Here is a 72089-nt window from a genome sequence, read left to right as displayed (position 1 = left end):
AAAGTGAAGAATTGGTTGTGCCAACTGGTTTAGTGAAGATAGACAGGTATGAAAGTTTGATTCTTAAGGCTTTTCTCTCCTTTTGGGGAAGAAGAAGAATGTTATTAAGCTGTAATAGTTCCATTTTTCTTTTTGTTTTTTGCATTATTCCCATGGAAGGTGGTTCCTTTGTGATAAGTTACGTGCAAGCACTAATTATTGATAATTGATGTTGACCAGGCAAAAGAAAAGAGAAAGTAGCAGTAATGTGGTTGGAGACAGAAAAATTGCGTTGGAAAAATGTGGAATTATTAGATTCGAGGAGTGTTTTGTTTCAGTTCCCACCTGTTTCGCCGTGTGTTCTTGTCTTTATTATAAACTACAAACACAAGTTTCCCTGCGTGCCCTGCATGATCATCACCTCTCAGTTTTCGTTTCAAATTTAATTATGCTCACATAGTATTATGATAGTAATATTAAGGTCAAATTGTTGTATCTGAAATATTATTTACTTCAAAATTTAGAATTCTATTAATTATTTATAATTTAGATTTATAAAGAATGTGAAACTATTAGAAATATTTGAAACATATTTTATTTTAAAAAAAAAATTAGTCAACAAAAACAACATTTTTATTCATAATATGAAAACAATATGATACACATAGACAATCCATTTTTGGATGCATGTTTTTTTTTTTAAAATTATAGTCTTACTATAATATATACAATCACAATAATTTATTAAAAAGAATTAACTTCATTATTAAGATTTCTTTTACTTGCAAGAAGTCTAAACACTACCTTTTTATTTCGGCAATAAATTAATAAAATAAAATGAGACACTTTAGGGGTGTCTCAACCCATTATACATAAGTCATACCTGGTTAAAACTTTCAACACACCAAGACAAAGAAAATAGATGCTCCACTTACACAAAGAGCATAAGCTTTGAGCCGCCCCTACCCATAACAACACTCTTACACAAAGAACCTTGTCTTTCAGAAAACAGCCCCCGCCCATAACAGAATTGGTTCTACAAAAAACCAGCTGAACACAAAACTTAAAAGTTACAAACATAATGACTAAGTGAGACTCTATCCCTGATGTCCTTTTACATCCTTGGTCTCTTAACACTTTGGCCTGCTTCCAAAATAACCTGCAACATTTAAAGCTTAACAAAAAGATTCCTAGCATATGATGTAAGGTTAGCTATTAGAAATTTAGCAAGCTAACAACAAAGTGTTTAAATGCTTCCTCCCTTCTTTCAACTATGAGTGATGCTTGCTTCCAATAACTCCATTCCACTCCCTCGTAAAACTTTGTTGGTGGGCAAGCTACAGTAAAGCATAGTCCTTCCATTCTGATTTTAGTCTTGATTACCTGCACCAAAAGAGCATACCTTTCACGACTCGCAGCCATCACAAAGACTAAAATATGATTGTACCACTAAGTGATCAAAACACAAGAGGGAAAAAAAACAAGGCAAACAAGATCGTGCAAGGTAAATCATGCTTTCAGACCGAAAAAGTTACCTAGTTGCCATATTAATGCAAGTTTGCGGGGATAAAATCCAATCAGAAAAGGAGAAGTTTACATTCCTTATTTTATGTTTCATCCATGCCTAGGATTGTACCTGTGCCAGGGTGAAGATTTCATCTGCATCACTCTTTGCTTGGTTAAAAATAACTCTATTCCTATGCTTCCAAATGCACCATATCACGGATTTCCACAGACTTCTCCACAACTTATTACCCTCTTTGTTAAAGCACGAACAAAAGAATTGGTCAAAGTGGTTTTCCAGGACATTGTGGTTCACCGTACTAATCCCAAGCCAATTACTGCACATGTTCCATACTGAATTTGATACCTTACACGTAATGAGGATGTGTGAGGTTGACTCTTCCTCCCTCCCGCATAGGGGACAATATGTATCACTCATTACTATCCCTTTTTTGTGAAGATTCTGCTTCGTAGCTATCCTATCCAACATGGCCCTCCAAATGTAGAACTGAGATGAGGGCATTACTTTTAGATTCCAGAGATCAGCGAAACGACCATTTGTATTCCTATTCCCATTATATGCTAACTTTGAGTATGCTGATTTTACCGAGAAGTTGTCAGAGGATAAATCATTCCATAGCCATGAGTCCTCCTTGTCTGAATGAAGGGATACATGTGCTATACTTGTCATGAAATCTTCTACCATAGGTTTTTCCCACTCAAACCACGCTCTTCTCCAGCTGAAATCCCACTCCCAAACCTCTGAAGACCATTTTCCGAAACTGACAATTGGTTTATCATTTAACAAGGAGTTTTTGTAGATTCTAGGATATCTCTCTTTGAGTTGAGTATTGTCTAACCACTTATCTTCCCAGAATTTAAACTTTGATCCATCTCCCACTTGCCAAATCATATTTGATTCGAACCAACTATTGTCCTGATCGAAGATGCTTACTTTGGATAAATCCGTCCACCATCTAGATTTGTGCTTATTTCGAGCCGGTATATTTAAGTTTAACGTCCTCCAAGATCCATACTTTGATTCTAAAACATCCTTCCACAAGCCAACCTCTGGGGACCTCAGTTTCCATAGCCATTTTGCCAGGAGGGCCTTATTAAAAAGGTCAATGCGTTTAATACCAAGGCCACCTTCCTCTTTTGGTTTACATATGTTCTCCCAACTACACCAAGCAATTTTCCTCCCTTCTGCTCCCCAGTCCCACAAGAAATTCCTTTGTAGCTTAATAATTTCCTTGCACACCCCAACCGTGCTTTAAAGAATGACAAGAAGAATAATGGTATGGCATTGATAACGGATTTTATGAGACAAACTCTTCCCGCGAAGGATAAGTTTTTGCCTTTCCAAGCCGACAATCTCTTTCTTATCTTTGATAACACTGGTTCCCTAAAGGAGCATTTAGATGGATTGCCTCCTACAAGTAGACCTAGATAGGTGAAGGGTAGTTCCATTATGCTACAATGGAGGATTTCAGAGTACATTTTGACCAAGTTCCTATCCACTCCAACTGCGCCTATTTTACTTTTGTGGAAATTTACTTTAAGGCCAGAACCTAACTCAAAACATCTTAGCATAGCCTTAATAGTCAAAATGTTTTGCATACTTGATTCACAGACGAATAAGGTATCATCAGCAAATTGGAGCAGATTCACCTCGACATTTTTGTCTCCAACTTTAATTCCCGAGAATAAATTTCTTCTGGTTGCTTGATTTACCAATCCGGATAGGCCTTGGGCCACAATTAGGAACAAGAAAGGTGCCATAGGATCCCCCTGTCTTAAACCTCTCGAGGGTTTGAATTCTTTTGTTGGACTACCATTTACCAGTACTGAGATAGTAGCAGATTCAAGACATTCCCTAATCCACTGAATCCATTTCTCACAGAATCCTAATTTGCCCATCATATAGAATAGAAACTCCCAGTTGACCGAGTCATAAGCTTTTTCGAAATCCAGCTTCATAATTACCCCACTCCTCCTTTTTCTCTTTAATTCATCCACAACCTCATTGGCGACAAGGACACTGTCTAAAAGCCCTCTATTTGATAAAAAAGCCGATTGTGACACTTCTATGATCTTCTCAATGATTTTCTTAATCCTTATTGATAACACTTTTGTCAATATTTTGTATAAGCATCCGACTAAAGAAATGGGTTTGTACTCCTCTAAGGATTGAGGGTTCTCGGATTTTGGAATCAACGTTATGAATGAGGCATTACATCCTTTCGGTATTTTTCCTTCTTTATGAAAATATTGTACTGCACCAATAACGTCATTTTCTAATAATTCCCAGTACTTCTTTATAAAGCTGAAAGATACACCGTCTGGACCAGGGCTTTTACTGCTATCACAGTTCCATATGGCTTCCTTAATTTCTTCCTCCTTAAAAGGTTCAATCAGCAATTGATTATCTGCTTCCGTTAAAGCTTTGAATTCAACATTATCCAATCTGACCCCGATGTCCTCTTGTGCTGACTTCTTTGTTTTGTAAAAATCCTTGACTATTTCCTTTACCTTAATCGGGTCTTCCTCCCAGGATCCCGAGATCAAACTATGTGCACCTTTAATCTCATTTCTCATCCTCCTCCATTTAATAGACGCATGAAAATATTTGGAGTTTGAATCACCCTGTTTGAACCATGTTGCCCTTGATTTTTGTTGTAAAAGAGATTCATTTCTCATGTTAATAACCTGTAATTGGCTCAAAAGTTCCCTTCTTTCCATAATCTTATTATCATCCAGGTTATCTACATCATCCAAAGAATCTAACTCTTGTATTCTATTAGTGAGCTCAAGCTTAAGCTTGTCTGTATAACCAAACACCTCTTTGTTCCACCATTTTAGATCACTCTTTAGCATTCTCAACTTGTCCATTATCATTTGGATATTATTTCCATGAACTCTATAGTTTTCCCACTTCTTTTTTACAAAGCTATCAAAATCCTTATCTTCTTGCCACATATCTAAAAATCTGAATGGTTTTGGCCCCCAATCCAATACCTTAGATTTTAAAATCAAAGTACAGTGATCAGAAATATTTCTATCCATAACATATAGTTTGCAGCCCGGCCAATGTTGTAGCCAATCAAAAGAGGTTAAAAACCTATCAAGCCTACTCTTTGCCTTTCCATTAGGTCTATACCATGTGTATTTTCTACCAATACTAGGAATGTCAACCAGCTCCATACTATCAATAAAGTTATTAAAAGCTTGCATTTCTTTCTTATTACTTCTGCCACAGTTAATCCCTTTCCTTTCATCAACCTTCCTTATTGAATTAAAATCCCCCAATATGCACCATGAGTTGCAGGCTTCCCTTAGTCTTATAACTTTCAATTCATCCCACATTTGAATTTTCTTAATTGTTTGCGTTCTTCACGCTTGATGTGTTTGCTTGATGCCACGTAGGTAAGTTAGGGTTTTCGAATACCTTCTTTTGTGAAAGAAGATTTCTCTGGAAGAAACTTTCTTCATTCACGCAATCACTACCTGCCCTATACGCTACAGTAGCCTTTTCCTTTGCCATATTTGTGCTGCCTACGAGCCTAGATGTAGAAAGTGACCGTTTCTTGTCACCATCTCCAACGGCTCCAACAAGGATGTTCACCGATGGTTGTTCAATAGTGTTTTCCGGTGAGATAACGGTTGCGTCCTCCGATTTGGGTTTTTCATTAGCCACTATTCTCCCCATTTGTTCTGAGCATTCTGATTGCGATGACAATTCCTCCATGGGATCCCTTATGGAAAGTGAATTTGTGACTGAGGAATTAACGTTTCCGCAACGGCACAAACACGGGCTTTCTTGGTTCACCTCTTCTCGGATTACCACGTGATAAATGATGACATTGATCCTAACCTCTTGTATGAAATCAATTTTGTGTCCTATTATTGTTCTCATTTGGACCCTTACATATTCAAGATTGATTCTGGATGTAGCGTTTTGGTCAATTGAGATGAACATTCCATTGGTGGACGCGATTTTTCGAAGGCAGTCTTCGTTCCATAATGAAATAGGGAGACCCCAACATCTAGCCCATACCACTCTGTTGTGCGGATATTCGCCTTCTAACCATGGTGTTATCGAATCAAAAACGGTTTCGAGCCATGCTCTGTTATCTTCAACGATCTTTTCAAAGTCGCATTCTTCGTCACTAGAGATAAGCACCACATTGTCGCCCAGATAATTCGTTTTTAGAGTGCCCATACCTTCCAAGATCAGATTTTCTTGCAGATTGACCAAATAACTATATTCACTTACTTTGCCCACCAAGCATTTGTCTAACCATTCCTTATTACTTACCTCAGAGGTTATATCCATACCCTTCCAGAAAACCCCCGAATCTGCTCTTTGATTCTGTTTCTTAACCACTTGTGCATACATTTGTGTTGGTTCTTTTCTACGCCATACTTTCGACACCCTGTTCACTGTTGGAATTTGTTGAGCCCTCATTTGAATTGTGTTTCCTTCCATATTCACGTGGATTTTTTGATTTCCGATGGTGACGGCGTCTAGTTCTTTTTGAAGTCTCTCTGCGTTTCCCACATCAAAGAAGCGAACAAAACCTAACCTTCTACCTCTTCGGTCAATCTTCCTAGGGATGAAAACTTTTTTAACTCTTCCCCATTTGTGAAAGATCCTCCACATCTCAGATTCACCATAATTGTTTGGGAAGTTTGTGAAGAATAAGGGTGTTTCGTTCTTATCGTTATGCTCAAAAAATCTTCTAGCATTCATGGTTGCCGAGACAGTTTTCACGGCCGGAGATGACGGTTATGTCTAGACACTACCTGTTACTGGTTGGATAATTGATTTTTCTTTCTCGACATGCTTTACTTCTTCTCGTGTTCAGGCTTCAACTCTCAGTTAAGTACACTTGTAAAAGGTTTTTCGATACTCAAGTGAGTATTTAATATTTGGTTGCGGTTAATGTTGTAACAAATATTTGTTTTGTCTAATGTGTTGTTTATACCATTTGTATGGGTTGTATCATTGATGAATTGTATTTAATGTGTATGTCATAAAAATGGAACTACCTGATTTGTCACGTATCTCTTTTTACCATTAGGTATCTATACTAGCCGATCGAATGACCTTCGATATTGAGTATTACCTGATCGTCTGACCTCGGTAAATTTCTAAATGGGGTTATTACTAATTTTTTTCATGTGTAGTATTATTTGTTGTAAAAAATAGTCCATACACCACAATAAATAGTTGTTATTCAACCTAAAAGAGTTGGTGTGTTTTTGGAAAAAAATTCCATAACCTAATAATATATTTTCCTTATATTAATTCCTATAAAATCTTATTTTTAGTTTATGGAGAATTTTTTTTGTCTTTTTTCTCTCCTAGAAATATTTTGTGGATTTTTTTTATTAAAATACGTGTAAGCATTTGTTAAAAAGTATCCACGGATTTTATCAATCTATGTTTGTATTTATGATAGTTAGTTAAAATAAAAGCTTAAAAGTGAACAAAACTGAAGCCAAAAGTAAATTATTTTTTCACTGAAAATAAAATCATTGATGTATTTTTTTTTTTACACAATTTTTTGATAAAATATTAAATATATATATATATATTTTATTTTTTTTTGTTGAGTCTATTATGTTGGACCTGTATGTAATCTGTTTTACTCATAGGCCAGTTAGTTTTTACTTTCTCTGCAACCCTCTTCTATATAAGACACAACTTTACTCTTTCATTATTCATTGAATAAGATTCAGCTTTCACACGAACGTTTCCTCTCCTCTCTTCTCTATTCTACTCTGCTTCACTACTTCCTTCTGAATCACCAAAGTTTCCTTTTCCCTTTTCTGTAATTGCCACTGATTTCCTATAATATGGTATCAGAGCTCTTCATCGTGAAGAGCTTTGTTGCATTTACTCTAATCTCTCATTCATTCTTGATATTTTGTTCTTCCGCAATTTTTTTTGGATCTTTTTCTCCTTCTATTGACTAACGAGTTTTTCTTTTGCAATTTTGAAGCTCTGGTTTCAATGGCTACGGAAAACCCCGATCAAAACGAAAACCCTAACCCTAACCAGAATAAAAATCCCGCTCAGGGTGACAATCTTGCTCAAAACTTCTTATACTTGCACCCGAGTGAAAACCCTGTGACTCCTCTCGTATCTCTAGTTCTTGATTCGAAAAATTACCACTCTTAGAGCCCCTCATTTATCACTGCGTTAAGTGCAAAGAACAAGTTAGAAATTATCAAAGGTGTGATACCTGAACCCTCTGAATCTGATCCCACCTTTGCATCCTGGATGCGCTGCAATAACATGGTAACGTCTTGGCTTGTGCATTCGGTTTCTGTCCCCATACGTAAATGTATCATATGGATGGAAAAAGCATTGGATGTCTAGAATGACCTTAAAGCTCGCTTCTCACAAGGTGATTTGTCTCGTATTTCTGACCTTCAAATGGAGACATCTTCTCTCAATCAAGGTGATCTTTCTGTTACTAGTTATTTCACCAAACTTAGGGTTATCTGGGATGAATTAGATAATTTTAGACTCGATCATGTTTGCAACTGTAATGATTTTTCTGTTATTGCCCAAAGTAAAAGAGAGGAGCAAGCCATGCATTTTTTACGTGGCCTTAATGATTAGTACACTAACATAATGCCCATGTTCTTCTCATGGAGCCTATCCCTGCTATTACTAAGATTTTTTCTCTGGTTGTTCAGCAAGAGGTTCAATTTAAGAATAGTGTTTTAGTTGCTCATGTAAAAAACAATAATTCTATTATTCATACCAATGTCAATTATGTGACCTGTTCTTTCTGTGGAAAACTGGGTCACAATGAAACTGTATGTTTTAAGAAAAATGGCTATCCTAACCAAGATGGTAAGGGGTTAAGATCTGACAACAATAATAAAAAGTTTTGTACCTACTGTAACAAGAATGGGCACACTGTAGATTTTTGTTATAAGAAGCATGGATACCTTCTGGGTATAGATCTCAATATGGTAATTTTTCTCATGCCAACAATGTTGTTGCTCAACTGTTGGTGGTCAAGATCAGAATAAAAATAATGGTAGTGGTGACATCCGTATTACCCAAAGTCAGTTCCAAATTCTTTCAAATTTTTTGAAGAATGTAAGTGTCTCAAATAGTCAAACACAAGTGAACCAGGTTGGTACTATTTCTGTCGATCCTCAGGATCAAAATTCTGTTGGGACAGGTAATCTTAATGGATTTCGAAATGTTATCTTCAATAAGCATGCTTGGATTCTAGATTCTGGTGCACCAGATCATGTTTGTTTTGACCTATCTAATTTTGCATCATATAATCCTATTAAACCCATTATTATTAAACTTCCTAATGAAAATTTTGTTATTGCTTCCTACTTTGGTACAGTCTTTTTCAATGATAAATTTGTTCTGAAAAATGTCTTATATGTGCCAAACTTTTTTTTTTAATTTGATTTCCATATCTTAATTGACTACATCTCTTAAATGTGAGCTTATTTTCTCTTTTGCTAAGTGTTTAATACAACATTCCATAACCAAAGACAAGATTTGTAGAGTTGATGTTGTGGTTGGTTTATATGTCTTCAACAAAGCTGACAGAAATATTCTAAGCTGTGCTACAAAACAAACAAATATCTGGCACCTCAGAATGTGTCATCCTTTAGAATAAAGGTTAAAAGTTTTACAAACCTATTATCCTAATATTCATATTGATAAAGACTTCATTTGTGATGCTTGTCATCAAGCAAAACAAAGAAAACTTTATTTTTCCCTAAGTGATACTAGAACTACTCAGTCTTTTGAATTACTTCATATTGACATTTGGGGTCCTTGTTCGGTTGTTTCTATGCTTGGTCATAAATTTTTTCTTACTATAGTAGATGATTTTACTAGGTATACTTGGATTTTTCCCATGCATAATAAGTTTGAAGTCAAGACTAATGTTACCTGATAAGTGCCTAATTTTAGTAATATTTCATATTAAAATATAGGCACTTATGAGAGTTTATTGCTAATTTACATATAAAATAATCCTTAATTTATGAATTTATACATTTTTTACAATTTTTATGATCTTTATTTGAATAAGAGCATTTTATTCCCAAATTTGGTGTTAATTGTAGGTTTCTGGGGAGGATTGAAGATTTGGAGTAAAGGGGAATGATTTGAGCTAAAAAGAGAAAGTTGGAAGGTCCCAAAATGGAGAAAAGCGTCGAAAAAGCCAATTTTGCAACAGGAGTATCTTGCTTGAGCGAGAATGCTCCAGAATTATTTTCGGAAATCAACGTCTTTCTCGCTCAAGCGAGAATTCTTTGCTTGAGCGAGAATGTGTTAGGCAAATTGGGCCTTTTTATGTTTTATCACTTAAGCCATCAACGCGACACAGGAAGCGACTTAACCCTAAAAAATTAGGTTAAATAGGGGGTTAAAGGCTCAACCATAGGGTACGAGATTGGGAGGAAAACACCATAGAGTGAATTGTAACCCAATTGGGAGAATGAAATGTGCTAGAAGTATGCGTGGCTAATTCTACCCTTTGGAATTGGGAGTAATCTACTCGAACTCTTATGTATTAAGGTGATATTTATATTATAATATTTAGTTCTTGATTGTTTATTGGTATTGTTGTTTTACTTCTAAATTCCTGTGACAAATTGAGAATCTTAAATCTGATTAGAAATTATTTTTAGGGTTCTGACCTAAACAATAATACTTAACATATTTGAGTGTTAGGAATAGACTTGAAATGTTAATTGCCATTAATGTCTGAGTTTGATTATAAGTTGTTCTTATAATTATGAGAGAGATCGATAGTTAGGAAACATTGTTAAGGATTTTATATGCGAGGAATCAATATAAATGACTTTTATTCGGGCATCAATTTCAATCAAAGAACTTAATATTAACATGCTAATAAAAATATGAGAGTGAGAGAGATGAAACCTAATCCCTATTTTTCCAACTTGAAGCAACTAATTCTTTGTCTGTTTTCTTATTGATCATTACCAACACAATCACTTCAACACTCTTTTTAATTGTTTTGTTTTATATTTAACGATTATTTTACTCGATAATTCACTGTTCCTTGTGGGATTGATATTCGTCCTTAGGGACAATTATTACTTCTGACAACGCGGTGCACATGTCGTAGAGAGTCATCATTACTAATTTTATAACCTATGCTGAAAATTAGTTTTCTACCAAAGTTAAAATCATTCGCACTGACAATGACATTGAATTTTCCATGAATGATTTCTTTTCATCCAAAGGCATTATCCATCAAACTACTTGTATTGAGACACCTGAGAAAAATGGCATTGTCAAGAGAAAACATCAACACCTCTTGAATGTTACTTGTGCTTTACTTTTTCAATCTAGTCTTCCTACTATTTTTTGGTGTTTTGTTGTGCAACATGCTGCTTTTCTTATTAATTGTATAATGTTACTCCCTATGAAAAAATTTACAAAAAATTGTGTGATAATTTCTCATCTGCGTGTTTTTGGATGTTTGTGCTACTCTTCTACCATTCTTGCTCATAGAAAAAAAACTGGATAATCGTGTTGTTCCTGGTGTTTTCCTTGGTTTTAAGCCTAATACAAAAGGTTTCCTCTTTTTAAACCTCAAAAAACACAAAATAGATTTATCAATAAATTTTATTTTTCATGAGAATTGTTTCCTTATTACTCCAAGCATGTACAAAAACAATGATTCCAATAGTCTCTCTTTGCCTATTCCCGGTCATTATGCCCAAACTTATGATGATCTTGACATGCAATCTGGAAATAATGTTCATGATGTTTTACTTGATAATACTATTGAAACTAATGTTGAGATTGAACAAAGTGAGAATGTTACTGCTTCTCCTAGAAGATCAACTCGCAACAAAAGAATGCCAGCTTATTTACAAGACTTTGAGGTATCCAATATCAGTAACAATACGATAAGTACTAAATGCCCAATTAATTCCTTTTTAAATTACAATGCTTTGTATGATAATTTCAAACATAGAATCATGTTGATTTCATCTACCGAGGAGCCTCAAAATTATGAGGAAGTTATCATGCACCCATCTTGGGTCCAAGCAATGAAGGAAGAACTTAAGGCACTTGAAGATAACAAAATCTGGTTTATAAACGAGCTCCCTCTAGGGAAAATTGCCACTGGATGTCGTTGGGTGTATAAAGTTAAACACAAAGTAGATGACTTTATTGAACGTTACGAAGCCCACCTAGTAGCAAAGGGCTACACCCAAATCGAAGGTCTTGATTTTCTAGATACTTTTGCTCCTGTAGCAAAGTTAACTACCCTTCGGTTGCTTCTTGCCTTGGCAACAACTAACAACTGGACACTAAAGCAACTTGATGTTAACAATGTTTTTCTGCATGGGGAGTTAGATGAAGAAGTATACATGGTTCTGCCTCCAGGACTTCACTCTTCATCTGCCAACCTGGTTAGTTGCCTCAGGAAGTCACTTTATGGCCTCAAACAAGAAGAAAGGCAATTGTATGCTAAGCTTTCAAATTTTCTAATTTCTCTCAAATATAATATTTCCATTGCTGATCATTCTTTGTTTTAGAAACATGATGGCAAATACACTACGACAATTATGGTCTATGTGGATGACATTGTCCTCACTGGAAACAACCTCATGGAGATATCTAATATAACAAAATTGTTGAATAGTTTCTTCCACATAAAAAATCGGGGTGACTTGACCCATTTTCTAGGCATTGAAGTAGCACCCAACGTCACTAGCATCCACTTAAGTCAAAGAAAGTACGCCCTGGATTTACTCAAAGACGCTGGAATGCTTGGTTGTGCCTCTATACCTACACTTATGCTTCACACATCAAAACTATCAGCAACCAAAGGTGTCCCTCTTGATGACAAGGAAGCCACTGTATATAGGCATCTCATTGGATGTCTCATCTATCTAACAAATACCCGCCTGATATAGCTTTCTCAGTAAATCACCTCAACCAGTTCATCTCTAAACCTACAAATGAGCATCATCAGGCAGCCATGCATATTCTTCGATATTTGAAGAATGCTCCTGGAACTGGTATAATTTTTTATAGCCAAACTCCTATTCAATTAAAAGCCTATAGTGATTCTGATTGGGCAACTTGTTCCGAAACTAGAAAATCTATAACTAGTTTTTCTGTTTATTTGGGAGAATCTCTTATCTTTTGGAAAACCAAGAAACAACAAACTATATCAAGAAGTTCATTTGAAGTTGAGTATCGCACCCTAGCTGCCACTACTTGTGAGATCCAGTAGATCACATACCTACTAGCTGATCTTCACATCAAGCATCTGCAACCAGCTTTGCTCTATTGTGATAATCAAGCTGCAATTCAAATTGCAAACAACCAAGTGTTCCACGAAAGGACAAAGCATATCGAAATCGATTGTCATGTGGTGAGGGAGAAACTCAATGTTGGACTTATTAAAGTTCTTCCAATATCATCCTCTCTTCAAGCTGCATATTTCTTCAGCAAACCTCTTCCTACAACCCAATTCAACATTCTGCTTTCCAAGATGGGAATGAGAAACATATACTCCCAGCTAGAGGGGGGCTGATAAAATATTAAATATTGTTTTTTTATTTTTTTCTATTGGACTTGTATGTAATTTGTTTTTACTCATAGGCTAGTTAGTTTTTACTTTCTATGTACCCCCATGTATATAAGGCACAACTTTACTCTTTCATTATTTATTGAATAAGATTCAGCTTTCAGAAAAACGTTTCCTCTCCTCTCTTCTCTGTTCTTCTCTGCTTCACTGCTTCCTTATGAATCACCAAAGTTTCCTTTTTCCTTTTCTGTAATTGCCACTGATTTCCTATAATAATTTTCATAAGAAGTAGTTATGTGTAGGTTAATTCCAGACTTAATAAGGGACACCATGGAAGTAGTTGAGAAGCAGCTCATATGTTCAATGGTGAGTGACAAACAAAGTAGAAAACAAAAAAAGAGAGAATGAGCAAATATTTATGAGTAGTTTCTATTTTTTTGTTTTTTTATAATTTTTTATATATTTTTCAAATTTTATATTAATTATCCATCAAACAATTTTGAAAACATCAATTGACAATGAGAGTTTGCTGAAGCAAAAGTCAATCAAGCAATTTTTGTTTTCTTTCCAAAATCAAGTTTCAAATTTTGCTTACTTTTTAAAGCTAAAAAAGATCCACGAACCTTTAGAATTTATGCAATTACATTTTCAAGTTTGTGATTTGTGATTTTGATAATATGGTTTAGGAAGAATTATGTGAACCTCCAATCATTCAACTCAAGGTTTTTTACTTAATACAACTCCCAACTTTTAACATCCTCCCCATAAATTTCAAAATGACTATTTTACCCTTGTAACTTTTAGATTAACTATTTTAAAAATTTGTTTAGAATGCACTTTTTGAAATTCATGAAATACATTTTGGAACAAAAATTTTATAATAAAATTTTTAATACGTATGAAAAAAATTTCATAACAATTTTTTTAAAATGTGTATAATATTTTTAGAATACATTTCTTGAAATGAATTTTTTAGAACAAGATGGGGCGCAATGTGGGAGAAATAGACAGAACAATTTGGTCATTTTACCGATTTAGGGGGGTGCAATTTAAAAAATATGGAAATGCAGAAAGTAAAAGCCTAAACTCAATTGGGTTACTTATTTAGCCCAAACGGAGAAGAGGATATTATTGTTGGGTTTGAAGAAAAATAAATGGCTACCTAGTTTCTACTCAACAAGCAAAAGGAAGATTTTGACTAAATTGCCCCTCTATTATTTTATGATGAGATAAAAAGAAACTTATTATAATGTTCCAGTTAATGACAATCAAATCAATAGTTGAATTTTTAAAGTACACTATTTCGAAGGTTTAAGTCAAATATACTGAAAAATTTAAGTAAGAGTTTTAGTAATAATTATAAAACTTAATATGAGTCAGTGTTATTACTTGAGATTTTTTTTTGGGAATTTTAGTACTGTTTTTTATTATATTTTTAAATATACGAATTTTGATATATTAATGTTTTTAATATATTTTAAAATATTAAAGTTGATGTAACTTCGAGCTAGAGTAAAAGTAATAATAAAAAAGTTCAATTTTCATCTTTCTGAACAGAATTTCAAAGTGATTAATAGAGTGTTATTATAAAAGAGGATTAAAATAAATAATTCATTTACAAGAGGCTAGATTTTAAAGTCCAATTGTTATTTTTTACACTAATTATTTTAAAAATTAATTTGTGTACTATCGCATTACATAAAAATGTATAACAAATAAGTTTTGTATACATTTTCTTTTAAAAAATCGTAATTAATTAACATTAACATTTCATTTAATAATTAATAAAAAACGGAGGTTTAAACCAGAGTTGTCGGGTTTTCTTCTCCGATTTGTCACCACACAGAGTACAGAGTCACACTGCATTGGGTTGGTGAACCTCAACCATGTCTATGGCGGCTTCAGTTTCATCTTCTGAGGAGAGTAATTGGGGCCAAAGGGTATCCGAAAAGGTTCTTTCTTTCTACGCTTCTCTTCCCAAAAAGGGCAAACCTCAAGGCCGTGAAGTCACTGTTTTGGCTGCTTTCCTTCTCTCTTCTCCTTCCAATGGTTATCTTCTTCCTCTTTCCATCACAGCAATCACCCACTAACCAAGTTTCACTTTTTTTTTATTTCTCTCAAAAATAGAAGAAAAACAAGCCTCGCTTCGGGTTAAAGAATTCACTTATTCATTTTTTTTCTCCCTAGACTTGAAGGTTGTTGCAATTGGAACGGGAACAAAGTGCATTGGGCGTTCTCTCTTGCGAACTTGCGGTGATGTTGTTCATGATTCGCATGCTGAAGTCATTGCTCGAAGAGCTTTGATCAGGTTTCATTCCTATATTTTTTGAAATTGCTGTTTTTTTTAAGAGCTTTTTTTTTTCTCTCTCTTTTGTATCATAACTATGCAGCATTTTATATCAATTAATGTGTCAGTTTTGCATACCGATAGTGGAGATTTGTCTTTGTGTCATGTTCACTGGTACATGCTATTGCAGTACATTTTACTTAAGTTTTGTAAAATTGTAATGCTGGTTACTACTACTCTTTACGATGAATTATAAGGTCAAAACTTAAATACAATTCCTTAGGTTGTTTGTAATGTTCTCTAATTAGAATTGAATTTTTGTCTTGAATATTTGCGGAATAAAGGTTTGCATTACCGAATTATGTGGATTATTGTGATGAAACTCTAATTATGATTGGAGAGTATGCAAACTATACCAGTAAAAATGTATATAATTTTTGTCCTTAATATAGTGTCTTGCTATGTGAGGAGATGTTGTTTCATTTGTTTCTATTCACACCAGGTTCTTCTATACACAGATTCAACATCTTACTGAAACTAGTGGTAAGCACGCACCTACCAATGGAGGCAAACGGTTCAAATTTGATGATGGAAACTTGCCGTTTGAGTTGGATGCAGGGTGTCTTAATAAAGGAAAATATACTTTGAGAAAGGATTGGAAATTACATATGTACATATCACAGTTACCATGTAATTTATCTCTCTGTCCCTGTCTTTTATTCATCAATGTTCCTCTATCTGTGACTGTATGTTGGTTTAGTTCAAGGGTAATTGTCATTTGTGTTCCAATTTGTAGGTGGAGATGCTTCATTGAGTTCACTTGTCTCTCCTTTGGAAACTGTTCCTTTAAGAGAAAGAGATTCAACTTCACATTTGGGTAAGCTATTTGATTCCATGGTTAAGTTTTACAACATTATCATTTTATGTGAAAATTATAAAATGGCCAAGGCCTAGAGGATCCTTAAAGACAGATGAGATCGAGAAAAGTTTAAAACACCTAAGAACTTTTTTAATAGAAAATATATTTTCTGAACTCTCTTTCCTTCTACACTTCAATTACCGGTGTATGATCACCATTCTTATCAAATTTTGATGTGTGGTGATTTTTTATATTTCATGGATATTTATCATTGAAAGATTGCTGCTGTTTATTTTGGTCTAACTGTCTGAAGAAAAAGATTTTCCTCATTAATTCCAGACAACGGTTTAAACCAACAGGGGGTGGTCCAGAGGAAGCCAGGTCGTGGTGATACAACACTGTCGGTTAGTTGCTCCGACAAGATAGCTCGTTGGAATGTTGTTGGTGTTCAAGGTTAGATATGCTTAAACCATGGATGTTTACATGTTGGTAGTTCTTGCTTGAAATTTAGTTGTGATGTGATATTTTCGTACACCTGTTCTACAACGACAATTTAATACAGCAAATGGAACATCATGGAAATTGACGTTTTTATTGTTTGTATACTTGTAAATATTCAGCATCAACTATACTTGGCTTATGATTTTGACACTTGTTTTATATTTACTTGTCTGTTTTCCATAAATCTTGCACTTATATTGCTAGGGCCTAGATGTCTAGTTTGATTGTAAACACAATATTGAGGTTTCATGTATATGAATTTAGTCAATTTTGCAAACATGAAAATTAGAGTTTCTGGTTAGTGTGATAGTGTTAGATATGTGGGTATGACGTGAACTAGAATAGTGTGGTTTGATTGTGTTTCTGTCGTGTCAGTGACATTGTTCCTCTTAGTGCAGGAGCATTGCTTTCGTACTTTCTTCAACCTGTATATCTTTCTTCAATCACTGTTGGTCTTCCCCTTAACATTCCTGAGAATTTTCATTTTGAGGATAACTTGAGAAGAGCTTTGTATGAACGTATACCGCCCTTATCGAGTGAACTGACATCTCCATTTCTGGTGAACCAGGTCTGTGGAATATTTGGTATCTTAGAAAGAAAACTGCATTGTAGGATGCTGACTTTTATGTCTTTTTTCATTTCATAGCCGATATTTCACGCCGCACCAGTACCGCCAAAGGACTTTCAGCAATCTGAGAGTGCTGCCAACACTTTAACATGCGGGTACCTATGCCAAATGTTGGACAATTGTAAAGTTAATGCAGCTTTATGGATGGATGTTGCATTTAATTGAATGATTAACTTTGCAGATATTCTATATGTTGGAATGAATGTGGGTTGCACGAAGTCATCCTGGGAACCACTGGAAGAAAGCAGGGCACCTCTGCAAAAGGGGCACTCTACCCATCTACACAGCCATCTATATGCAAGTGAGTGCTGCTGACATGTATGTGGTGGAAATTTTACTTGTGAAGCACTGATAATATTACACTTAGTAAGTTAGTACTACCTCCAAACCTATATAAATAAACAAGTAACTAATTTACCAAGACCAATACAAATGGTTAAGTTAATTGGAATTGGTAAAAGATCAGAACTGGTAATAAATTTATTATTTTTCCAGACACAGGCTGCTGAAGGTTTTCTTGGCACTGAGAGGGGAAATTTCGACCAGTTCTCTGGCCAATGGGATTACCTACCGAGAACTTAAGGTATTCTTGATGTTCTTCACATTCTCTTTTTCATTTTGATGGTGTAAGTTGTCTTGTTTGATAGGCCTTGGGAAGTTTATGTGAGAAGTTCTTTGGGTGGTGGTCATGGATCTGAATTATTATTTGTGTGCAATGTTTGTCTTTATGTAGTTATAGAATGATGTGAGAACCAGTGCATGATGCTTGATGTGTATGGTATTTTGTAAAATTGTCTGTGTCTTGTACCATAATTTGTTCCTAAAGCCAATTTTTTTCAGTAATAAATACACAACTAATTGTGCTAACTCTTGAGTTTAACACACTCTGCAGCAAATAGAGTGTTGAGATGTTTATGATGTGTCATGTCCTAACTTGTTTTGCATGATTAATCATTTGCAGGATGGAACTGAAGAATATAAATTGGCTTCTAAAATTTTTAAAGGGAAGGCACCTTTTAACAGGTGGTTCTTGAAACCCTTAGATTGTGAGGCATTCCCTATTTCAGAATAATACTTCTGATTATATCTCTAAAGTCCATCTTTGGTTATGTCATCCAACTTCTGTAATCTGAGAATGTAGCCCAATTGGACATTGTTGCACATCCAAAGAGACAGAGTGGTAGAATAGAAGTTTATTAAGAAAAAAAAGCGGTGGGAAGGTGAAAAGTGGAGGGGGGGGGTGTTGAGAGTATTTGCCGAGTGTAAGAGACATGTATCTCACCCTGGGCCTATTTTTGAAGTCTGTATTTTTGGGCCAACAAGGACCATGATTGCCTTTTTCTTTCATGGCAATTGCTTCCTGCACCCAATTAATTTTGACTCGCACCCAATGAAAATTTTAAAACTCCATTATGCCATTTTCACACATTTGCTTACGGATTTCAATATCTGGAAGTCATTTTTATACATTTTGGATTTCGAAATCCGGAAAGTCATTTTCATATTTCATTTAAGTTTCTGGATGGTCATATCCAGAAGTGAGTTATGAGTTTTGGATTTTCATATCTGGAATGGTGTGCTGTAAATGTTGTTGAGGATTGAGATCCGGAACTCATTTATGTTTGCCTACAGATCTTGACATCCGGATGGTCATTTATGCTATCCAAATAAACTTTAGAATGGTAAAATCCGAAAGTGACATATTAGTTATGGATTTGTATATTCAGAATTTTGTAATTTGACTTACGGATATGAATATATGGAAGAATGGACAAAATCATTAAGGACAAAATGGACATTTCATTTCATGTAAGTGTGTTGGGTGCAGAACTGAATTGATATGGTGCAGGACGAATCAACCTTCTTTCATTATTACCATACAAATATGAGTCACTCCTATAATAAACTTTTGGGGTATTTCTTTTAGCATCTCCATATCTTCCCTTCAACTCCATACCTTCTTCTTAACACTGTTCAAATTATCCATTGAAAATATTTTGGATTATATAATTTGAAAACTTATCCTAAATTATGTAAATATCAGATTACATAATCTAGAATATCTAGAATACATTTATGTAAGAGAATAGTTCATAAAATTCACTAGATCGTCTATTAACATAAACGAGTAATAGACAATAACAAAGAACTTGCAAGAACAATTAAGAAACATATAGAAATTTAACTTAGTCTAACTAAAGTATAAATTAACTTTCCACAAATTGAAACAGATATTACAAATTTATATTTTTTTTTTCAGAGTGAACTTTTAACTCGGTTGATTACAACAAATTTATAAAAGGTCCTATTTATACATAAAATTATTATCAATATTAATTTATGTAAATCATCTTAGTGGTTGAAGAAGATACATGAATGGTATTTAACTTTTAAGTTCAAAAAGTTAAACCAAGCGGACTCGAATATTAGATGAAGAAGTTATAAGTGATGTAAAATAAATGGTTTGATATCCCTAATGCTCTAAAGATAGATGTATGGAGAAGACAAATAATCTAATTAAGACAAATGATATTGTACATGCTCTTAAACTATCAAATGATCTACTCATACTAATGATATAAAATCTACAATTAATTTTTTATTAAACCAATCTTCACAATATTGTTAGGATTTCAGGTGAGTTTGATTTCATATTGGGTATGAATGATTTTGAAGAGTAGAATATAAGAAAGACCATATCTTCAATGACTTAAGGTTTTGAGTTGGAGGTGATGTCTTGATTTGCTTATATGACATGGTCAAACCTTTTCAGTGTCGAAAATCTCTAGTGTTTTCCCTTAGAAGAACTTGACAAATGGTGTGGTGAACATGAAACGAACACGTGAGTGGTTGAATCTTGCATTATTAGTATTCTTTGTATCAAAAGTTTTTATGACAAGGGATTTCAGGCAAGCTTGTCTCGTGCCAAGTACATACAAGTGTTAGAATTTCAAATGAGTTTTTAAATTGCATAATTTAAAAATTCATTATGATTTATATAATTTTAAATGTATTTTCATATTACATACTTTGAAAATATATTTTGGATTATACAATTTAAAATACTCTTTTTATTATATAATTTAAAAATCCAAAAATGTATTTCATATTACATAATTTGAAAAATATTTTTAGATTATGAAATTTAGAATTATATTTTTGATTATATAATCTGAAAATACATTCTAGATAATGTAATCCATAAATCTGTAAATATAAAATTACACAATTGTATTTTCGGTAAATTGTTTATGTAATTTGGAGCATGTTTCTTATTTCTAAAAATCCAAGAAGGAGTATTGTAGACCTTTCCAACACTTTTATGGATGTATAGAAAGAAATTATGTGGCTGAAACAAAGCAATTGCGAACTCTTGGTTAAAAGCCATGGAAAATTTACATGGACCAGGACCATCTCGTACGAAAACGTTCTTGCAACGTTGGGAAAATGGCACATGGACTCTGCATTGATGTTGATGTCCAAAAATTAAAGTCTATTTGTCGTTTGCATTATTTTCCTTTTAGTTTGGTGCACGTTACTGTCTAGTTACTCTGCATTTCAACTCAATCAACAAATTAAAAAAAATAAAATTCCAAAACATGATGTGATCTCATCTATCCCCAATCTGATGAGTTAGTGTATGTTTGACTTAAAATCTGGAAACTCAAAAGTTAAATATATTTTTACTAGATTTAGTTTTTTTGATGAAGTTTTAACGTGTAAACGTATTTTTGAAGGCAATTAAATTCGTTACAAAATAAAGTCTACCCTTAGATTAAGAGCACTCTAAATAAAAAATAAAACAAAATTGAAGTTATTGAATAAGGTGTAAAATTAACGTACAGAAAATTCAAAACCTTTGGTGGAATGCATAATTAAGTAGCCTAACTATTGAATGAATCCTTATTATGTTTCTTTTGTGTACATGGACTTTGCATAAACTAAGTTATATTTGCATGAACTTGGCATTGGAACTTGAATTGAATGTTTAGTTGCTTAACGCTGAAAATAAGTGAGCACGTGATGGTCTAATATGCTATGCTATAATTGCCTCTTAATTTGCCCCACTTTGAAGTAATTGACCACTTAGAAGTAATTAACTACTGGAATTTGCTACCTAGTTTGGTATTCTTCCTCTCTCACATTACTTGCTGACTTTTCATTCTTCTCTCTCATTTTCTTCCCACTGTAATGTGGGTCTGTGTTCACGGAGAAAGTGGACTCAAAACAAAGCAATATCTACATTTTCTTCTCTCTCATATATATATATATATTGAGTGTGATATTGTCAATTTTTGTTAAAAAATTATTGATTATTTTTATAAGTTATATCTTTATTATTGTGTGTATTTACCAGACCGGTTCTTAACAAGTCTTGATTGGTTAAAAAAAATGATATATGCGAAAGATCGTTTGATGCTTAAGTCAGTCCGTTTGTTATTTAGTGGTTGATGATAATAAATACTATTAAAATGTATACTTTAGTTTGACATTGATGAACCTATTTACATATGTGTTGGGTTCTTGTGGTGATGCACTCAACTTAACATGAATATCACAATTAATTTTTGTCACTACAAGAAAATCATGAAATAAAAATTAATTTTAGAGACAAAAAGTAACTAGTTGCTATAGTGACTAAATTAGAGACCATTTTAGAGACTAAATAAAGTTTTGGTTTCTAAATTAGTTTATATTATTGTTAAATTGATATCTAATTAGCAACCAAAGTTTTTGCTACCAAATTTAGAATCTAAATAATTGGTAGTTAAAACTTTAGTTGTTAATTAAATACCAATTTAAAAATTATTTAACAATAATAGAAACTAATTTAGAAACAATTTTTTTAGTTTCTAAAATGGTCTCTAATTTAGTTACTATTGTAACTAATTATTTTGGTCTCTAAAAATTAGTTTTTATTTTATAATTTTCTTGTAGTGTGTATAGGTATGATACCAAATACAAATTCTCTCTAAAATTCATGTTTAAGTGACTTTTACCTTGCATAAACCCTAGTAGTTTCATTCAGAGAGTCTATAATTTATATATATTATTTAAAAATAAGTGAGATTGTGAATTTCTATATGGTAGACTTATTTTGAGGTTCAAAGTGAGAGTGTTAGAGTCTTATAAGTCCATTTGAAACGTTGGAAAATTACCTGATTAAGATTGAAGAACAAATGAGGGGCATGAACGTGGAATAGCCTTTACAAACAAGTTATAGCATAACACCAACACCACATGTTATTTCTTTCTATTTCTAAACTCATCAATTATAAACAACTCTTTCATACCAGATTCTCTTCATTCTTTTACTTCCTATTTAAGATTAAGAATGATAATTTATTAACCCTAATATTAAATTTAGAAAATAATAACCTTTACCTTCTTGATGTTTCTTTCCAGATTTTAACCTAATAATGATTTAAAATATTCCATATCTCATCTTTTCCATTACAATATATATTTTTTGAATTTAAGGATAAGATAAATTAAATGCTATTAGCTTTTTTTTATCTTTAAAATTGATTTTTATTTAATAATTTTATTATAGTATAAAATAGAATCTTCAGTGGAAAGTTTTTTAATGGAAAGTTTTTATGATTTATATCAACAACTATTATAATAATAACAACAACAAAAAAGATAACATTGTATTTATTACATTCAATAAGTATACTTTTTTTCATAAATATATTATTTATTAATATTATTTAAAATTAATTATTATTTCGTTGTTATATAATAGTCATGGTTACTCTATGGCTTATAATTAAAACTTTTATTCGTTATGTATGTATATTTTTTTTATCAGTTTGTCATTTAAAATATAACCATGCTTAAATTTATGTGTATTGTAAAAAACTTGGAACTATATTTTAATCAATAATTAAATAACAATTATTATAGACGCGTATTTATTATATAAATACTGTGTTGAATAGAAGAAGAAATAGTGATGTATAATACAAATTATTTGGTAGTATATTTGGAAATAGTTTTGAGTAAAAATACAAATTATTTATGATGGGTCCAAAACACTATTTAAATATCAAAATATATTGATTATAATTTTAATCCTATAAGATAAATATTATCTATAAAGGCTAAGATAAATGTTTAACATAATTCGTGATATCATATTTCCATATATAAGACTTTAATATTTCCTTTCTTATAGATAATTAATTTCCTCAATTTGTTGATTAGATAATAAAAAATCCTAATTTATAATTATAAGAAAAAAAACGATATATAAACTTTACAGAAAAGCTTAAGTATCTTAATATTAATTGTAGCATTTATTTAATCATCAAATTCAAACTTTGACTACTTGAAGGAAGTGTTTCAATTTCAAAATACATGTTCCTCTTCTCTTTTAACACACCATCTCTCTCTCTCTCTCTATCAAGCATAGCTGCTGAAACCAACCAACACAGTTTGTGAGAAGAAACACCATTCAAAATCCATGATACAACTTCATCTAGGGTTATGATTCTGAGGTGAACACACAGAGAACTCCAAAAGCTAGGAAAATTTGAAGGGTTTTTGAAGTTGATTGAAGCAGTGTTTCAACATGGAGAAGGACAACGAGGCATATCTGAAACTCTTCTGGGGGCGTTCGAATCATCACAAACTGGGTTTGTTATCGAAGAAGGGAAAATCAAGAACAATGGTGATTGTCATGGTTTGCTTTGCAGCCACTTTCCTTGTTTTCACTGTCTGCAACATCACTGTGAGTCATGCAAATTCAAATATTCAACATTGCAAATTGATGTTCTATTCTTCAAATTGAAAAACTATTTCTGTTTTTTTTTTCTTGTCACTTGCATGGAGATATATGCAGCTATTTTTTTTTTTTTATATATATGTAATTCTTATTTCTTGAATAAGTTTCAAGTATGGAATCTAAACTCAATTATTTACATGTATTAGAATCTAGGTTAGTGTTGTTAATTTCAAGGTTGATATTGAACCACATGTCATCATACCATATGGTTGTTAATATGAATGTTTTCTAGTGATAATTAAAATTATTTTAAATATGTTTTTTTGTCTTTATCTATAAGAAAAAATAATTTTTTTCTTAGTTAAACTTTATATTTGAGTATTTATATTAATAAATTATTGAAATGAATCATTACATTTTATAAAAAATTAATTTTTTTCCTAATTCAAACTTTAAATTTAAATACTTACATTAAAAAATGATTGAAATATGTAAATAATAGTGCAATACATATTTTAACATTTAATCCATAAAAAAAATTGACTGTCATAAAAAAAACTGATAAAATTTATTTGAATACTTTTTTTTAGTATAAGTATTTAAAAGTAGAAGATAGTAAAAATATAAGAAAAACACATATTTAACCCTTTACATACAAATTAATCATAGTTTGTAGAATTTTAATCGAAGAACACCAACACATAAAATCTTGATTTAGAATAATAATCTAATGAACTCCAACTCACCGGAATCACCCATTATCACTTCACTGATTTTGATAATTATGATTCTTAGAAAACCATATATGGTTGATAAATTTTTTAAAATGGCTTGTACTCTAACATGGTGATTTTTTTTTTTGTTGAAGTCCACATTTTCTCCAGGTATAGGTATTTCCATTCTAACGAAGAAGAAACTCCCCCCCATGGCAAAACAAGAGTTCCCACTTAGGTGCACGCTACCACACGTGCCACAAAGCTGCCCTAGAGACTACCCCACGTCACAGAAGCCCACGGGCCCGGCCCGCACGTGCCCCTCATACTTCCAATGGATCCATGAGGACCTAAAGGCATGGAGAGGGAAAGGGATCACGAGGGAAATGGTGGAGGGGGCAAGGAGAACGGCGCACTTCAGGGTAGTGATCGTGGACGGGAAGATGTACGTGGAGAATTATAAGAAGTCCATCCAGACCAGAGATGCGTTCACTTTGTGGGGCCTGATGCAACTGTTGAGGGTGTATCCCGGTAAAGTTCCTGATCTGGAGCTGTTGTTTGATTGTGATGACAGGCCCGTTATACCAAAGGGAAGGTTTGAAGGCCCAGATGCTGCGACTCCACCCTTGTTTCGGTATTGCTCTGACCAGTGGAGTTATGATATTGTCTTCCCTGATTGGTCCTTTTGGGGATGGTAAGTGCCAAAATCCAACTTCTCTTTCTCTCTTTTTATTTTAATTAAAATTGATAGAAAAAGATATGTTAAACCTTTATTTTTTTAAATTTTAAATCTTCAAATTTTAAAAGTGGTGTCTTTTTATTAGGTCTGTTTGTTTTTTTTTTAAGGAAAAAAGCTTTTTTTAGATTGTTTGAATGAATTCTTTTGTATTCCGAAATTGTTTTTTTAATGAGATTTTTGTTTTTCACTTTTATTCTAAAATTTCATTTCTTGGACCAAAATTCTGTTTTAGATTTTCTCTTTTAGAATATATTTTTTAATTCTGAATTTTTAATTTCAAAATAAAGAAATTTTTTGAAAATTCAAAAGTTGATTTGGAGGAGGTAATCAATTATTGGGTGGAGGAAGTGATTACCTAATTAATTCTTGATAAGTAGTTTAAATACACTTTATATCATTACAAAACAAGAAGTGATAACAACACAATTTAATATATGTTTTTTTAATAATATTATACAATCTGTTAGAATTTTATAAATATTACAAAATTATAATAGGAATTGATTTTAATCCAACATCTTTATCCAACAATTATAAGAATTGTAATGTTGATTTTCTTATAACAGGGCAGAGATAAACATAAAGCCATGGAAATATGTGCTAGAGGATATTAAAAATGGGAACCAGAAGACAAAGTGGGAAGACAGAGTGCCCTATGCCTACTGGAAGGGAAACCCTTTGGTGACTCCAACAAGGAAAGACCTTATGAGATGCAATGTCACAGAGAAAGATGACTGGAACACTCACCTATACATACAGGTTTTTTTCATTTTTTTACCATTTTTTCGCTCTGCAATTCACCTCAGAAAGGAAGACTTGTGTTTAGATTACATGTTTTTTTGGTCACAGGATTGGAAACAGGAATCCCATGAAGGGTTCAAGAAATCCAACTTGGGAGACCAATGCACCCATAGGTAAGATTGAAGTACAAATCAATTCATACAACAGTTTTTTGTATTTGTATCTCGCTGTGACATTATGATAGAATTGTTGTGTGAAATCTACATTGAATGTTGTGTATAATGGTGGTGACACAGGTATAAAATATATGTAGAAGGTTGGGCTTGGTCTGTGAGTGAAAAGTACATTTTGGCATGCGATTCTACAAACCTATATGTTAGGTCTCGGTTCCATGATTTTTTTATACGAGGCATGGTTCCATTGGAGCATTATTGGCCCATTAGAGACAATAGCAAGTGCACTTCTCTTAAGTTTGCAGTGGAATGGGGCAACAACCACACTGATAAGGTACTTTCTTACTCTCACAGTTCTTTTTATCAGCAAAAAATAGTTTATATTGACATAACATGAGTTGATAAACTATAGTATAAGTAGATGTAAATTCTAGCTCTGATTTTGTAAAGTTAAGTTAGACTTAAAATTTATTTTTCAAGATAGTATTAGAGTTATTTAGATCATATCCTAACGAATTAGACTTAGTGTATTATATGCTATTAGGTTGTTATCGGATCATTCATAAATTTATAGTTTCACTTAAATCATCATTTCCAAATGAGATAACCTTGTGATAATGGAACAGGATATGGCAAGATGTTCTTTGACCTCTAGATAGAATATGGAATGATGGAAATTTTCTCATTGTACTGTGCACAAAATTATGTGTCTTGACATCACTCAAACTTGCAGGCCAAAGCAATAGGGGAGGCTGCAAGAAAATTCATTCATGAGGGCATGGACATGGACTATGTATATGATTACATGTTTCACCTGCTAAATGAATATGCAAAGCTCCTAAGGTTCAAACCAGTTATACCTCCAAAAGCTGTGGAGTATTGTCCTGAAACAATGGCATGTGCTTTAAGTGGAACAGAGAGAAGGTTCATGGAAGATTCAATGGTGAAGGTTCCTAGTGATTCAAATCCATGCACTATTCCTCCTCCATATGATGCTACAAGCCTACAACAGTTTCTAGACAAAAAAGCTAATTCAACAAGACAGGTAGAAATTTGGGAAGATGAATATTGGGAGAGTAAAAAGAAGGCACAGTAGTACACACAAAATGTTTGATTTTATTTCTTGTTGTGATAAATGATCCTCCTTACCTTCCAAGTACACACACAAGTGATGTTGTCTCTTACCACATTCATGTTTATTCACATTCTTCTTCTTTGGTTTCCTTCTGAACCTAAAGCTTGATGATTAATGTAATTATAATTGTCTCCAATTTATCAAAACAGATTAGTTTGATTTAAAGCACTAAATGAAATAACTTAATGTTCTTTTTGCTCCTATGTCTTACTGTTTTGGCATGGTGAAAAAGTGAAATAAGAGTAAAGCTTGAAATTTGAATTGAAGTGAAAGAGAAATAAATGAGGCTTTAAATACGAACAAAATTGATTTTTCGATGTGTAAGCGATCACTGTCCGTAAGTACTTATCCGCAGTGTATTGCGCAAGTTCCTCAGGATACAACAGGAACTTCTCAGGAATTTTTGAGGATCCGAACTAACAAGTTACTCTTAAAAGAGTAAATACCCAATAGAACCCAGAAAAATATTAATTTAAAATAAAAGAATAAAAGTAAGAGGGAAAGAGATGAATAGTGCACAGAGAGTGGAGAGTGATGGGAAAGATGAAGAAAAGAGAAGGTGCGCAGTGAATGAGCGAGTTTGAGCATTCTCGTGCCTCATATTTATAGGCAAGTAGAGAAGCTCAAAAACCCACGAAAAGAGGAGAGGGAGAGTGTTGTTCTGGTGGTACGGAGGTGACGCCGGAGACGTGCTAGAATTGGTGGGAGATCACCTCAACAAAAAGAAGAATGTGGAACAAGTCTTGCAACGTTCCAAAGGTCCTTTCCAATCTCAAAGGCACGAATTTGAAAGTGCAAACGGGTGGAGAAACAGATTGCCGAAAAAAACGGAGGAGATTGGACTGCAACAATTCGTTTTCTTCTTCAACGGCATTGAAAATTAGGGTTTTCTCGCATACTCTGTTTTCGTTTGTAATATTTTCATAGGTTTTACAACAATAACTGTAACAATAATAATAATAGTAATGGTAACAGTAATGATAACTGTAATAATAACGATAACCATAACAATAATGGTAACAGTATAACAATAATGATAACCATAACAATAATGGTAACAGTATAACAATAATGATAACAACAACATGAACAATAACAGTAATAACAACAGGAACAATAACGGTAATAACAACAATAATGGTAACAGTATAACAATAATGATAACAACAACATGAACAATAACAGTAATAACAACAGGAACAATAATGGTAATAACAACAATAATGATAACGACAATAGTAATTGTAACAGTAACGAGAATGCTAATGACAACAATAATGGTAATGACAACAAAGGATGACAAAACAGATGGACTAGTCACACTTTTAAAGAAAAATCTTATGTTTTTTAGAATAAAAATTGGTGATGGTCAATATTTTATATATAACTTTATTTACATTTTTTTTTTATGGATGAGTTATTATTTCAAGTCCATACAACCTTGGCGAGCAAGTGTGTCCCATCTTGCTTTTGGCGGGCCAACGACGAGTTGGGTGAAAACGGGTTAGACTGACCCGTTTTGCCACCTCTAATTGTTGAACCAAGTGGTGTTCAAGCTTTGAAGAATCCAAATCCTTTGAAGGATGTTGAAGCCTCTGCTGTGCTTGATGTTGTTATGCTGGTTTAAGCTTTGTTCTGGGGTAGTTTATATGTTGTAATCCACCCTATGATTAAATCTTAAGCATTAGCATTCTCAATCTTTGTGAAAACAAAATGATTTCAAACTAAGTAAAAACAACCGATTGTTTTGTCGAAACAACCGATTGTTTGTACTTAGGTGTTTTGAGAAAAAGTTTGAAAACTGTTTTGAATGGTTAAACTGTTAAGTACCAAAACAACCGATTGATTCGAGGAAACAACCGATTGTTTGTTTTGGGACCATAACAAAAAAACTGTTTTCTTTGACTGAGCTTTAAATGATTTAACTGCTTACGCTCCAGTCATTAAATGCTTTGACCAATCTTTTAATGCAATTTAAGAGTAGGGGTGGCAAAGTGGGGCGGGCCATGCGGGCCGGCCCGCGGCCCGCGGTAAAAAACGCGGGGCGGGCTGACGTTTTCAACCCGCTGACCCGCATTAGCCCGCCCCGCATAACCCGCGGCCCGCGCGGGCCAACAGCGGGGCGGGGCGAGGCGGGCTGGCCCGCTAGCCCGCAAAAAAAAAAATAAAAAAAAATTGACTTGACTTGTTAGAATATAACTTTCTCTATTCATCAATTCTTAAAATTTATTCTATAGTGGTTCATTACATTACAACACTAAGGGTTCTAATTAAATCTAGTGTGATTAAACTATTTCTTATAAAATTTGAAGGTTCCTTTTAAGTGATCATCCCTTTATATTGAGACAATGATTTAACAAGACATACAGTTAATTTTATATTTTGTGAGCGCATGAAATACGAGAATCAATCTCATTAAAAAAAAAACTTTCTCTATTAAGTAACTGGTATAGACATATACATAAATTTTATATCCTGAATCCTTTGTTGCGTTTGTTCTAAGTTTGGTTTCATGAACATTGATTTCCAACCTCTCAGTAGGATTAGACAATAAACTTCTAAAAAGAATATAATAAATCATTAATTTTGAAATATTTTTTTTTTCTTTTAGATGTTTCTGCAACACTTAATTGTTTTTTCTTCTATGTTAAAAAAAAAAAAAAACGGGCTGGCCCGCAAGCCCGCGGGCCAACCCGCATGCGGGGCGGGTCATGAAAACCAACCCGCATTTTGTATGCGGGGCGGGCCAACCCGGTCCGCATTTTGCGGGCCTAAGCGGGGCGGGCCTATGCGGCGCGGGTTGGCCCGCTTTGCCACCCCTATTTAAGAGTTTGTTAAGATTTGATAACAAACTACATATTTGAATATATTCAGAAAAACATATTTAAGAATTAAGAATCTTTGACAAAGTTTTTCTAAGAGAGTTTTTCAAAGTGTTGAGATTGCTAAGTTGTTTGTGATTGATAAAAGTGCTGGAATAGGATTCTGCTTGTATTGATTTCAGATTATCTTCTGTAACAAGTGTAATCCTTGTACTCTGTTGAACAATTTCGTTTCTGTATTTACTGAGATTGGCTATGTGTTCTTGAGGTGTTCAAGATCAGCAATCTTAGTGTTGGCCAAGGAGAGTGTGTTTCTTGAGGTGTTCAAGGTCATTCTCTTGGTTGTTGTGTAAGTGATCAAGTGGTGATTGCTTAAGTGGATATCCTCAGGGTTTCTGAGAAGACTGGATGTAGCTCTGGATTTGGAGTGAACCAGTATAAACAACTGTGTACAATTTCTCTATCCCTATCTCTTTAAATTCAGTTTTGTTAATTAAAAACTGGTATAAACAACCGATTGTTTCGGTAAAACAACCGATTGTTTTTCCAGTATTGTGCTTTTGCTTTATGTTTTGAAAAACTGAATTCTTAATCAAGGTTTTCTTGAAGTATTTTTCATTCTAGGCTTAAAAGTTTACGAAAATCCTTCTTAAACAATTCACCCCCTCTCGTTTAAGGCCATATATTCTAACACTAATGACAATAGTAGTGGTAACGATAACAATAACGATAGAGTCAATGGTAACGGTATTGGTAACGACAACAAAAACGAGGTAGTTTCTTCCTGCATCCCCATATTTTTCTTCCTGCACCCCCACACCCCCACAATGTTATGCAAAGACAAAATTGTCCCTATTATTTTTTAAAAACCCTAAAATGCACTTAACAGACTCCATTCCTAAAAGTCCCAGAACTATCACTATTATTTCATCTTCCCACAGATTGCACAACCACACTTCAGGAATCCATTCCTCTCTCAGCGGCGCCATTCCATCTCATGTTTCTATTGATGGTTTAGGGTGGTGTCTTGGCAACTTGGTGGGAGAAGGGTGGTTTCTCTTGACGGTTCCTTGAAGGTAAGTAATTTTTTTGGTTTTTGGATCTGTAGTTCCATTTTTTCTTCGGATTTTCGTTTCCACAGTTCCTATGTATTATTCTAGACAATGTAGTCCAATAGTTTTACAAAATATAGAGTTCGTATTTGTTTTTTCGAATTCTGGATTATGGAATCTGCAAAACTCCCGGGGAATTAGTAAATCTACCAGATTGATGTTTCCAGTAACAATTTCGGATTGGTGCTTCTAGTAACATTCTAGATTGGTGCTTCCAGTAACATTCCGGATTGGTGCTTCCCATAACTGTGTTTTGAATCAAACTTTTATTTTTCTTAATCATGTAGATTCGCTATCAAGTTATTTTAAGGTTATAAGGGTATTTAAGCAAATTAACCTTTTGTTGCCCAGGATTTAATGAGATGAACTAGTTAACCTAATCATCCCTTGATTCACTTTGCGTATATCGAGGACTAGCAACTGTTGAGACTCGTCATTGTCGGGGTGGACATGTGTGTCTAAGCTGGTTGAAGGAGATGTATGAGGACGCATGTACCAGGAGACAGTGGACCGTGGCTGCACAAGCATATTTGCTACACCTAGTAGGTTGCACCATCTTTGCAAATAAGAGTGCTACGTCGATTAATGTATCTTACTTGGGATTATTTGTAGATTTGAGGCACACCAGAAGATACTCGTGGGCAACAATTGCTTTGACCCACATGTATGAGTAGTTGGGAGATGGTTGCTATGCGAATACTAGATAGTTAGTTGGGTATGCCACGTTATTGACATCGTGGATATACGAGCACTTTCCAATTGTTGGACACAAACATCTTAGGGATGACTATGTTGAGGATGAGTCGCGGTGTATGAAATATGTGGTCGAGAGTAGATTGTCCACACTCGCATATGTTCAGATGCAATTAGATAACATATGTATAGGTGTTGTTCACTGGATACCTTATGAAGAGCACAAAGCAATGCGTCCTTTCAAGTGAATTACATTATTTTCAGGGTACATTCGGTTGAGGGATTGTAGGCAGATGCATTTGCCTGAACGTGTACTCAACATTTTGGATATATATAGTGTATCCCTAGTCACTCAACCACCGTTCATCAAGGCTATCCCTCCACATCTGAGATTGATCGCTAATGGTTAAATTTTAATGCTAATCTCGTACAAGATGTTATTTTAGCAGCTAATGTTGGAGCCTGTGTTCCTGCATATATGGAGTGGTTTCGGTCTATTTCACACCCATATATCATTCAGATAGTTGTGGATAATCGACCTTCGGTGATTACTCTGATGGACGACGGCAGGACGGGAACGATACTATCTCTGAGCATCCCGTAGTGGTAAGAACTTATTATTTGTTTATTTAAATAATACATGCTCAGTTGTAATTAATATAATTTGTTTATCATTGTAGGATATTTGTAGAACAATAGCATCCACATTGCAGTTGATTATAGATGATGGTCATTTAACCAAGGATTCACTTGCATGGTAAAAGACACAAACAACCTTAATGCTAGCCCGATCAACCATCGAGGACATGTCTGTGTGTGCCCGCAGACGACGACACGGACGACGATGATGATCATTTTAGTTGTTGCTATGTTTTGTAATTTCATGATGAAACATTTAGTTTACATTTTTTTTTTTGAATTTGATGAAAGAACACTTTGGTTATGAAATTAGAGATTCTTCTTCCACATTTCTAGTGATTCCTAAAATTCATTAAGAATGAAGTTCAACAAACCTGGACAAAATGATTTCTATGAACATGTCCAATACAAATGATGCGATGATGATTAAAATCTGTTGGAGGTTGAGATCTTAGTGGAAAAATAGTCAATGATTGTTTAAGAGATAAACACATAATAATAATAATAATAATAACAACAACAACAACAATAATAATAAAAATAATAATAATAATAATAATAATAATAATAATAATAATAATAATAATAATAATAATAATAATAATAATAATAATAATAATAATAATAATAATAATAATAATAATAATAATAATAATAATAATAATAATAACTATAGTAATAATGATAATAATAATAACTATAATAATAATGATATATGAAGCTTGAGTTGCTAATGAATATCCTTTCTTATTTCACACATAAATAAGCAAAGAAGTGTGACGGTAACGATAACCTAAAAAAATAAGATAATAGTTTACAAGGTTAGTTGTAAATTAATTTTACCCTAATTTTTTTCAAGACTGATTGTAAAAGTTGACTGAATCAATCAAGTATTTTAATTTGTTGTTTCTTAGGTATATACAATTTATAAAACCTATATTATTTAGCGAATGTTGTACGGCCAAAAAAAAAAATTATTTTTAAGATTTAAATATATATATATATATATTTTTTTTTTAAATTTTGTTAACCTATAAATTAAAAAGAGAGAATGAGATGTTTACCTTTTTAACGTATAATTTTTTTTAACTTTAACATATAAGAAATCATCTTTTAAATTTGTATTGATATATTTAATTTATTTGAAATATATTTTATGAAACATATAATTAAAAATAGAAGCATTTTAAATGTATATTTAAGTTAAAAAAACTCCAATAATGTATCTAAAATAATAATTAAACATAAAATAAATAAGATATTATATTTTTTTTTCAATTTATATGCATTATATACATATATTTTTCTTTTTCATTTCAAAATATTTTCTTATAAGGTAATTTTATTTATAATAATGATTAGAAATAATAGTTTAGAGTGTATATTTAACTATTAAAAATTTCACAATGTTTACTCTATCTTTTAAGAATTCGACAACTTAATTTATTAAATATATTATATTTAATAAATCTGCTTTTCATATTTTTTAAAAGTTATTATTGTATTCAAAACTATTGTATTGTAAATTCACTTGTATATATGTTTTATTAAAATTATTTTTTCCCAAATTCAATCTTATCCAAACATGCTGGCAAAGTTTTATTAAAATATGATTCGTTGTTTATTTGTCTATTCAAGCACGGAACCATCGTAACATTACCTAGACTAGTTAAGGTTCACCAGTGCATTTCAATCTTGTTCGGTTCCCTTTCTCATACCCACCAATCCTTTTCTTCATATTTTGGCATTGTTGAGTGGGTTTTGCACAATCAATATCAATTTTTCCTTCATTTGTAAGTGGACATGTGATTGTGAACTTATGTAAATGCTGAATCTGAGCTACATGAAAAATGTCTCGTCTGCATGTTGTGATTTAATTATTTCATCCCACATTTTCTGTCATTGAACTGGAAATAGTATGCTAAGTTGCTTGTAGCTCTGTGTCTTGATGTCATCTCTCTGTGGGGTTGTGGTTAGTACAAGTTTTCATTTCAATCAATGGTTCAAGTGTCAAGTTTGATTTTTTTTATTCTTCATGCTATCCTTGCAGTGGGATATGAGTACAGTACTCTTGTGAAGGTTGAAAAAATATTCTTAATTTGATGTATGGTGTATCAATACGGTAGTCCACTGTTAATTATATTTTGGTTTGAATTTAAGGTGTTTGATGAATAGTTCACACCCTTCTTTTTCAAGTTCAAACGCGCCAACTTCTCACACTTGTATTTGAAATGTCTCTTTGGACTTTTTTGTATTGCATTTTATTTAGATTCTTTCTCCGGGCTCTTGAATTCATTTCTTTTTCATTTGGTTAGACTTTTTTTCTAGCAGAATCAGGGATGCAAGAGGAAGTTGTAGTGATGGAACCCCAGGATGAAGAAGAGATCCATAACTCTTTAATCAAGCTGGTTGTCTTATTGTTCCCTACCTTATCTTATCTTTTTGGTTACTGTTTCAAATGCAGCATCGTAGCTAGTGAGGTAACTAACTGTGTTGATATTGCATTACAGAGAAGTAACCCCCAAAGGCGAAGGGATAAGGTTTACGTTGGCTGTGGAGCAGGGTTTGGTGGTGACAGGCCTTTGGCTGCTCTTAAGCTTCTTCAAAGAGTTCAAGAACTGAATTATCTGGTTCTGGAATGCCTGGCTGAGCGGACTCTCGTTGATCGTTATCAAATCATGATGTCTGGTGGTGATGGTTATGATTCTCAGAGTAGGTGTTTCCTGTTCAAATAAATTGTTAAGTTTTATTATTTGGTCTATATCTACTAACTAAGTCTCAATTTGCACTATCTAGGGTGCTATAATCCAATTCTTAAGTTTTTTTTAAGGTGTGTAATTCACATGTAGGTATAATTTCTCAGTTATGTTTTAGACTGGAATCTTAAATTTACATTTATTCGAAAACATGTTACCCATTTAATCATTTTAAAGTATTTCATATTGAAGCCATAAGTTTGTTTCCTGGTCTTGTGTTTTTTCCAATCTTATTCTAAGTTTGATATTTGTAAATTGTTTCTGCAGTTTCTAGCTGGATGAGTATGCTGCTGCCTCTGGCTTTGGAAAGAGGAACTTGCATAATTACCAATATGGGTGCAAGTAAGTATTTTCTGATGCTGCATCTATTGTAATGAATCACAATAACTATTGATTATCCAAAGATATCGTATGTTCAACAAAGTTTTTAGTATTGATATATATGACTTCTCACTTTTTTTTTTCCTAACTTCGTTGTTCACTCTTTGCTTTTGACAGTGGATCCTCTGGGTGCTCAACGCAAGGTCTTGGAAATTGCTGACAGCTTGGGTCTCAATGTTTCTGTTGCTGTGGCTCACGAGGTGTCTGTCACTAATATAGGTATTTGGATTTTCCTGTAAACTTTCCTTTAGCCTATTTTATAGTCAAATTTTAAATGAATGTTTGAATTTCAATTGTTCAATTTATTTGTCTCATACATTTGTTTTTACTTACCTTACAATTTCTACTTCTCATTCTGTTTGAAGTATGTTTGGGTGATCTCACCTTTGGTAAAGGTTCTTCGCATAGAAAGATTGATTTGCAGTAATTGGATGACATCGAGAATGCTACTTCTATCTAATGTATAAACAAACAATAGGAGTGTTCTAATAAGGAGATTTTTATGGTTAACAGAATGATAGTTATTAACATTATGAGCTCTATATTTATTTACTCTTTAATTAAGATTAAAAAGGCATATGTTTTTACTTTCCAATTTTTTTTCCTAGTCTTATCTCTCTGCCATGCCAGGTGCTTTTCTGAAATTGTTGATGCATCTGGTTGTACTATTCTTCCACCTTTTAATATATTTTTATATAAAAAAATAAATTAAATTTTGGGATTTTTTAATTTAATTAGTCTTTATACTTTAGTTTCACAACTTATATATACGTACACAATCTTTCAGGTTCAGGATTTTCACCAGCAAAATCATATTTCATGGATGGAGTAAGAATATTTTCACATGAGGCTGTTTGTGTTCACATATAAAGTCATTCTCTAATCATCTGTTTTTATTTATTTTTTTAATGTATTTCCAACCAATTTGTGGGAAACCATTCACCAACCACCAACCTGCACCAAATGTGACAAGTTCAGCTTTTAACCCTTTTTTGGCTATCTATTTAGGGTGTGCTTGGATTCCCATTCAAACAACCCAAATAAACTATTGAAAGGATTACTTGGAATTGTGTTGTGTGGAATATTCTTATTTATAATGAAGAAGAGATATAATAATAAGGAACAAAATCAGTAATTAATAATGAGAAATATTTGTTGAGATATTTCCCTACTTAATATAATAAAGTCATACCTTTGACACTCTCCTCAAGCCAAAACATATGTGTTGTTAGAAATATCATTATTAAGAAAGTGAAATTTAAGTCTAACTCATCCTTATAAAATTGGCTTATAGCGAGGCTTGCACCCACTTATATATTATAATTTTATCATATCCCTAGTCGATGTAAGATCTCTAATACACCCTCTCACGTTGAGGACTGAACAGTGAGTTTGACTCATGCTTCATTGTTGTTGAATCTTCTCCTGTGAATCCTTCCTTGAAAGACCAATAGTGGTATCAAATCCGATAATTCGTTTTGGTGATTGGCTCGGAAGAGTGCGATATAAGAGTGGACCTTACGTCAAAAGTCTTCTTGGCAGAGGTTTCAGGCAAGTGTGTCCCGTCATGATGAACGACAGTACAATTAAGGGTCTTTAGTACTAGTGAGGTACTTGTGGTTAGAAATATTTTTGCTCAAGGAATACTTGTAACTGTGTGTTGTGTACACGAGTATGATTGTGTTTTTATGAATAAGAGATAAGGAACAAAATCAATAATTAACAATGAGAAATATTTGGTAAGATAATTTAATGTAACAAGATCATATCATATTTCCTAATGTAATCAAATCATATATTTGACCCAAACTTTCATCTCAACTTATACTCTCACATACTTCTCCACTTAATTTACTTTGAATGCATGCAAGCCATAAACCAAACACACTTATTTGTTGTCATAACCTGGCTACAAAACCACCCATGAGCGTTAACTCAAAAGCTTAAGCTTTAAGGATAGTTGGATATTGTTCATTGACATTGTATTAGTCTCTATGTGTGGGTTATTCAAGGGGAAATACTGGGAGATTCAGTACTAATGAGTCATGAATAAACACATACAAGAGATCAAAGGTAGCACCTTCAACCCAAACTTTAGGCAATAAGTTTGTGGGTCTTTCTCCTTATATATTGCTCATTTCTATCCATGAAAACTTTCAATACAAGGAATCTACAAACCTAGGATTTCATCACCTGCCTGTATCTGAGTCAGTCATCAAGACGAATCTGGCTCTGATACCACTTGTGGGTTCTTTGAAGGGAAACATCGAGAAGATTCAGTACTAATGTATCATGAACAAATCCATATAAGAGACCAAGAAACCAAGAAACCACCTCTAATCCAACACCTTAAGGTAGTGAGTTTGTGCGTTTTCTCGTTGTTGCTTATCTTGCTCATTTATATCCAATGTGAGATTTCCTTTGAATTCCTAATAGTATGATAAAGTAGTCAATATCATAGGATACCGGGACAACACTGTGCAAAACTTTGCCTCTTCTATTTTAAATAATTTCTGGCTTCTTGTGTTCTTTCATTATTGTATTCTCTGTTATAAGTAGTACATTCTCAATTACAACTCTCACTGACAATTTAGTATAATGCCTGATTTGTATAAGCTAAAAAATGGAAATGTAATAATATACAATTATTAGGCAGATTCTATTAATCAAATGAAAGGAAATAATAGTAATAATAGCAAATCTTGATCGGATCCCTAACAAACAGTCAAGAGTTTTATTCTTGCCACCTGCATCATTTTAAACAAGAGAAAGTTCAATTTCATAATAAGGCAGGATAGGGCATTTTCATGGTTTAAATCCAAAGAGGGTTGCATGAAAGGGCGGTCAAGATAAAATCTTTCGTGTATTCACTTTAAGCTTTTCGGAGAGTTGGTTTTTGATATTACCAATTCCTTCAATAATTCTTCTTCAGTTCTAGACCTATAAGGCTGTATTCTGATTTACTTATTGAACTATGTAAAGGGACCACTATATTTCACTTTGCCTTTCTGTTTATAATACTTTAATGAGCATAATCTGATGAAATTTAGTTATACACTCATCTTTTATTTACTTTGCCACACTTCAGTTAATCTGGATGTTAAATTTGGCTGTAATTTGCGAAGGGTATCAGCACATACTTGGGAGCTGCTCCCATTGTTCGTTGCCTTGAAAAGTATCAACCAAATGTAATAATTACTTCGAGAATTGCAGATGCTGCTTTATTCTTAGCACCTATGGTATGATCTGTTCTTTCCTTCATATTCCCCATCTGAATCAATACTTGCTTTTTAGTGACTGAATTCGTTCTTCATTATGGACAATATTGTTTTCAACAAGTTATAGGGAAACTTATAAAGTTTAATTTGATACTTGATTCTTTATTTTAAGGAGGTCAATAGGGTTAGATAACTCCATTAACTTCTGTATACTTAGGATAACTCTTCAAAAAGTACTTTGCTCATTCTCTTAGAGTGTGATCCTAATGATGAATCACAGCACATGGAGTCATCTCCTCATCTTTCTTTCAATAAAAGAGATAGCATGATGTAGATGGAAATGACTTGAACACTTTTTTTTTTCTCATTTTTATTCTTTTTAGTGGAACCAAAATATACATCCTTTTAATCTCATGTGTTTTTTTTAAAAAAAAAAATACCAAACATAAAGTAAAACTCATCTGTTCTGTTTGTTCTAATATATCTATTAAACATCTCCCACAATTTTTTTCCTTGAAAGATTAGGAGATAACTTTGTTGATAATGATTCATTTATTGAACTATATTTAAGTCATTAAAGAACTATTCATAGAATGTGATTTTCATCAATTTAGACTGAATCAAGAGTAACTATGAACTTTCTGAGTAACATGCATAGCTGACTAAAACTATTTATGCTCAATAACTGAAGCTATTGATAGAGTTCACAATTTGCACGGTATCAAATCATATATGACCTAGTGTTATTTAGTGATCAATCTTTGCCACTCCCATTCTTCAATATAAAAGTTGAATTTTAGCACAAGGCAAGATTGATTGTCCATGTTTGATTCCCTAAACATACTTGTGAGAGGTGACATGCTAGACCTTAAAACTATTCATATTCCATCACCTGACAACATACATTTTGAAAATTTGGTATATGACAGGTGGATTTTATTGAAGTAGCTAAAGACACTCATAAAAAAAGTAACACAGTGAGAGAGAGAAAAGTAGCTTATTTCCTGTTATTTAAAATTTTCACATTAATTAATATTTTATTTCAGAAAAGTTCTAGACTTTTTTTACAGATCTTGTTACATTTTTTTTATTATGTGACAAATATTATACAATAACAAACAAAGGAGCATAGTATTCTATTATTAAAGATATTGTATTGGCTATTGATTCTCAATCTCTCACTCTTTTCAATTATATTATTCAGTTATTTGTAACTTAGTATGGGCCATGATTCTGAAGGATTAAGCTGTTGTATGTATGGGTAGGTTTATGAACTAGGATGGAACTGGGATGAATTAGAACATCTAGCTCAAGGTTCTCTGGCTGGCCATCTTCTAGAGTGTGGTTGCCAACTCACAGGAGGATATTTCATGCATCCAGGTTTGCTAATATAGCTTATCTCTACCCTTGGTTTGAGATAAAACATGTGTGGATAGGTTGTGTGAATCAGATGATACTCTTTAAGCTCTATCTTTTTTGGTTTAGGAGACCAGTACCGAGATATGTCCTTCCTGCAACTACTGGATTTATCACTTCCATTTGCTGAAATCTGTTTTGATGGTCAAGTATGTGTAGCAAAGGCCGAAGGCAGTGGGGGAGTTTTAAATTTGAGTACATGTGCTGAACAATTATTGTATGAGGTTGGAGACCCAGCGGCTTATGTAACCCCTGATGTGGTAAGCTAAATGTTAGTTGTGAAGCATTGGACATTTATATCACTAGATGGTAGAATATAAAACAAAAAGGAAACAAAAAACTCACTGTGTTCTTCAACAGGTGATTAATTTTCAGGATGTTTCTTTCAGTCCATTATCAAGCTCTAGAGTTCTCTGTCTTGGGGCAAAACCATCTACTGTATCAGTTCCAGATCAACTTTTGCAGCTGGTTCCACTGGTACATATCTGAATCCTTCTCTGTTGATTCACTGAATCTACCTTTACATTGCTGCTTTAAATACTTTTTACAGGATTGTGGATGGAAAGGATGGGGAGAGATATCTTACGGAGGTTATGAATGTGTTAAACGTGCTAAAGCAGCAGAATATCTGGTATCGTTTAAAAACTTATAAGGAACACTTAGATCAGTAATCTAGTTTCATTTTTTTTTATAATTTGTGTTGATTTTACTGCTTGATAAGACTTAGAGGTTCATCTAGATTACTATCAATTAATATTGGTCTCTTCACATGCTTAATTAGGTTAGATCATGGATGGAAGAAATATTTCCTGGTCTTAATCACCGTATACTTTCTTATATAATTGGGTTTGATAGTCTTAAAGCTACCAGCAGCAATGGAAATGAGCATTCACAAATAACTAGCGAAGATATCAGGCTACGCATGGATGGCCTTTTTGAGCAGAAAGAACAAGCCCTCCAATTTACCAGAGAATTTATAGCATTGTATACAAATGGACCAGCTGGTGGTGGTGGTATCAGGTCAATGTTACTTCAAATTTGCCTCAGCATTCATTTCATTAAAATTATTAATGGCGAATTTTTGTAGTGTAGAATTATGACTCTGTTGAATTGACAACCAATGTCCTTCTAATTTGATGATTGCTGCTGAAATTGTAATTTTATAAAAATTGTTCTTCTTGCTGCTTTGGATTATCTGAGTCTGCACTTTGTATTAGAATTACAATGTTATAAAACAATCTTGATATTCAGGACTTGGAAAACACCAATTGTGAATGGAGTCGTAACAAAAAGTTGAAACTAGGTTGTTAAAATTTGAAGAGCTAGCTATGTTGTAGTTGTTATCTGCATATTGGTTCTTCATTTTGTTTTGAATGCTGTTATATTTGAGACACAGTATTGCTTCTGCAGTAGATCTTTAGTGATGTTGACATATCTTTTATTTAAATGCAGTACTGGATATAAGAAGGAGAATCTTCTACAAAAAAATTTGGTATACACTCCTCCCCATTCCTCTCTCTTGGATTTACCCACAGTGGTGTATATGCATGTACTAGGACTATACTTAAACACATGAACCCGTTAGACTCCAGTGGGCTATATCAAACACCAAATTTTGAGTAGAATAATTTGTAGAAAAGTCTTTTTGAATGGAATAAGGCTTAGTTGTTCAATCAACATTATACCTTAAGAAATGAGAACTAGGAAATTATTTCTCAAAATGGTAATGAGAAATGTAGCATTTCATTTTACTGAAGTGTTCCTTCTGTGCTGAATCAGACAATAAACTTAAACGTTCAATTAAACTTGTTATGTCTTGAAGACTTTTATTGTAATTGCAGTGCTAGTGATTTAAGTCTTACTGCAAAATTCATTAACCATTTTGCCAGAACTATTCATCATAGCTAGATCTATTTTCAGGTTAAGCGCGAAGAAGTTTTCTGGCGAACGGGGGTAAAGAGAAACACAGTGAGTCAGTCAAATAAAGTAGTTAATCCTGAATACAATCCGAGGCACACATTGACACAGGCAGCAAAACTACAGTCTGAAATTGACAAATCCTCTTCAGAATTTGCTGTCCTTGGTAGTAGTTGCTCACATTCACCTGCTCCATCAGGCCAGAAGATTCCACTTTACAAGGTAGCACACAGCAGAGCTGGAGATAAAGGAAATGACATAAATTTTTCCCTCATCCCACATTTCCCTCTTGATTATACGAGGTTGAAACTAATTGTTACACCTCAGTGGGTAAAATCAGTGGTCTCCCATCTTCTGGATTTGTCTCTTTCTTCTGATCTAGATGCAAAAAATCAAACAGACAAAAGGGTCAATGAAAATGTTATAGTGGAGATATATGAAGTCAAAGGAATCCAGTCATTGAACATTGTTGTCAGGAACATCCTGGATGGCGGTGTCAACTGTTCTCGAAGAATTGATAGGCATGGAAAGACCATTTCAGATCTCATACTGTGTCAACAGGTTGTGCTGCCTCCTTGATTGTGTGAATTACTACTATGTGGTGGTAATGGTCTCATCTCATCATTGGAGTGGAATTGAACATTGCAAAACAAGAGTGGTAAAATTAGTCATTTCAGTTTTTCTTTTCTTGTTTACAGATAGCAGCTAAGCAAATTTATCATATGAACTTTTTATGCAGAATTAATGGTATGTTTGATTTAGGAAAACAAGTCTGAAGAAACAAAAGCAGTAGAAAAGTAAATAATTTTTTAAGTTGTTTGCTAGAAGAAAATATAAAAAAGAGAAGACATTTATTTTTCTCCAATGTTTGTTTGTAAAGAAAGAAAAAGAAAAGAATTAAGGATAGTTTTCTATCTAGTTCATAAATGATTGAAAATATTACTGCTGAATTTGAAAATACAATTCATGTAAGAGGATAAAACACCGGAAAAAATATTTTGGACAAAGTAGAAATTTGAAAAACTAGAGAAAAGTTGGAGAAAGGATAGCAAGGTGCACTGAGAAGAGCACCTGCACAAGTTATATTAACTAGCAAATTACACTTGAGCTAATAAGATTAACACACAAGCTATGCTTAAATACATCAATAATTACTTTCGTGCAAAAACTAATTTTAAATATCAAAATAATTATTTAGACTAAATTAAAAATTATTTAGTAAACTAAAAAAAGTCATTAATATCTAAAATAATTTATATTAATAAAAATTTATAAAATACTTTCTAAATTGATATCTAATCCATAGCTATCAAATACTTACTATTTTATATTCTAAATTAATTTTTATTAGTCTTTTAGAAACTAAATTAAAATCTAAAATATTAGTAACTAAAGCTTTGATAGCTAATTTAGATATCAATTTAAAAATTATTATATAATTTTTTATTAATAATAAAAACTACTTTACATACCAATATTTTTTTAGTTTCTAAAATAATATCTAATTTAATTAATATAGTGACTAATTATTATTTTTATAATTATTATTTAATAATTTTCTTTTTCAACAAAATCAACCTTCTAAACAAGTTTCTACACAGAAATATAAGAAACCCTTACTTTAATGACCTGGTTAAGAGACATAATATCAATAAGAACAAATTAATTAAATATTTAAAATGCACAAAAGAATTCACAAATACTTTACATTTTACTATTTTTTCCTAAAAGTTATATTCCTATATAATTAAATGATAAGCATGGTTAAGAAAGAAGTTTAAATATCACATTTGAGAGAGTTAAAAAAGAAATAATCAAAATCAAAATGTTATTTTATGATAAGTTGCTCGAGTTCATTCATACTTAATGTCCTTAATAAATTCCACTTAAAATACCTAGGAAGCATGAGCATGGCTATGCACAAATAGAGAAATTGTATAAGAAATTATTAATGATTGTTTTTTTATTTTTATTATTTAAGGAATTATGGAACAATTTTACTTCTAAGAATTTATATGTTTGGACTCTCTAATTATATGACTTGTACAATTTTACTACATACCCAGTTATATAATTTTTTAATGGATATAATTTACACAGTATCACTAAAAGCTTATGATAAAAAACAAATTTATAGAAGTGGAACGTGACTTTTGCTAATCAAAATTTATTTTAACCTAGCTCTATAGTTAATTCACAGATTCTATAATTATTTTTTAATAAATAAATTTTAGTTTAAATTACTGTTTACTAGGGAGGAGGAACTATTTTCTTGTTTCAAGATTCAAGATTGGAGGAGAAGAAGTAGGAGCCTGATGAATAACATGCTAAAGATAAAAAAGTCTCTTAATTTACAAAGGTCAATAAGGTTAACATTTTTTTTAACTTGCTTTATTAACCTCTTAATTATGAAATAGGAATCTTTCTTAGAAATCAGGAGAAAATGTTTCCTTATAATCAATCATTTTGAGTAAAACCTTTGACAATAAGTCGGGTCTTATAACGTTCGATATTTTCATGAGAGTCACATTTAGTCTTAAAGACCCATTTGCACCCAACTCTCTTACATCCTATTGGCAATTCCATAAGGTCACATATATCATTATGTGCCATTGATTTAAGCTCATCTTTCATGGCATCTAATCACTTATCAAAATTACCACTATTGATGGCTTCTGAAAATGAAACTGGGTCATTATCAATGCCTAAGTCATTTTTTGACTCTTGTAGATAAACCACACAATCATTTGAAATAACAGACTTTTTTTTTCTTTGAGATCTTCTTAATATTATTTCTTGTGGTTGTTCTACTACAAGTTCATTGTTAGTCTTTTGATCATTAATTTGTTGTTCTTCTTTATCGTTGGGCGGTTCAACTACATTAGGAAAAACAATACTTGAAGTAGAGATACTAGTTAAAGGAACTTGTACTCTAACTTCCTTAATCTCAACATTTCATGAAGCTTCACTCCCACTAGTTTTACCATTTTCAATGAACCGTGCATTTCCAGTTTCAACAATTCTTGTACTATGGGTAGGACAGTAAAACATATATCCTCTTGCCTTTGTTGGATAACCAATGAAATATCCACTGATTGTTAATTGCATCCAATTTCTTTTCTTATGGATTGTATATTTTAATTTCTGTCTGACATGCCCAAACATGCAGGTGCCTCAAACTGGGTTTCTTACCTGCCCACAATTCAAAAAGTGTCTTTTGAACTGTTACTAGGAACCCTGTTCAACAGATACATGACAATTTTTAAAGCATACATCCATAATAATACAGGTAAAGATGAATTACTTAACATACTCCTAACCATATCCATTAAGGTTCGATTACGCCTTTCTAACATACCATTTTATTGTGGTGTACTTGACATTGTGTATTGAGCACAAATACCACGTTTCTTAAAGAAATTAGCTAATGAACCGGGGTGTTGTCCACTTTCATCATACTTTCCATAATATTCACCACCTCTATCTGATCTGACAATTTTCACCTTTATATCTAATTGTCTTTCCACTTCATTTATATAAACTTCCAAGGTATTCACTGCTTGAGATTTTTCATTAAGTAAATAGACATAACCATAACGCGAAAATCATCAATAAATGTGATAAAATACTTTTCTTTATTGAAAGAATTTATATCAAAAGGTTCACATATATCAGTGTGTATAATTTCAAGAAGTTGAGTGCTTCTTGTGGCTCCCTTCTTTGTGTGTTTTGTTTGTTTCCCTTTAATACAATCCACACATACATTCAAATCAGTAAACTCTAAATTTAGAAGTATTTCATTCTTTACTAATCTTTCCATCCTTTCTTTGGAAATATGTCTCAAACGTTTATGCCACAAGAAAGCATAACATTCATTCACTGAACTACGTTTAGTGCCAACATTATGATGCAAGGTCATAAGAGTTTTGACATATAAATTATTAAGATTCAATTTATATAAACCATCATAAAGAGTACTAGATCCAATCAAACAAGTACGCTTATACAAACTGAAACAATCATTCCCAAATTTAAAAGAGTATCCAACATTATCAAGTTTAGACAAAGAAACTAAATTCCTAGAGATACTGTACATAAAAAGTATCCATCAAGTCTAAATAAAATCCAGTGTCAAGGATTAAACGATAAGTCCCGACAGCTTCCACTGGAACCTTCACTCTATTCCCCATAAAGACAAACTTATCATTTGGTTTTATGGTTCAAGTTGAAAGGAATCCCTACATCATATCAGAAACATGAGTTGTGCATCCAGAATCAACCCACCAAGAATTATGTGGAACTTCAGTTAAGTTTGATTCAAAACATACATAATAAGCATTATGCTTACCTTTCTTTTCAAACCAAGCCTTACGTTTCAGACAATCCTTTTAGAAATGTCAAAATTTCCCACAAAAATGACATTTGCCATTTTTCTTCTGGATGTTAGTAGAGGACTCATTTATTTTTAATGGTCCTTTAGCCTTTTCATGTTTCTTGTAAACTTTCTTTCCAACTCCCTGATTGTTCACATAATTAATGGAGTGGTTTCCTTGATTCTTAACTCTGGTCTCTTCTTGAACTAACATATTGTGTAATTCATGCACATTCCATTTTTCTTTCATGGTATTAGAGTTCAATTGGAAAGGACCATACTCAGATGGTAATGAGTTCAAGATGAACTGCACAAGAAAATTCTCATCCACTTCCATTCCAAGTGACTTAAGTCTTGCTACAATATTTTTCATTTCAATGACATGTTCATGCATAGTACGAGAATCATCAAATTTCATGGTGATTAAGGTACTCATTAATGTCCCAACAAGAGACTTATCAACAGTTTGGGAGTGATCTTCCACAAATTCTTTTGCATTATCGATTTTGGGGAGAGCGGACTTGATATTACTTGTTATGCTTATTTGCATAAACATTGGGCTAAGTCTGTTTGACTTGTTATGATTGTAATGATTAAAAAGAAAACAAGTGAAAGAGTTTGTTGTTTCAATTGAAAAAATAGGGATTGGAGTTTTCTCACTCTTTTGTATTTTGATTAGCATGGCAATAGTGTATCCTTTGATTGATATTGATGCCATTTCCCCCAACCTAGAATCTTGCTTGTCCTCAAGCAAAGTAATTGAATCCCAAAAAAATATGAGTTCATTTTTCCCCAAAATCCTTAGAAATCAAATCTATAGTTCAATATCATAACAACTTCATGAAAAGAGCACAAAATAATTAAACAAAAAATTATGGTGTTTCCTATCAATTCAAACCAAGACAGGATAAGAATGTATTCAATTTCCAAGGTAAACAATTGTTACTCTTCACTGAGAATCAAACTAAGGAATTTCTCTCTTCATTCCTCACCGGTGAGTGTTTTCCCTCTCTTTTCACCGATTTCCAAGCTAATTTAAGGTTGCCCTTCATTTCCTGTTGATTACAAACACTTTCACAAACATAGATCTTGAGGTCTTTTTTAGGTTGTAATGAGGCTGGGTTACAAAGAAAATTTGGTTTTTCCAGGATAACAAAATGCACACTTAACAAAAGATTAGCATATTTGCAATTCAATTTCCAATTGTGTTATCCATTATGCCTTCCATAAGATTCATCCATATTGCTTCTTTTTCTATTCTTGTAATCCCTTTTGCTTTTCTTTTTCTTTCTTTTTTTTTTAGAAAAGAGAATGAGAATTTGGATAATTTTTTCATTCCCTTTTTTTTTTTCATTCCCAAAATCCCAGCAGCCACACCAAAGGCAATTCTTTTAATTATAGAAATTTGAATTGCACCTATGCTCTCCTTTTGTTAGCATACCACAAGGTAGGACAATATATGTATATCAGAAGCTAGGGTGCAATAAAACAAATTTCAGCTAAAAAAGGGTTATTTTTCTGCACATTTCATCATATATTGCAAATGTTAGCTGTTTGGCTCTGAGTTTTCTCACCTCCAACTCTATTAAACATGTCTCAATCATCTCCATGTTTGGTTTTGTGATGCAATTGACTAGAAAATTAGGCAACCTCAATTAACTCTTCACTAGTGAAAGTCTCTCAAACTGTTTAAAGGTTTCACACTTTCACTTGGTTGTCTAATTTCAATTCCTCATTTGTTCTCAGACATTGCTTTCAACTATTTACCTTGTTCCAAATTTTACACATTACTATCCTTTCTCAGTTTGAGTGATGTTTCCAGCCACAAATTCTTTTTCAAATTAAGTCTCTGATCAATCCATTTGGTTGTTCTAATTTAGAACTATGGTTTGATTTCTTTTTCCAAAAAATTATACCATCATCTATTTATATACAAGATTTCACAAAATATGCAAACATCAGCAATTATACTAACTTAAGCTTGCCATCAACAAAAGCTAAAGTAAGAAATATTAAACTAAACTGCTAAAGTCAACTTACTAAATTAAACTACTTAAACTAAATTAATACTGAAATTAAAGTTAAACAAAAAAGATAAAACCAGTTTTCTGTTCATTGTGCATGAGAAGTATCAATCTCCTCTTGTGATTTTGTTCCGCTCTGTGCCAACATCATCATTCTGAACTTGGTTTGGATCTTCATCTTCTGTTGCTCCAGATGGTCCAGTTCCCATTTCTTGTGCATCCTTTGTATAGAAGCCAGTAACATCTTCCTTTCCAGCTCTTATTTCAGATTCATCTCCAACTTTATTCCCAACTTCAGACGCTCCTGCTTCCCCTGAAAAATTGTGCCTGTCCCCAGGCCAAGATAAATAATTATTAAATTCTGCGGGTGTCATCCATTGATTATTTTGACTTTGAGATGAACCATGGTAAAGGCCTTGTTGAATATACAAAATGCCCTTATGGTTGGAGGCATTCTGCAGTTGGATGTGCTATGCTGAGGCTCTGATATATTCCATGATATGCTCCATTGTGATTGGAGTTGCAGAATGTTGTGCTGAAGGAACTGTAGAAGGTTGATCTTCAACATGAGCTGGATGTGGAGGATGTGGTTGTTGATGATGAGCTTCTTCAAGATTGATACAATTCTGATCAATGAATTTTTTGTCAATGGCAGGTCTGATTTTTATTGTTGGATTCACTGTCACCCCTTGACTTGCACATAGAGCTGTAATGAGTGCTGGAAACCCCAATGAACCTTTAGCTTTTTCATTATTTTTATTTATTTTTAGTAGCTGGAATGATGTAGAAGAGAAATTCCTACATAGATTCTTCCCACTCTCTCAATATATCAAGGCTAAGTCTGATATCACCACATTCAAGCAAGGGCCAGATGAACCTTTTTGTGAAGCTTGGGAACATTTTAAAGTGATGTTAAGAAGGTTTCCTAATCATGGCTTTGAGGATATTGCTTAGTTGAACATATTCCACAATGGTTTGAGGCCTGATACTAAAATGATCTTGGATGTTGCAGCAGGAGGTACAATGATGACTGTTGATGCAAAACAAGCTACAAGAATCATTGATGTCTTAGCCTCAACAGATTACCAAGCTCAACATGATAGATATACAATGCAAAAGAAAGTGGTGTTGGATCTTAGTACTTCAGATGCAATTTTAGCACAAAATAAGATTTAGACTCAGCAAATTGAGGCATTAACCAAGCAAATGTCAAAACTGCCTCAACAATTACATGCAGTAAATTCTCCTTCAATTCAGAATCAAGCTTTGAAGTGTGATTTTTGTGGGGGAGATCATCTTAGTGACCAATGCTTTTATCAAAATCCATCAGAGGAAGAGGTTCAGTATATGAATAATCAAGGAAGGCAAAGTGGCTTTTCATCTAGTTATCCACATAACATGGTTCATGGGTGGAGGAATAATCCTAATCAAGGTTTTGGGTGGAAGCAAGAGGCTGGATCATCTAACATGCAAGCTCCTTATCAGCAGCAACCACATTATCCTTCTATTCATGAGAGAACATCCATTTCTAAAGATTTGGTGGCAGAAGGTATGACTATGCTGGAGAAATGCCTTGGTCCTTGTTGCATAGCATAGTCTCCCAATGTCCTTCTAAGTGGATTTTGTCTATTTTCAACCATTTGGAACTCTGTTTGATTGTGTGAGTTGAGAGTGTTGGAAGATTCTCCTTTTGCTTGTCCTTGCTTCTTCTTTTCTTCTCTCTTCTTGCTCTGATTTTTTCTAGCTGTCTTCTCAATTTCTGGATCAAATTTCAATTGATCTTCAGGAACCGGTCCTCTTCATAGCATGTATCTAAGACAACTCAAGCAAGGATTAGCACAGGATAAAAGAATAAGATCTAAACAAGTGTCTATTCACAAAGAAAACAAACTATTCACAATACTTAATAAGTTATACTTCAGAAATTCCTAAAAGAAATTGTTTCCCGACAACGGCGCCAAAAACTTGTTGATTTTTTCTCGGCAAGTGTACCAAATCAACTGTAATATAGTACTCTTTAAAGTACGAATGTCAAACCCACAGAGAACAATTCTAATTAAGATGTTTTGTTATAAAACTCATTAAGTATAGAAAATAATTTTGAGAACATGTTCATAACCAAATTAAAGATTTCACAAGTAACTCAAAGATTTAGGGTTTGATTCAACCAAAACCAAAACTAACTTATCAAATATAGATAAAGATATTTGGGATTGAATTGCGTCTATCTCAATCATCTGTATTTTGAATAATACAATATATAATACTCAAAACTACTTATTCTTGATGCTTAATTTAAAGTCATTCACCTTGATTCCTCACAAATGAAATTCATAAGATAATTTCTCAAATACTGATTCCTCAGATATCTAACAAATCATCCAGCTTTATGAATAGAATTATGATGCAATTAATAACCTAGAATCTATTCCTAGCATTACAAGTTATCAAGTAATTTCGTCTATTTCAGATCCTTAAAGGTACTTTCCAGTTAAATTTAAGGATCAAAATCAAGACTCCATTGATCAGATAGAATCAAGCAATAAGCATGAAACGAAAATACCAAGAACGAGTAGAAAAGATAATATTATATATATATATATATATATATATATATCACCAAGAATACATTTGATCAAAGTAGATTACATTCAATCCCAAGTTAGAAAGCACTTAGCCATTCATGGCAGCTCCTCCAATCTTCATTCTTGATCTGGATTGCATAAGAAGGGTTGATCTGAGCACGTTCTTCTCCTAAGAAGAGAGGTCTCTTCTTCTTCTCTCACTAATCTCTCTCTATAAAAATCCAATCTTTTTCCCACTGCTTCTGTTTTCACTTTGTTCCAAAATTTATATATTGAACTTCAGCTCAAACGAGCCAATTTAGCTTAAGCTAGATCTTTCAGTGCATTTTTAGTTTGAGCTAGCAATTCTTGCATGGGCTAGATTAGTACTGCACCTTTAATCAACTCTGGATAGTTTTAGCTTTAGCTAGCAATTCTAGCCTAGGCTAGATTAGTACTGCACCTTTAATCAACTCTAGACAGATTTAGCTTGAGCTAAATCCTCTAGCTTGAGCTAAATCTTCTAGCTTAAAAGCTAAATCTTCTTGTGATCCAATTAAGTTTTTGCTTTCTTTCTTTCAATGCTTGATATTCATCTGCAATTTACACAAAAATTGAGATTAAATTTCTTCATTTGTTTCTTGGTTCAAAATATATAATCAGATTCAATAATTCTCAGATTAGGGTAATTTTCTTACATTAAGCAACAATTAAGTTCCAAAGTGTTCAATTTTCTCACTCATAAAAACTACACATTGACACTTATCACCGTATAAAAATCATTTATATCGATTCCTCACATATAAAACTATTAAGGTGCCTCCTAAATATCGATTCCTTGCATATTTATAAAAAAATTCTTATCATTAAGATCACACATTGATATCAATTAATATTTTAAATCTATTCCTAACATTCAAATATGTTAAACATTATCATTTGTGTCAGAAACTTAGAAGTACTTTTCATTCAAATCAATATTTCGAGATCATGGTAAACCAAACATTACAAACAAAGTAACAATACCAATCATCAATCAAGAATAAAATATTATGTTTAAATATCACCTTAATACATAAGAGTTTGAACAAATTACTCCAAATCCCAAAGGATAGAATTAGCCACACATGTTGGTTGTTAGAAGCATGAAGAGCAATAAAAGAAGATTCATAATATTTCTCCTTCACGACTGCTTCCTTTAGGGTTTCTAACACCTTCTATTCTCCCAATTGGATTCCAAACCACTTTATGATTGTGATCCTCTAAATCAATGACTCTAGGGTTTCTATTACCTTCTATTCTCCCAATTGGATTCCAATTCACTCAATGTGTTTTTCTCTCGATCACTAATTCCTAGGGTTGTGCCTCAAGCCCCATATTTAACCTAGTTGAGCTTGGAGTAAGTGAATTCTCGTCTGGGCATGATTGGGCTCGCTTGGGCGAGTTTCTATGGGGACTTCTGGCTTAGGCGAGTTTGGGTGAGTGCTGGTATGTTCCAACTTTCCCTTTTTAGCTTTATATATTCTCTTTTTGCCCAATCACCTCCATTCTTCCTTAAAATCCTGAAATTAATACAAATTTGGGAATAAATTGTTCTTATTCAAATTAAAATCACAAAATATGTAAAAAGGTATAAATTAGGATTATATTATAGTTATTTTATCAATTAATATCTATAAGTGTTTGTATTTTAATATGCAATATTACTGAAATTTGACACTTATCAGTATCCCTGAGGACGATGAAGTGGTTCAAGGTTTTTCTGGGGATGACGTGGTTAAAAGATAGGATGATATCTCAAATGATGATGAGCTTTCACCCGAAACACAATCTGATAACAATAGGCAAAGGTTGGAAGACATGGCACTGTCTGATTATCTGAATGATAATGAGAATGGACAATTAAGCTTAGACTCTTCCAAAGAAGCTGAAGTTGAAATAGAGAAGTCAAAGAATGTAGTTCAAACAAAAAAACAGGAAACCCAAAATTTCACTAGAGATAATTCATCATTTGCTCCCAAGACATTATTGAACAAATCTTCCTGATTTTTTCCTGCATCATTCTTCTCTTTTACTGCCGATGAGACTGATAACACACCTGCATTGATTTTCCTTAGTCTTATTGAGTCTGCACAGAAGCAAATACCCAAGCTAATTGTGGGGTTATTGTTCATTGGAGCAGGGTGTGTATGACCTCTGTTGATCTAGATCCTGTTTTTGCTGTTAATTTTATTTCAACCTTTCCAGAAACAAACTTGAAATATATAAATCATATGACTGACAAATATTTATGGTATAAGAGTATAACATATGAAAAATTAGGACGACATTTTTAGATTTTGTGTGACCTGATAGAAAAATATCTTGTCTAAAATATTCATTGGCTGGTTTAGAAACTGTTTGCGTTAAATTCCTACTCTAGAAGTTTATACTTTTCTACATGACATGGCAATTCAGATCAATGAGGTTTTATTATGTTTTTTCAAGATGAGGTGGAATTTTATTTCAAGCTTGTACTCTATACTAATAGAACAGAGAGGCGTGCTCAGCTGCTTCACTGTTGAAGAAGTTTCTTCAACCGCAAGGCCTCTGGTTAGACAGCTTCAGGATCTTCCTAGGAAAATTATCAAGAGGTTTGTTTTCCTTCTTCCTATCCTTTATCATATTAAGTTTTGTCTAACTTTGCATGGTATTTATAGCACGTGAATGAGGAGGAAGCCTCCCTCTTTGACAAGCTCTGGTTACTCCTTGCAAGTGTTGTATTTGTACCAATATTTCAAAAGATTCCTGGAGGTAACTAGGTTGCCATGATTTCTTAATGTTGGATCGAAAAAATAAGGAAGTTGTTTATCTAAATGTTATACATACTTAAGATTTTCTTTTTTATCAGCAAAGAATGAAATTAAATTAAGAGGGATACAAAAGCAGTATCCCAACCCTTTTACATAAACCAAATCACATTAAGAATCTCCAAGAAAAAAGAGATGAACAAACACCCCAGAAGCAATAGATAGATAATGTTTGCTACATAAGCTAGACATCCAATTCCAGCTAGCATCGTGCTCGTATTGGAATGCTATAAGCACTGCAAACTGCAGCTACAAAACCATAAAAAACACCTTGCCTCTATTGATCTTATTATAAGAGACATCAAAATAGAATCCTCCATCATGTCCTTAACATTCCTTTTGACTCCCTGGCATACAAGCACATATGTCCTTTCCATCTTACACCAGCTGCAGGCCGTGACAAACCCACCAACACCTCCAACCAACTATAAATCCAGTATTGGCCGTAGTCTTAAAACTCTTGGCATCTGGGAGTCCTAATTATAACTTCTAATGCAAAGCATTGGATTAAGAATGCAGTCTACGAAAGAATAAGTAAAGGAATGCACCTTGTGCTTCATCCAAAGCCAGGATTTGAGTTGAGCCTTCTGAAACACCTCCTCCGCATCTACTAGCCCTTTTTTTTAATACAACCAGGTTCCTTTGGTCCCAGATACACCTAATAACAGATGCCCAAACACCTTTCCATACCAGGTTTTGCTTCTTGCTAGCATTGCTCAGATAAAAACTCATAAAGTGCAGATTTAAATCATTCTGTTGAACAGAAGAGATACATATCCATTTGAAGCATAAGGACCATACCCAATGTGCATATTTACACTCCAAGAAGATATGTTGACAAGACTCCTCCTTAAGCTGACACATTGCACATAACGTAGATTCCATTATCACCCCTCTCCTACTCAAACTCACCCTTGTTGGGATTCTATCCAACAGCACTCTCCAAGTTGTCACGATCACATTTGGGAATGCCTTAATCTTCCAAAGGAAATTAAACACATCAGATTGGGTTCCACGAGACTGCTTGGTAAGGCACTCATAAGTAGAATTCACAGAAAAAAGGCCTGGTTCTTCCTTCCCCCACACCTGCACATCCACATCATTCCTTCTCAATAGTGCCCCCGATAGTAGTGTAAAGAGGTCTGCTTCCAGTGATGATTCCCACTCAAATCTGGCACTCCTCCATGTCAGCCTCCATCTCCAATCCGAATTAATCCACACGCCAACTTCACCCACTGTTTGCCCCTGGTTTAAGGATAGGGAGAACAGTCTAGGAAACAAGGATTTGAGATCAGAGCTCCCAACCCACACCTCCTCCCAAAACTTAACTTTTTCTCCACACCCTAGTTTCCAGCTTAGTTCTTCTTGAAACCATCCTTTTCCTCTTCCCTCCTTGCACACTTTATAGAGATCTTTCCACCACCAAGATTGGAGTTTGACTAGTGAATGGAAACTACCAGGCTCCAACCCATACTTTGAGTCCAATAACTCCTTCCACCTTCCCTCCTCTTGAGAGATACAACGCCATCTCCATTTAGCTAGTAGAGCATGGTTTAACTTTCGTATTTCTCTTAAACCCAATCCTCCCTCCTCTTTAGGTTTGCACACATCTTCCCAACTAACCCAACAAATTGGCTTGCTTTCTTTCCCCCAACCCCACAAGAATCTCCTTTGGATAGAGGTAATCCTCTTACAGACTGAGTCAGGGGCTTTGAAAAAGGGAGAGATAATACAGAGGTATAGCAGATATGACAAAGTTGATAAGACAAATTCTCCCTGCCATGGATAAAAATCTCCCTTTCCACACATTGAGCTTCGCTTTTAACTTGTTAACGACCGAATCCCAGAACTGCTTCTTCATGGGGTTACCTCCCACTTCAAGGCCCAGATATTTAAACGGTACTCCCATTTGTTTGCAGTTCAACGTCTTTGTATAACATGCTACATCACTACTTTGAACATTGATGCCTGCAAGCTTTGACTTATGGAAGTTGATCTTCAACCCTGAGGCTAATTCAAACCCCCTTAGGATGGCCTTCAAGGTTATCACGTTGTTGAAGGAGTCTTCACAAAGAAAAATAGTGTCATCCGCAAACTGGAGGATGCACACCTCAATCTCCTTCCTTCCAAACTTGAGGCCCGTCAGTAAATTGGTTTTGCTAGCACTTCTAGCTATCCCAGCAAGGCCTTCAGCTACAACTAGGAAAAGGAAGAGTGCAAGTGGGTCTCCTTGCCTTAACCCTCTAGTCGGCTTGAATTCCTCCGTAGGGCTCCCATTGACTAACACAGACACAGTGGCGGATTCCAAACATCCTTTAATCCATGCGATCCAGAGGTTGTGAAACCCCATCCTGGATAGCATATCATATAAGAACGCCCATCTAACCGAGTCATATGCTTTTTCGAAGTCCACTTTTAGGCACAACCCTCTTCTCCCACTTCTCCTTAAATCCTCAACAACTTCATTGGCCATAAGAACACTGTCTAAGATCCCTCTTCCTTTCACAAAGGTTGATTGGCATTCATCTATCAAAGAGGGCAACACCTTTATTAAAGGAAAAGAAAGAATAGGGTAAATCCCTTGTGTATATTGAACACATAGGGTTATGTTTATATAGGAAAAAGAAACATATGGGCTAAGCCCATTACATAAATATGAGATATCTAACAATATCTATAATATCTCATAATATCAAATAATATCTAATTATATCTAATAATATCTAACACTCCCCCTCAAGCTGGTGCATATAGATCATATGTACCCAGCTTGTTACAAATGTAATCAATCCTAGGTCCTCGTAAGGGTTTAGTAAAAATATCTGCTAATTGATTATTTGAATTAACAAACTCAGTCTTGATATCTCCTGATATAATCTTTTCTCGAATGAAATGACAATCAATCTCAATATGTTTTGTCCTTTCATGAAAAACTGGATTTGAGCTAATATGAAGAGCAGCCTGATTATCACATATCAGTGTCATTTGAGTAACCTCTCCAAATTGCAATTCTTTAAGTAACTGTTTAAGCCAAATAAGCTCACAAGTAGCCGAGGCCATAACTCTATATTCTGCTTCTGCACTAGATCTTGCCACAACACTTTGTTTCTTGCTCTTCCAAGAGATCAAGTTATCACCAATGGAGACACAATAACCATAAGTTGACCTTCTATCAGATGGAGATCCTGCCCAATCAGCATCTGAATAACAAACGACTTTAGTATGGTTATTATGACCATATAACAAACCTTTTCCAGGAGAGCCTTTAATGTACTTCACTATACGAATGACTGCATTCCAATGATCTTCACATGGAGAATTAAGAAATTGACTCACCACACTGACTGCAAAGGAAATATCAGGACGAGTAACAGTGAGATAGTTCAATCTTCCAACTAATCTCCTGTACTTCTCAGGATCTGAAAGAGGCTCCCCCTGATTGGGTAGAAGCTTGACGTTGGGATCCATGGGAGTATCAACAGATTTCGAATTCATCAACCCAATTTCCTCCAAAATATCTAATGCGTATTTTCTTTGAGAGATAACAATACCAGTATTGGATTGTGCTACCTCAATCCCCAAGAAATATCTGAGTTTGCCAAGATCTTTGGTCTGAAAGTGTTGACAAAGGTGTTGTTTTACTTGTGAGATGCCATGGTGATCACTGCATGTAAGAACAATGTCGTCAACATATACTACAAGATAGATACACCCAACATTCGAGTGACGATAAAAAACTGAATGATCGCCTTCACTGCGAGTCATACCAAATTGTTGAACAACATTGCTAAATTTTCCAAACCAAGCCCTAGGAGACTGCTTGAGGCCATATAAGGATTTGCGAAGACGACATACCAATCCAGAAGACTCCCCCTGAGCAACAAAACCGGGAGGTTGCTCCATATAAATTTCTTCCTGCAAATCCCCATTAAGAAAAGCATTTTTAACATCCAGTTGATAAAGATGCCATTGTTGAAGAGCAGCCATAGCTATGAATAAGCGAACAAAGGCCATCTTTGCTACTGGAGAAAAAGTATCACCATAGTCTAAACCAAAAATTTGGGTATAACCCTTAGCCACAAGACGAGCTTTGAGACGATCAATAGTACCATCAGGACCAACTTTGATAGCAAAAATCCACCTGCAACCAACAACAGATTTCCTAGATGGTAAAGGAACAAGTTCCCAAGTTCCATTATTCTGAAGCGCATTCATTTCATCAAGCATGGCCTGACGCCAACCAGGATGGGCTAAGGCATCACCTACAGATTTTGGAATGGATACAGAAGAAATAGACGAAAGGCATGTATAAAAGGGTTGAGATAGTCTATGGTAACTCAAAGCAGTATAATGTGGAGAGGGATTACGAGTAGAACGTATACCTTTACGGATAGCAACAGGAAGATCAGGTTCAACAGTCGGAGGTTCAACTATAGGAGCCGGAGGGGGATGAGGTGTTGGCACCAGAATAGAGTCTGCTGATGGACGATGAGACGGTTGACGACGACTATACACCTGAAGAGTTGGCGGCGGTGGTGAATTGTTAGGTGCACTAGGAACAACAAGAGGAATATTAACTTGATTAGATGAAGAAATTGAAGGAGAAGGACAAGACTTAAAGTAAAGGGAAGATTCACTGAAGGTGACATCTGCTGAAATAAAATAACGGTTTAAAGACGGTGAGAAACATTTATATCCTTTTTGTGATCTAGTGAACCCTAAAAAGACACATTTGTGTGACTTAGGAGATAATTTATCAAGACCAGGACTAAAATTATGAACAAAACATGTGGACCCAAAAACTTTGGGAGGTAAAGAGTGGAGAGGGTCATGTGGAAATAAAATAGAATGAGGAATTTTGTTATCTAAAACTGAAGATGGCATGCGATTAATGAGATAACATGCACTAAGAACAACATCACCCCAAAAACGCTGAGGAACATCACCATGGATTAAAATAGTACGAGTTGTTTCAACAAGATGTCTATTCTTGCGCTCAGCTACCCCATTTTGTTGAGGTGTATAAGCACATGAAGTTTGATGAAGAATACCATGAGAAGCCATAAAATTTTTAAAAGAATGAGAAAGATACTCACGTCCATTATCACTGCGCAAAATTCGGATGGAAATTCTAAATTGATTTTTAATTTCATTGTAAAATATTTGAAATATAGAAAACAACTCAGAATGGTTTTTCATTAAAAATACCCAAGTACATCTTGAATAATCATCAATAAAAGTAACAAAATACTGAAATCCTAAATTAGACTTAATACGACTTGGTCCCCAAATGTCAGAGTGAACTAAGGCAAAAGGAGATGAAGCACGTTGTGAGACACTACGAGGAAAAGAACTACGAATGTGTTTCCCTAACTGACACGACTCACACGATAAAGTAGACACATTAGACAAACTTGGAACAAGCTGTTGCATCTTGGCAAGACTAGGATGACCCAACCGAGCATGAATGAGAGATGGAGAATCCATAATTGCGCCAACATGTGCAGAGATATGTAGTTGATAAAGTCCATGAGACTCACATCCGGTGCTAATCATCCGTCCCGAACTCCGGTCCTGTAAAGTAACAGAATCTTTGGTAAAAGAAATAACACAGTCAAGGGAACGAGTGAGATGACTAATGGATAATAAATTAAATGGAGACCCAGGGACATAAAGAACATTATCAATAGATAAAGATGAAAAAAGATTAATAGTACCAACACCATGTGATGGTACCCTATATCCATTGGCCATGGTAACTGAAGGTAAATAACCCGTAGTAGATAGGGAAGAGAAAAAAGATTTATTACTAGTAATGTGATCAGTGGCACCTGAATCTAGAACCCAAGGGCCATGGGAAGTGGAGTGAGTGAGGCCAACAAAAGATGTACCTGAATGTGCAACAGAAGCCGTGGAACTAGGGTTCTGACGATCCTCATACCATTTAAGAAATTCATTGAAAATAGCAGGCTGGCCTGGGGTATCAATTGAAGTATGGTCCATGGTAGAAGGTTGCACAGGGGCAATTTGAGCAACCGCAACAGATCTAGGAGGACGACCATGTAAGGCATAACATCTGTCAATTTTGTGGCCAAGTTTGCCACAATGGTCACACTTGTGACGCCCTTTGCCCGGCTTGTGAGGGCGAGTACGATCATTATACTGAGAGACTAAAGTAGAAGAGTCATCAACATGAGACGTTATATCAGCGGTGTGTTTACCTGGCACGCGCAAAAGGGTAGAACAAGTGGAAGTAAAATTGGGCACAATAGGAGAACCCAAAATTTGTTCACGAACGTGAGAATAATCATCAGGAAGACCATGTAAACCCAATAACATGAAGAACTTGGATCTTTGTTCTAGTTCTTGAGAAGGAGTAGAGGCAAGAGGTAATAACTCATTAAAATCATGAAGAAGAGCATGAAGTTTACCTAGATATTCTGCCATTGTACCATCAAGACGTTTGGGAGCAACAATTGTGAGAAGATTTTGACACACACCATAAAGACGTTGAGTATCATTGGGGTATAATAATTTTGCTTGTTCCCAAACTTCTGAACATGTCTCATAGGTACGGAAAATTTGTTTTAAAGACGAGTGAATGGTCGATTTGATAACAATGCATAATTGAGCATCAATTTTTGACCAACGGACAACCTCATTTTCAGCAAGAGTAGGATGAGTAAGATGATCAACATAACCTTGACTCTTAAGCCATAATTTAATATCTGATGCCCAAGTGTCATAATTGGTTCCATCCAATTTGTCAATGGAAAGATGAACATTGACGTAATTAGTATAAATAGATGAATCCGGCATAATGACTGCGGAAGAAGCCATAGTGGCAGCGGAAGCGGAAGAAGCCATAGAAGATAAGGACAAATCCAATCATCGGTTAATTGGCGGGAGCAACAAAGATGAAGGCTCCGACAGCGATTCCGGCAACGTCTCCGGCGAGATTCCGGCGGCGGCTCCGGCGAGGGTCCGGCGGCGGCTCCGGCGAGGGTCCGGCGAAGGTCCAGCGAGGGTCCGGCGAAGGTCCGGCAAGACAGTGGGGTGGTGGCTGGAAAATTCCAGTGAATAGTGGGTTCACCAATAAAAAATTGAACCCTAAACCCTAACCTTATGCTCTGATACCATATTAAAGGAAAAGAAAGAATAGGGTAAATCCCTTGTGTATATTGAACACATAGGGTTATGTTTATATAGGAAAAAGAAACATATGGGCTAAGCCCATTACATAAATATGAGATATCTAACAATATCTATAATATCTCATAATATCAAATAATATCTAATTATATCTAATAATATCTAACAACCTTCTTCATTCTACTAGCTAAAACCTTCGAAATAATCTTGTACAGAGCTCCAACTAATGAGATGGGTCTATATTGCTCGAGCTTGGACGTGTCCCTAACTTTAGGAACCAAAGCTATGAAAGAGGCGTTACAGCCCTTCGGGATACATCCCGTCTCATGAAACAGGGACAGCGCTGCCACAAAATCTTCTTTTAGCAACTCCCAATTCTTTTTGATGAAGTTGAAGTTATAACCATCTGGGTCCGGAATTTTTGTACCTTCACACTGCCACACTGCATCCCTAATCTCTTTCTCATAGAAAGATGCTAGGAGACCCTCGTTATCAATTGGAGATAGTGACTTGAATTCAACTTCACCCAGTCTTACCCCTAAATCTTTTGTTGCTTTGAATCTAGCTTCGAAAAGCTTCTTTGCTTCTGAACGGACAGTGCTTGGTTCCTCACACCAATGGTCCCCCACCTTGACGCCCTTCATTTCGTTTCTGAGCCTTCTCCACCTCAAGGAGGAATGAAAGAACCTAGTACAGGAATCACCATTCTTGATCCAGTTAGCTCTCGCCTTCTGGCAACTAAGAGATTCAATTTTCTTATCATTCTCTTTCAGGCGACTAACCAATTCCAATCTTTTCAATCTATCGTTTTCCACTAAACCCCCCGAGCAATCTTGACAATCTAGAGCCTCTAGATCCTGTAAAATCCTTCTCTTGGTAGTGTCAAGGTTGCCAAAAACATCCCTGTTCCAGGACTTCAGATCTGATTTGAGGAGTTTCAGCTTTTCTTTAATCTTCGTCAAGCCATACCCCTGCACCGAGTAGGACCGCCATTTGTCTTGAACCATCCTGCTAAAACCTCTCTCCAGGAACCAAGCATCAATGGTTCTGAAGGGTTTGGGACCCCAGTCTTTCGCTACAGACTTAACCACCATAGCACAGTGGTCTGACACTTCCCTTCTTAAAACATTGCTTACTCATGGGCCAAAGCTGCAACCATTCTTCATTTACAAACACTCTATCAATTCTACTCTTTGTTGTTCCATCAGGTTTAAACCATGTAAACTTCTTACCTACTAGAGGTAACTCTAGTAGAAAGATGGAGTCAATGAAACTATTAAAGCCAATTAACTCACTTGTCTGCTCTCCCCTACCTCTAACGCCTTTCCTTTCACTTCTGCTTCTTACCGCGTTGAAATCCCCACAAAAGCACCAAGCTGGTTCATGGCGAGCCATTTTTACTTTAGTAAGGTCCTCATATATATTGCTTACATGAAAATTTTGATGTATAGTTTATACTTGCTTCCTTTTTATAACTAACATTTCTTTTCCTCTGTCACCATTTGTTGGTTTGAAAATGGTAATTGATTAGATTTTTTGTTGAATTATGATAATAAATGAAGCTGTTTTGCTTAAGAAAATTTGGTTGCTTGAATTGAATAAAAAAAGTGTTGTTCTTGTCATAGGCTTCCAATAATTATCTGAATTAGTTTTGGGATACGCAATTCTTTTTAAGTCAACTTGATAAAATTGATTGTCTAACCATCATTTCTATCTTTATCCACAACAATGTTTAGGTAGTCCTGTTCTTGGCTGCTGGTATCTTTCTTGTTATTCAATATTGGCCTGGAGGTGGAGTGTCCGATAAGATCTTGTTTTGTCTTAGCTTGGATAATCTCTGTAACAAAAAATAAACTAAAGCTCGGAACTCTATTTTTATAGCTTTCTGTTGAAAGGCTTAGTTCAATGAAGAAGCATGTCTTTGGATTAGGTTCTGCTTAGGTGATGGGAAAATTTCATCTTCCATCCTTATTATTGTTGTTTACCTTAGGTTACAGAAGCTAACAATTCTTATCCTGTAGGTTTTAGCTCCATCAGTTGGTCATGTACATCAACCTCAAGAATCTCAATACTAACACGAACGAATGCATGGCAACTGAGGTACAAACAAACTGGATGACAGTTCTAGACATTGGAGACTGCAGAGCACAACAAGAAAAGACAATGAGGTAGCAAGTCGCTCGGTTTGTCCTCATTGGTCACGATCTCTACCGACGAGGATACACTTGACCATTACCAAATGCATTTATCCCGACCAAGCCGACTATGTCATGCGAGAAATATATGAGGGCGTATGTGGAAGTCACTCGGTCTCAATGACCGACCGTGTCAAAATACATTTAAAGCACTTAATAAATGACAACAATGACAATTATGGAAATTCTCTACGAATCATGATCATGTCCCACCTAATCCGAATGACATCTTCAAGATATTCTCCAAATATAAAATATACAGATATACCAATATATCTTCCTATAAATCAGGAATCATGTTATTAATCAGTTAACAACTGATATTTGATAAATTTGGCCAATCACAACAACGACCCATGACTAAGCACTATAATTAAACCCTTTACAAAGGTGTAAGATACATTTTTATCAATTTTCATTATACCATTTTTACACAGAGTACATACTTGATCGTCGAAGTACGTCAACTCCGACCGAGCTCTAGCAATTAAAGGAAGAGAGACTTGAAGTGAGGAGCGAGAAGGCAACCGAAACGTCAACAATTGTACAACCAATTTCAGGTACTATCTAGGCTCTAACAGTCTATACAAGTACAATCAATATATGTAATCAATATAAGAAAATTACTAGAAACTAATTTTAGAGACTACAAATAATTGGTATCTATATATATTGACTAAGTTAAATATTGTTATATAAACTAAAAAACTATTGGTATCTAAAATAATTTCTATTATTAATAAAAAATTATAAATTAATTTTTAAATTGGTATCTTAATTAGAAGATTTTAACTAATACCTACTTTATATCCTACATTAGTCAATGGGTCACTGTGGTGCTCACAGCGAGAGCCAGAGATGAGAAGAGGGGTGTTGAAGCTGTTGAGAAACTCAAAGAGGTTGGTCACCCTGTGGTTTTTCACTTTATACATATATGGAGTAGACTTCATGTCGCCAGTTTCCCTTCAGAGACCTGAGTATCATCTGATGAATTGGGTTTGCTTCCAACATATCCAAAAGAATTTCCATTTGTTTCAGATAGCTGAACAAACAAACAGTAACTTACACGCATCAATGATATACCAGAGTGAATTAGTGTGCGATAATGCAACTTTTAACTATAGTTAGTCACATCAAAGTCGATAGATATTTACTGAAAGAAACACGTACTTCAGTGAGCTCAGACAGATGGCGGCATCTGAATTCGTTTATGGTTGCTGCAATCTCTGATGTAGGAAGTTTAGCCTGAAGAGTAATGCTTAGTGTCATCTCCATTGACTATGTTATAGCATTAAGTAAAGGCTTCATCAATTAGAACCTTTTGTATGCTCCTATTCTCATTAAGCCTAAATTAGACACCTGATTATTTTATTTTCGGTTTCCCCCACTTTTCAATTGCAAAAACATCCAGACTCTAGAATCTTCAATGAAATGTATTACCAATTTTACCATGTCAGAAAGAGTATAAATATACTAGTACTATTTCTAAGAAAAATTGAATAAAGGCTAAGTAAATCAGTTACACGACAAAATAATCAGTAGTTCAAATATTATGACACATTCAACCACTTGAAGAACAAACATGATCTTTTACCTCAATGCGGTGTTTGTCCTCTCGGGTAGGTATTAGGACGTAAAACGTTCATTCAGTGGGTAAATATATATGCTCAAACAACATGATAGTTACCTGAGCAAGCACGCCAGCTGCTAGTTGAAGACTTGGTTCCAAGGTCTCTGGGACAACCTGTAAAAGCAAATGGAAGAGACATAAATAGACAAGAAAGAGTATCAGCAGAGAGTATTTCAATGATAAGAATTTCCAAATTATACCGGAAGGCAATCATAACATTAATAATAGAAGCGTTAATAGAATATTACAGCGGTAGCTCCAGCCTTTTCCAAATTCAGTCCATGATTAACATCATGAGCGCGAACAAAAGTTTTCACGCTTGGGAAGTTTTTGCTCAGAGCCCACAGGGTTCTGTAATTCGCTCCAGGTGAATCTAAAGTTACTGCGGCGGCACTTGCCCTTTCAGCTCCAACCTTATGCAGGACCTTATCATAGAGTCCAAAGCATGTCAGGTAATGAACATGCATGCAAGCTCAAGTACTCTCAAGTCATGTATACTACCTCTCGGCTACCGGAATCTCCAAAGTACACAGGGAGAGCCAAGGATCGTCCAATTGCCACTTTATCACTGGAGACATTGGCAAACATGAAGACAGATTAGGTCATCATATGCTATTCATATCCAAGATTACATACATCATACATGTTAGTTCACACAATCTTGATTAGTACCCAAACATTGTCCCACAGTGACGACCAAACCCCTGCAATATTTTACAAAAGTAGAACCAATTTGGGAATTAGTCTATTTCTATGCATTGAAAAATGCACAAAGAATCCAACAATTAAAGACAGTCAAATCACACTATGATTCAGAAAAGCCTTTACTGCCTCCAAGAAAGTCAGAAACGTAGCACATCTCGCCTCCAAGAATGTTATTTAATCATTATAGTTAAAAGAAATAGATAAAAATATATTTCTGAGATATTTTACAAATGTGATTACAGTCTCTATTTACAGACTCTTTTACAACCTAATTAAGGAAAGAAATAATAGGTAATGAAAGCCAAAAATAATGAATGTTTAAAGTTGTACAAATAAAATAAAATCACTAACAAATTTGTCCTAATAAATATAGAATGGAATATGCACTTAATTATAACATAATTTTCCTGATTATGCAACACTCCCCCTCAAGTTGGTGAATGTATATCTATCATTCCCAACTTGTAAGTAAGATCTTTTAATTGTTTTGTGGGAAGTCCCTTAATAAACATATCTGCCAATTAGAGTCTTGAAGGGATGTACTAAGTGGCTATAAGACCATCATCCAACTTCTCTTTAATAAAGTGTCGGTCTATCTCTACGTGTTTTGTTCGATCATGTTGAACCAGACTGTGTGCAATACTGATAGTGGACTTATTATCACACGCGAAGCCCATAGGAGCTTCATATTTTATTTTTAGGTCATCAAGTATGATCTTCATCCATAAGAGTTCACACACCCCTTGAGTCATGGCTCTAAATTCTGCCTCTGCACTTGATCTTGCAACTACATTTTGCTTCTTGCTCCTCCATGTCACCATATTTCCACCCAAGAACATGCAATAGCCTGTGGTGGATCTCCTATCAACAATCGATCCTACATAGTCAGCATCAGTATATACTTTCATGGATAAGTTTTCCCCCTTTTTGAATAGCAATCCTTTTCCTGGAGAGGCTTTTAAGTACTGAATGAAGTGAAATAAGCACATCCCCACATCCGATTCCAGCATACCAACCAGCAGAGTGTTGCACATGACAGCATCTGCACACCGAACTCCTCAGCATCCAACCACCATGCTCAATACAGAGGTTTGACACTCGTTCCTTGCTAGATGCCTTGTTCCGCGCTCCATCCTCCCCTATAACACTTCTTTTATTGCCACAGTACAGCACCTTGTAGGTGCGGCTCCTTGATTGCGTGATCTCTGTTGCAGTCCCATAATACCCTGCCTAAGTCTACTAGAGACTCCCTTATTGTTACGAGACTGGCCCGTATTTCCCACCAGAGCAAAAACAGCCTCCCAATAGAATTGACTTGAGGGTCACACAACTTTGGGTTAAAGTTGCAGATCATAATTCAGCACAAATTCATCACCTTGCACCATACAGAACCTGTCCAAAAGCCCACTCCTTTTATAGACCACCTCACCCGATTACAAGTTGCTGCAGTGACAGAAATCTTGATTGGTTCTCACAAACTGGGTCAGAATTGGCTAGAATCCAAGCCATCTTTGTTTTACTAACCTTGGTATCAAGAGCTTCTATGCACCGTGCAGCAACATCTATTAGAAGTATAAACTACAGCGTATTCAACTTCTGCTTCCTCTACACAAACCAACTTCTTTGTTCTTCATCCACCCTACTCCCTCGGGTTCACCAAAGATTTTGCACCATTCTGTGAGTTTCCTACATGAAATTGAGAGTACTACATCTTCTAACTCGGTGGAGCAAAACTTCTACTGCATCACCCTCACATCGACTTCTTTCCTTCATCCTCCCCAACATTAGATCACTCCACGCCCACCTGCAGCACCTCCCACCTTCCTCGCCTTGGCAAAACGCCTTCCTACCCCACTCACTTGAAGCTTTTAATGCAGATCATTGGATTCAGAATCCAATCCACAAGGGAGTAATTAAAAGAGATTGATTTGTGCTTCATCCATAGCCAGGATTTAATTTGAGCCTTTTGAAACATCTCTTCCGCATCTACTACACCTTGCTTAAACACCACCGCATTCCTTTGATCCCAGATACACCTAACAACTGCTGTCCAAACCCCTTTCCAGACCATATTTTGTTTATTACTAACCTGGGATAGGTGGAAGCTCTCAAAGTGGGATTTTATGTCCTTATGTTGGACAAACAGGATACCAAACCATTTGTAGCACATGATCCAAACACTCGTGGCATGTTTACACTCCAGGAAAAGATGCTGGCAGGATTCTTCCTTGATCTGACATAAGGCACATACAGAAGTGTTCATAGTCACCCCTCTCCTACCCAAGCGCTCTCTAGTTGGTAGACTATCCGTCAAGACTCTCCATGCTGTAGACACCACACTTGGGAATGCTTTGGCCTTCCAAAGGTATTTAAACACATCATATTGTGGACCACTTCCTTGTTTGGCCAAGCATTTATAAGCAGAATTCACGGAGAAGCACCTTATTTCATCATTTCCCCACACTTGGACATCCTTCTCTTCTTTACACAACTTGGTCGTGGCTAGGTAGGTCATTAGTTCTTCTTCCAACTTAGATTCCCATTCAAATCTTGCACGCCTCCATCTTAAGCACCATCGCCATACCGAATCCTCCCAATTTCCAACCTCTTCTACCTTTTGCCCCTGATTCAAAGACAGAGAATACAGTCTGGGGTATATAGATTTAAGGTTAGAATTCTCAATCCATACATCTTCCCATAACTTTACTTTGTCTCCACAACCTATATTCCATCCAACTTCTTTAAGAAACCATCCGTCTCTTCCACCCTCCCCACAGACTTTGAGTAAGTCTCTCCACCACCATGATTGAAGTTTCACTGGTAAATGATAGGCTTCTGAACTCAAGCCATACTTTGATACCAGCAAATCCTTCCATCTCCCTTGCTCTTCCACTATAAGACGTCATCTCCATTTAGCCAGTAGCGCAGAATTAAACATCTGGATGTCTCTCAACCCCAGACCACCCTCCTCTCTTGGTTTACACAACACTTTCCAACTAACCCACGAGATTGACTCATTTTCCTTCCCCCAACCCCAAAGGAACCTCCTTTGTATTCTGGTGATGCTTTTGCAGACCGCAACCGGTGCTCTGAACAAGGATAGGTAATAAAGCGGGGTAGAGGTAAGGACCGATTTAATTAAGCATATTCTTCCTGCCATAGATAAAAATCTCCCTTTCCATACATTTAGCCTTGCTTTTAATTTGTTTAGCACCGGCTCCCAGAATTTTTTCTTCCTTGGGTTTCCTCCCACTTCAAGTCCCAGATAATTAAACGGCAAACCCATCTGCGTACAATTCAGAGTCTTCGTGTAACAAGCGAGATTATAACTCTGAACATTGATACCTGCTAATTTTGACTTGTGGAAATTAATCTTCAACCCTGAAGCCAACTCAAACCCCCTAAGGATGGACTTCAGGGTCATCACATTGGTGTAGGAGTCCTCACAGAAGAACACAGTGTCATCTGCAAACTGGAGAATGCATAATTCAACTTCCTTTCTACCAATCTTAAGCCCGGAGAGTAAGTTAGCCTTACAAGCTTGCCTTACTAAGCCTGCCACCTTCTGCTACCACTACAAAGAGAAAAGGGTCTAGAGGATCACCCTGCCTCAGTCCTCTGGAAGGTTTAAATTCCTCCGTAGGACTCCCATTAACAAGAACTGAGACTGTGGCGCTTTCCATACAGCCTATGATCCAACTAATCCACTTACTGTGAAACCCCATTCTATGGAGCATATCATAGAGGAAAGCCCAACTAACTGAATCATAAGCCTTCTCAAAATCCACCTTCAAACACAACCCGCTCCTCCCACCCCTCCTGAGATCCTCGACCACTTCATTGGCCATAAGCACGCTGTCAAGAATCCCTCTGTCCTTTATAAACGCCGATTGGCTCTCATCAGTAATAGAGGACAAGACCTGCTTGATTCTTCCAGCTAGAACCTTAGAGATAATTTTGTACATAGCCCCTACTAATGATATAGGACGATACTGCTCAAGCATTATAGGGTCCCTAACTTTAGGGACCAAGGCTATGAAAGAAGCATTACACCCCTTGGGTATATATCCTGTGGCATGAAAATTAGCCATTGCTGCCACAATCTCTACTTTTAGTACCTCCCAACTATTCTTGATGAAGTTGAAGTTGAAGCCATCAGGTCCAGGACTCTTTGAACCTTCACACTGCCACACTGCATCCCTTATTTCTTTCTCAGTGAACTCTGTTACCAAACTTAGATTGTCTTCCTGGGATAAAGATTTAAACTCTACCGCATCCAGTCTTACACCAAAGTCTCTGCTAGCTTTAAATCTATTTTCAAACAGCTTTTTTGCCTCAGCACGGACTGTGCAAGGTTCCTCACACCATTGACCCCCCACCTCTACACCTTTAACTTCATTTTTTAGGCGCCTCCATCTCAAAGATGAGTGATAGAATTTAGAACACGAATCACCATTCTTAAACCAACTAGCTCTGGCTTTTTGGCATAAGAGGGATTCCAACTTTTTATCAGTTTCCTTCAGTCTACTCACCAGACCAATCCTTTGCAATCTCTGAGTTTCCGATAAGGCGCCACTGCAATCTTGGCAATCCAATGCCTCTAATTCCTGCAAAATTGACTTCTTTGAGGTCTCCATATTACCAAACACATCCCTATTCCAAACCTTCAAGTCACCCTTTAACCGCTTCAGCTTCTCCTTGATCACTGTAAGAGCATTCCCCTGTGCTGAATACGAACTCCACTTGTCCTTCACCAGATCAGTGAAGCCCCTCTCCATAATCCATGCATCAATGCTTCTAAAAGGTTTTGGGCCCCAATCCTTGACCGTGGATTTCACCACTAAAGCACAATGGTCTGATACATCCCTCCTCTGCACATACTGCTTGCACGTAGGCCAGATTTGCATCCATTCCTCGGTAACTAGTACTCTGTCTAACCTACTCTTTGCCTTCCCATTTGAGTTAAACCACGTAAAGTGCTTACCAACCAAAGGTATTTCAATCAAAAGATTGGTATCAATGAAGTTATTGAAGCCTCTCATCTCACCTGACTGATTATCCCTCATGCTAACACCTTTCCTTTCACAACTCTTTCTAACAGCATTGAAGTCGCCACAAAAGCACCAAACTATATCTTGAGATGCCTTTTTCATATCTGTCAGCTCCCCCCACAAAGAGATCTTGTCTCTTAGAGAACATGCAGCGTAGACATTTACCACCACGCATCTGCAATTTGATTTAATATGTTATCCAAAAACAGCAATGAACCCCTTCCCCATGATATGTGTATCATAACAGAATGCTTCTTTATGCCACAATGACAACAAACTTCCACTACCATTGTCTCCTCCATAATGTAACCACCCCACATTGTTGTTCCCCCACAATGCAAAGCATCTTGCATCCGAAATGGCACTCAATTTTGTTTCTTGTAAACAAACAAAATCTGCTCCCTCGCTAGAAATAATGTGATTCAAGTACCTAGCTTTAGTACTTCCCCCCAACCCTCTAACATTCAGGTTTACTATCAACATAGATAACCATCCTTTTTACCCTCCTCGTATTTCTTCATAAACTCTGAATCCCTCTCTTCCAAACAGTGATATTCTTTAACCACCTCCTCCTCATCCCCCTGACATCTTACCCCGGCTTGCAATCCAATCTCCCATAATTTTGATGGTTCAACTGAAATACTAGGCTCACAGAAACGTAAATTGCAATTAATAACGTCCCCTTCCGATAAAGGTTCTGGGCACATACCATCTTTTACGTGAGAGGACACCCCTGCCTTCGATAGCCTTGAGATAAGTCTCACGGACCGCCTCGGGTAGGTGGCGGAATCTCCCAATTCGAAGAGGCCTTTCGTCTTCCGTCGTGGTGGCGGAGTGCTTGCTCTACTTCTTGCGATTGCTTCCTCTTCTCCTGCTACTTGCGGCATCGTCACATCAGGTGTAACCCCCTCCTGCGATCCGCCCTCCTCCCTATCTTGTTTACGAAAAATTTCCGACGTCATTGGTATCGAACCTTGCTCCATCGACGTCACCGGTACCGTACCTTGCACCGGTGTTGAGTTACCTACG

General features: G+C 34.8%; 4 protein-coding genes and 1 pseudogene across 18 annotated transcripts in view; 3 read left to right on the top strand and 2 right to left on the bottom strand.

The window, feature by feature from the left end:
• Positions 1-14841: 14841 nt before the first annotated feature.
• Positions 14842-18813, top strand: LOC137819334 (denosine deaminases acting on tRNA). 6 transcript variants are annotated; one of them, XM_068623141.2, is made up of 10 exons: positions 14842-15107; positions 15246-15366; positions 15848-16035; positions 16142-16222; positions 16544-16657; positions 17104-17273; positions 17352-17428; positions 17515-17634; positions 17829-17916; positions 18295-18813. In XM_068623141.2, exons 1-10 carry the CDS (start codon positions 14945-14947, stop codon positions 18403-18405), a joined length of 1233 nt encoding a protein of 410 aa, XP_068479242.1. In that variant the 5' UTR covers positions 14842-14944; the 3' UTR covers positions 18406-18813. The 6 variants fall into 6 exon arrangements, 2 of the variants coding, with proteins under 2 accessions (XP_068479242.1, XP_090152903.1); XR_011082270.2 differs by having other exon boundaries at positions 14865-15107; positions 17515-17699; XR_016516436.1 differs by having other exon boundaries at positions 14865-15107; positions 17099-17273.
• A 4805-nt stretch (positions 18814-23618) lies between these two features.
• Positions 23619-27759, top strand: LOC137819239 (uncharacterized). The gene is made up of 6 exons (XM_068623026.2): positions 23619-24069; positions 24932-25470; positions 26082-26274; positions 26365-26429; positions 26553-26763; positions 27163-27759. Exons 1-6 carry the CDS (start codon positions 23911-23913, stop codon positions 27523-27525), a joined length of 1530 nt encoding a protein of 509 aa, XP_068479127.1. The 5' UTR covers positions 23619-23910; the 3' UTR covers positions 27526-27759.
• A 6702-nt stretch (positions 27760-34461) lies between these two features.
• Positions 34462-43436, top strand: LOC137818637 (propionyl-CoA carboxylase). 9 transcript variants are annotated; one of them, XR_016516338.1, is made up of 14 exons: positions 34462-34623; positions 35162-35238; positions 35341-35542; positions 35854-35928; positions 36085-36186; positions 36755-36795; positions 39093-39206; positions 40451-40565; positions 40671-40861; positions 40962-41078; positions 41152-41232; positions 41457-41621; positions 42054-42093; positions 42522-43436. XR_016516338.1 is itself a non-coding variant. In XM_068622171.2 (14 exons), exons 2-14 carry the CDS (start codon positions 35170-35172, stop codon positions 43095-43097), a joined length of 1962 nt encoding a protein of 653 aa, XP_068478272.1. In that variant the 5' UTR covers positions 34462-34623; positions 35162-35169; the 3' UTR covers positions 43098-43436. The 9 variants fall into 9 exon arrangements, 6 of the variants coding, with proteins under 6 accessions (XP_068478272.1, XP_068478273.1, XP_090152668.1 ...); XR_016516337.1 differs by having other exon boundaries at positions 41388-41621; XR_016516339.1 differs by having other exon boundaries at positions 35146-35238.
• Positions 43437-49746: 6310 nt separating this feature from the next.
• On the bottom strand, positions 49747-49852 carry LOC137819924 (small nucleolar RNA R71; annotated as a pseudogene).
• A 14461-nt stretch (positions 49853-64313) lies between these two features.
• The window catches only part of LOC137819294 (K(+) efflux antiporter 2, chloroplastic), a 20197-nt gene continuing 12421 nt past the window's right edge, over positions 64314-72089 (bottom strand). For both annotated transcript variants that reach the window (XM_090296270.1, XM_068623097.2), the window contains 5 exons: positions 65806-65872; positions 65553-65729; positions 65362-65418; positions 64845-64919; positions 64314-64716 (listed from right to left, as the gene is read on the bottom strand). In XM_090296270.1, the coding sequence (XP_090152396.1) occupies positions 64621-64716; positions 64845-64919; positions 65362-65418; positions 65553-65729; positions 65806-65872 (472 nt within the window). In that variant the 3' untranslated portion in view covers positions 64314-64620. The remainder of the gene's footprint in view (positions 64717-64844; positions 64920-65361; positions 65419-65552; positions 65730-65805; positions 65873-72089) is intronic.

This window comes from Phaseolus vulgaris, chromosome 10 (assembly GCF_051622355.1).
Source record: "Phaseolus vulgaris cultivar YP4 chromosome 10, ASM5162235v1, whole genome shotgun sequence".
NCBI classification, from domain to species: domain Eukaryota; kingdom Viridiplantae; phylum Streptophyta; class Magnoliopsida; order Fabales; family Fabaceae; genus Phaseolus; species Phaseolus vulgaris.
This window is presented reverse-complemented; position numbering and strand designations above follow the sequence as displayed.

Coding starts and splice junctions, on each gene's coding strand:
- LOC137819334 (XM_068623141.2), top strand. CDS start 14,945: ATGTCTATGGCGGCTTCAGTTTCATCTTCTGAGGAGAGTAATTGGGGC. Junction 15,367..15,847: donor GCTCGAAGAGCTTTGATCAG/GTTTCATTCCTA, acceptor TATTCACACCAG/GTTCTTCTATACACAGATTC. Junction 17,274..17,351: donor CTCCATTTCTGGTGAACCAG/GTCTGTGGAATA, acceptor TTCATTTCATAG/CCGATATTTCACGCCGCACC.
- LOC137819239 (XM_068623026.2), top strand. CDS start 23,911: ATGGAGAAGGACAACGAGGCATATCTGAAACTCTTCTGGGGGCGTTCG. Junction 26,275..26,364: donor ACACTCACCTATACATACAG/GTTTTTTTCATT, acceptor TTTTGGTCACAG/GATTGGAAACAGGAATCCCA. Junction 26,764..27,162: donor GCAACAACCACACTGATAAG/GTACTTTCTTAC, acceptor TCAAACTTGCAG/GCCAAAGCAATAGGGGAGGC.
- LOC137818637 (XM_068622171.2), top strand. CDS start 35,170: ATGCAAGAGGAAGTTGTAGTGATGGAACCCCAGGATGAAGAAGAGATC. Junction 40,862..40,961: donor CTTATGTAACCCCTGATGTG/GTAAGCTAAATG, acceptor GTTCTTCAACAG/GTGATTAATTTTCAGGATGT. Junction 41,233..41,382: donor CTAAAGCAGCAGAATATCTG/GTATCGTTTAAA, acceptor ATGCTTAATTAG/GTTAGATCATGGATGGAAGA.